General features: G+C 44.0%; 1 protein-coding gene and 6 non-coding genes across 7 annotated transcripts; 2 read left to right on the forward strand and 5 right to left on the reverse strand.

The window, feature by feature from the left end:
- Positions 1-10,072: 10,072 nt before the first annotated feature.
- On the forward strand, positions 10,073-10,146 carry TRNAT-AGU (transfer RNA threonine (anticodon AGU)). The gene has a single exon. It is a non-coding gene; the product is annotated as a tRNA-Thr (tRNA).
- Positions 10,147-12,352: 2,206 nt separating this feature from the next.
- Positions 12,353-12,434, reverse strand: TRNAL-AAG (transfer RNA leucine (anticodon AAG)). Its single transcript has one exon. It is a non-coding gene; the product is annotated as a tRNA-Leu (tRNA).
- Positions 12,435-15,203: 2,769 nt separating this feature from the next.
- Positions 15,204-15,285, reverse strand: TRNAL-UAG (transfer RNA leucine (anticodon UAG)). The gene has a single exon. It is a non-coding gene; the product is annotated as a tRNA-Leu (tRNA).
- A 371-nt stretch (positions 15,286-15,656) lies between these two features.
- On the reverse strand, positions 15,657-15,738 carry TRNAL-UAG (transfer RNA leucine (anticodon UAG)). The gene has a single exon. It is a non-coding gene; the product is annotated as a tRNA-Leu (tRNA).
- Positions 15,739-18,914: 3,176 nt separating this feature from the next.
- Positions 18,915-18,996, reverse strand: TRNAL-UAG (transfer RNA leucine (anticodon UAG)). Its single transcript has one exon. It is a non-coding gene; the product is annotated as a tRNA-Leu (tRNA).
- A 2,460-nt stretch (positions 18,997-21,456) lies between these two features.
- Positions 21,457-21,538, reverse strand: TRNAL-AAG (transfer RNA leucine (anticodon AAG)). The gene has a single exon. It is a non-coding gene; the product is annotated as a tRNA-Leu (tRNA).
- Positions 21,539-26,547: 5,009 nt separating this feature from the next.
- Positions 26,548-39,669, forward strand: TRAPPC1 (trafficking protein particle complex subunit 1). The gene is made up of 5 exons (XM_077470630.1): positions 26,548-26,657; positions 27,878-27,976; positions 29,091-29,161; positions 32,392-32,530; positions 37,856-39,669. The coding sequence occupies exons 2-5, from the start codon at positions 27,878-27,880 to the stop codon at positions 37,982-37,984; spliced, it is 438 nt and encodes a 145-aa protein (XP_077326756.1). The 5' UTR covers positions 26,548-26,657; the 3' UTR covers positions 37,985-39,669.
- Positions 39,670-72,089: the final 32,420 nt, after the last annotated feature.

Genomic DNA, 72,089 nt, shown 5'->3' on the forward strand with positions numbered 1-72,089 from the left:
TAGCCCTAGACCTCCTCTGTAACCCAAAACATGTAACCAGTAAAAAAAAATTTAAAGCGTCGCCTATGGGGATTTTTAAATACCAAAGTTTGGCGCCATTCCACGAGCGCGTGCAATTTTAAAGCGTGACATGTTGGGTATCTATTTACTCTGCGTATCCTCCTCTTTCACATTATGCAAAAAAATTGGGCTAACTTTACTGTTTTTTTTTTTTTAAAGCATGAAACTGTTTTTTCCTGAAAAAAACGCGTTCGAAAAATTGCTGCGCAAATACCGTGCGAGATAAAAAGTTGCAATGACCGCCATTGTATTCTCTAGGGTCTTTGCTAAAAAAACATATATAATGTTTGGGGGTTCTATGTAATTTTCTAGCAAAAAAAAAAATTAGGAATTTTACATGTAGGAGAGAAATGTCAGAATTGGCCTGGGTCTGAAGTGGTTAATCAAAGTGTTGTCTATTTATGACAGAACATCTATCTAGGGACCGTCAGGAAAGGAGTCCATCCAAATGTGGGCAAAGGTTCCAGCTATTGGCCTTGTTTGTACCATATGGATGGACAATGATCCCGCCATCCCAAGTATGTCTTATGTAACTTTAACTATAGTAATAAATGTAAATCTATAATTTACTATATGGTTGAATAATAGAAGATGGAATTAAAGAGTTTAATGTAAAGTTGGAGAGGGGGGAGGAGGGATCATCAGAAGAATCAATGATGTTATGGATCATATAGCAGTAATGGGGGTGAATATCAAGTGATCTCAAGGTAAGAGGAGTGAATTATTAAAGTGGTAGATCGTTTTTAATCCAGGGGGGACCAAATTTTTTCAAAATTTAGCAATATTATCAAGTAAGGTCGCTTCCATTTTGGCATGAATCATAGCTGGTGTTACACGCTGTTTAACGGACACAACGCAAAGTGTATTTGATTTCCAAGCCTTCGCTATGGATTGTTTAGCAGCCGCATGCAGTAGAAGCTTGAATTGACAATGTGTTAGATTAGATGGTTTGCTGTTTACCACTTGCTTACTGGGCACTTAAACACCCCCTCCTGCCCAGACCAATTTTCAGCTTTCGGTGCTCACACTTTGAATGACAATTACTCAGTCATGCAACACTGTACCCAAATGAATTTTTTGTCCTTTTTTCCCCACAAATAGAGCTTTCTTTTGGTGGTATTTGATCACCTCTGGGGTTTATTTTTTGCGCTATAAATGAAAAAAGACCGAAAATTTTGAAAAAAAAAACGCATATTTCTTTGTTTCGGTGACAGAATTATGCAAATTATAAATTTTTCTTCATAAATTTTGGCCACAATTTATACTGCTACATATCTTTGGTAAAAATAACCCAAATTAGTGGATATTATTTAGTCTTTGTGAAAGTTAGAGAGTCTACAAGCTGTGGTGCGAATCGCACAAAATTGATCACATCTGATGTACTGGTGGCCTATCTCGCTTCTTGTGACCCGAACAAGACAGGAAAGTACAAATACCACCCAAATGACCCCTTTTTGGAAAGTAGACATTCCAAGGTATTTAGTAAGAGGTATAGTGAGCTTTTTGATGTTGTCATTTTTTTCCCACAATTCTTTGCAAAATTAAGATTTTTCTTTTTTTTTTTTCTCCACAAAATTGTCATTGTAATAGGTTATTTCTCTCACATGGCATGTGTATACCACAAATGACACCCCCAAAAAATTCTGCTACTCCTCCTGAGTATTACAATACCACATGTGTGGGACTTTTTCACAGCCTGGCCACATAGAGAGGCCCAACATGCAGGTAGCGCCATCATGTGTTCTAGGAACATAAATTACACATCTAACTTGTTGACTATTTATTACACTTTTGAAGCACCAGGACAATGACACGTGACACTGATGACAGATGGCACTAATATGTGGCACTGATACGTGGCACTGAAGACACGTGACACTGATGACAGATGGCACCAATACGTGGCACTGATGACAGATGGCACTATGTGGCACTGACAACAGGTGGCACTGGGGTGGATGGCACTTTTTATTTTTATTTTTTACTTTTTTTTTTTTTTACTAGAGGCAGAACGGCTGCCGCTGCAGCCTTTCATCTCTGCCCTCTCACACTGTCTGTGCGAGGAGGGAGAGCGGCGCTGAGAGATGATCTCATATGTTTACATATGAGATCATCTCCCATTGGACACGCCGATTACACTGTAAACGGCCGCTGTGATTGGCCGTTTACAGCGATCTGTGTTTGCCTGTCCCTGGGGGACACGGCGAACACAGAACTTCAGCGATGCGCGCCCGCGGCGGCGCGCATTGCGGAAGTAAACATCAGGGCGTCCAGGGACGACCACCCGGACGAACGCGCCTGCTCTACGGCTGTCATTCGGCTATAGGGCGGGCGCGAGGTGGTTAAAAGGGCTACCAGTAGGGGGTGCAACGGATCATCGCTGATCCATGATGCGAACGGGTCACCACGCTCGGATCGGCACATGCCACGATCCGCGGAGCGCTCCGGGGTCTCGGCCTTAGGAAAGGCTGCAGCTTCGGCCTAGCTCCGAAGCGGCACCCATCTTTCTACACCCAGGCTGTTTACAATGTGATCGCTCCAGACGACAGAGCGATCGCTTGTAAAAAAACCGGCGTCGTCATGACGCCGGTTTCTCTCTCCCCTCTCTGTACAGTGAAGGGGAGAGATCGGATGGAAGCAGCGCTGTGGGCTGGATCTGTAGTGCCCACAGCGCTGCTCTGGGACAGCCATCCCTCCATACTTTGCCAATACTCTGCCAATACCCTGCCATACCCAGCCAATATTACAGTGGAGGAGATTGTGGATATTACAGTGGGGACTATATGGTGGAGGAATTTCACAGGTTTTTGCAAATTCAATTATTTGCTGATCCGAAAAATTATCCGATCCATGACTGATCTGAGGAACGATCCGATCCATGAGTTTTTTGATCCGTTGCACCCCTAGCCACCAGTGAATCAGGTAATATGTTTATTGCAAACATCGTAGAAAAAAGTATATTAAATATTTTTGACCAAAAGGTTTGAACAATGGGACAGGTCCACCAAATATGAATATGGGTACCAGGGTCAGAACAGCCTCGAAAGCATTGGGAGGGATACTGGTAAATAAATGTGGATATTCTTGCAGGAACTAGATACCACCTAGTGTCAGGTTGGAGATTTAACTCATTCTCTCATTTAGATGTGTAGGATGGGGCAGTGGCGGCCCGTCCATAGGGGGCGCCCGGGCGCCGCCCCCCCTCCAGGCAGTCACAAAAAAAAAAAAAAAAAAAAAATTGAAAAAAATAATATTTTTTTTTTTGGGAAATGGCCCTTTAAAAAAAAAAAAAAAATGAAAAAAAGTCCTTAAGTGCACTGTGTACGAGCTGTTCAGCTTTACCTCCTGTAGCTGTGGTTTCAATAGAAGCCTTTTTAGTAGTTGCCAAATATTCTCCGCATCGTGCTTGCATTCTGTGTATCATCTGATGACTTCTGTCCCTTTAGTATGTAGTAGTAAATCTTTATCGATATGTAATATTGAAGATTTGCTCACTGCCTTTGATTTTTTTGTGAGCTTTAAGCCAATTTCTCCTGCCTTTAAACCTAAAGAACAATTTGTATGCCAGTTCAAAATGTTAAGCCTTTTAATGTAGTCTATACCAGTGGAGGCTCTTGTGAAACACACAGCCCATATGAAGCCTCCCCCCACCCACCCATCCCTCTGTCCCTGATTCATCCCAACCACCAGCTCTCTGTCCCTGATCCCTGATCCATCCCACCCACCATCCCTCTGTCCCTGATTCATCCCACCCACCAGCTCTCTGTCCCTGATCCCTGATCCATCCCACCCACCCACCATCCCTCTGTCCCTGATTCATCCCACCCACCAGCTCTCTGTCCCTGATCCATCCCACCGTCCTTCTGTCCCTGATCCATCCCACCGTCCTTCTTCTCTCCCTGATCCATCCCACCCACCATCTCTCTGTCCCTGATCCATCCCACCGTCCTTCTGTCCCTGATCCATCCCACCTACCATCTCTCTGTCCCTGGTCCATCCCACCCACCATCTCTCTGTCCCTGATCCATCCCACCGTCCTTCTGTCCCTGATCCATCACACCTACCATCTCTCTGTCCCTGGTCCATCCCACCCACCATCTCTCTGTCCCTGATCCACCCCTCTGTCCCTGATCCATCCCTCTGTCCCTGATCCCATCCCACCCACCACTGATCCAACTCCCCACCCCACCTCCATCCTTCTGTCTCTGATCATCACCATCCCTCTGATCCCACCACTAAAGGAAAACATGTAAGATATTGCATTATTGCAGTCACTAAATGTGATGACTGTATTTGTTTTATTTTATTAGGCTTTCTTGTACTTCATTGTCTGCGGTGACCTCTGCCTATTGCTGTTTCCCGAGCACCTTTTTTGTGTTTCCTGTTTTTTTTTCTCTGGTGAACGAGGAGTGTGGCTGGGCTGTCAGACATATTGATGTGTCATTAGAACCTGGTGTATAATGTAGAGCCTGGTATATGATGTACAGAGCCCTGTCTATAATGTAGAGCCTGGTATATAATGTACAGAGCCCTGTCTATAATGTAGAGCCTGGTATATGATGTACAGAGCCCTGTCTATAATGTAGAGCCTGGTATATGAAGTATAGGGCCCTGTGTATAATGTAGAGCCTTGTATATGATGTACTACAGGGGACGGAGTTGGTGGATTCTATAATGGGTGGGGCTTATGAGAAGTGGGATGGGTCAAAAGGGTGGGCGTGGTCTAGCGCCCCCCCATCTTAAAACTTCACCAGCCGCCACTGGGATGGGGGATCTGAGATGAGTCTTCGTCTATGGGGGTCTGTTGTACAAGATCTTTCAAAGATTTTAAAATTAGGAGATGTCAAATTTGAGGGAGAATATTGTGACAGGAAATTCTTAATTTGTAAATATCTAAAAGTTTTTCTCCCATGGGTTTTTCTTTGATAGATGCCTGGTGGTTGGATTCGACTGGCATGAGGCTGGATAAGACTGGCAACACAATATTCACTATATATCTTTTACATACCTTTAAGCCTTCCAGCCATTAGTGATTGATTCTATTCATTTCATTTCACCATCATTCAGGTATTTTTTTTTTTTTGGGAGTTCCCATGATAATATTATTCTAATTGATTTTTTTTTTATATTACTCCAATTCTTATCATTTATTGATTTTGTTACAACTATATATTGTCCCTCTTTGCAGGCCCCCTGGGGTATGCATTACTTAGCGGCCATCATCATTTCAACTGCTCTACTTAAGCCCCTACTGGCTCGACCTGTAGATTCATGATCTTATAAACAAAGTTCTTGGAATCCATATATATGTGGTGAGATATACTTTTTCTGTGTGCTCAGTCTCTGCACCCTCAGTTTATATGCCATTGATGTCCTTGGAATTAAATTAAATCTTTGACTATTTGTATGTAGAAATTCATATGTATTTAGATTTATAATCTCCCTTTGTATTTTGTTGATTTAGCATTTATTGTAAGCTGCATCACCTATCTCCTGAGGAAGCTCGATGGAGTGAAACATGTAGAGAGAATAGCAGCGTTGTTTTATTTGTAGGATTGGTAACATTCCATGTATCTATGCTTTGTATCAAGCTTATGTTCACTGTGATGTATTGAAATTTTTTATTGATGCCTTTTTCTTGTTTTTATTTTTTGTGAATAAAAAAAAAACAACAACCTTTTATATATGAATGTTTTGATTGACTCGATCTGGTACCGTCTAAAGTCCCAGGGTTGGTTACCCTCCAGCCCTTTTTGGTTCTTACCCCTTTTTCTCTTTAATATAAACATATTTGGGATGTGGTACCTTTATTTTTAATCTCTCCATCTTTGTTTTGTCGCAACATGGGCAGAGAGTGTACAGTATGAATGAAAAGCTTTAGTTCTTTTGGGAGGGGAATGAAGACCTTGGACATTATGGGTGATCACATTCAATGACATCATTGACTAGCATGTGAGAAAATATAAGATCTTAAAGTGGGGTACCCCCTAAAAAAAAAAAAAAAAAAAATTAAAAAGTCAGCAGCTACAAATACTGCAGCTGCTGGCTTTTAATAATCGGACACTTACCTGCCCCAGGGTCCAGCGATGCGGGGGAACGAAGCCCCCCCCCCCCCTCGCTCCGCTCGCGGCGCCGTCATGCATACTGTGGGCACCCGGCTGTGGCTTCACAGCCGGGCACCCACTGCGCATGCGCGAGCGGCGCAGGGCGCCGTGATACGCCGTACAGTCACCTGGGACACATGACAGGTCCCAGGTGAATGTGCGGCGCGAGGGGAAGTGATATCACCAGCCCGGGCAATGAAGAAGGCAGATTACGAGGGACCCCCTAGCAACCGGTATTTAGAGGTGAGTAAAAAAATTTTTTTTGCCAATTATTTTTTTTTGATTTTTTTTACGAATTTTAAGTAGTTTTAATTTTTTGGTGGCAACACCACTTTAAGTTATTTACCTAGGAATGAGTTAGAATTTCTAGGGGGAGGGGGAGAAGGTAAATAGGGAGTCTAAACTTGAGGGAAGAGATATATGTAGATTTGTAATATAAATATTATCAGGTGCTAAGGCAGAAAAAGAGAAGTTTTATTTGAATAGATAGGAATATTGCTCCTAAGTAGAGCTAGTATCCAGAAAGTGATGAAAAGTCACCAATCCAGGGATACAGTGTGTCCAAAGAGTATCCGATCAATAAGATCGGCTATTCAAGGACTAAGTGGGAGGTGCAGTGAACTGTCTCGGGACAAAGACAGACTCTTTTAAAAAGTACTTAGTAATTATAAAATTAACGATTCACTATTTAAAAAGGAAAAACAAAAAACAAAATAATAAATAAAACCTTATCAATTAGATATATTTGTAAACCGGTATTTGAACAAATGGGGTACAGAAAATGTGATAAAATATGTTATCAAGATAGATAAAATAAAGAAATAAATGGAGTATATCCACTTCAGCCCCGGACCATTTTGCTGGTCAAAGACCAGACCACTTTTTGCGATTTGGCACTGCGTCGCTTTAACTGACAATTGCGGTCATGCGACGTGGCTCCCAAACAAAATTGGCGTCCTTTTTTTCCCACAAATAGAGCTCTCTTTTGGTGGTATTTGATCACCCCTGTGGTTTTTATTTTTTGCGCTATAAACAAAAACAGAGCAACAATTTTGAAAAAAAAAATAAATAAATAAAAAAAAACGCATTTTTTATTTTTTGTTATAATAAATATCCCCCAAAAATATATATATATAAAAAAAAAAATTCCTTCAGTTTAGGCCGATACGTATTCTACATTTTTTTTTTACCAAAAATATTGCAATAAGCGATTATTGATTGGTTTGCGCAAAAGTTATAGCGTTTACAAAATAGGGGATAGTTTTATGGCATTTTTATTACTATTTTTTTTTTTTACTAGTAATGGCGGCGATCAGCGATTTTTATTGTGACTGCGACATTATGGCGGACACATCGGACATTTTTGACACATTTTTTGGTACCATTGTCATTTATACAGCAATTACTGCTATATAAATGCAGTGATTCCTGTGTAAATGACACTGGCAGTGAAGGGGTTAACCAGTGAGTGGCAGTGTAGGGAATTAAGTGTTCCTAGGGGTGTGTTACTAACTGTGAGGGGTTGGGCTTTCATTTAGTGAACACTGATCTCTGCTCCAATCCCATGGAGCAGAGATCAGCGTCACTAGTTGCTAGGCAGAACGGGGAAATGCTGTTTACAAACGGCATTTTTCAGTTCAGCCACCCCGTGAGACGATCGCGGGTATGCCCACGGCAATCGAGTCTGCAGGACCCGCAACCGGACTCACAGGGGTCCCGACCAGCACGCGAGCGCGCCACGCTTGTGATGGCAGGGCAGTATTAAAGATTGGACGTACCTGTACGCCAATATGCCTGCCTGTGCCATTCTGCAGACGTACTTCGGCGTGCGCCGGTCGGGAACCGGATATAGAATAAAATAAAAGTAAAATGACCTGCAAATACACTAAAGAAATATAGGAGATATGAGGGGATAGTATTTAAAGGAAGGTATTGATCCCCATTTTTATGAGGGAAGACATAAATCAGTGTATGTGCAGGTGGCTGTTAACATTGCTGAAAAAAAATAAAAAGAAATACCTCACAAAAGGATTTTAATTTCTTTAGATATGATGAGTTCGGAAAATAAAGTAAAGCTCATGACACCTCAAGAAACACCAAATCTGTTATGTGTGGAAAGGAATAGCAATTTTAAGAGCTTATTTATGTATCCTAAAATGAAAGAACAATTGGGGAATAGAGAATATATTCCCACTTAAGGCCCCTTTCACACATGCGGACAGTATGTCCGTATTTCATCCATCCGTTTGCGGATGAAATACGGACATACATGCATCCCTATGGGATAGCGGGTGAACATCCGCAGACACCCGCTATTGTCCACCTCCGCTACTGTCCAATTCTGCAGATGGAGGAAAATCCTATTTTTCTATCCGTCTGCAGAGCGGATCGGATGAACACTGACAGACGGTCCGTGCTAATCCGATCCCCATAGAGGAGAGCGGAGAGCTGACAGGGCGTCGTTGCACAGTGTGCGGAGACTGCCAGCTCAGCGGGGACAACGGAGCGATCCCCGCTGAGCAAGTGGATCATCACGGGGCCGGTCATTACTGATCCATCCCGTGTGAAAGGGGCCTAAGTATTACATATATTTTGTCATTCTAAATGTTATGTCAATAAGTATAAATTTAACTTATAGGGTCACCAAGAAGAAAAATGCAGTCCATTTGATCTTCAGGATCTGGTTGTGTTGATGCTATGCGACTCCTTTTGTGGATGCTTGGATGGGCTTGTTGGTCAGTTTCGTCTTTTCGATTTGTAGGAGAATTTGACAATGCTCAACGTTTGGAACCTTCAGTTGAGTTATCCGGAGTTGACAGGTGAAGATCTCGAATCACCGTTGAGAGGTCATCCGCGTTTTACAGGTATAAGAGGTACCTTTATGAGCGAACCGGATGGCAAATGGGAAACTCCAACGATATGGAATGTGATGATGTTGGAGAATTTGTAGATGGAGTTTCATCTCTCTTCTTTTAATGAGAGTTTGCTGCGAGAGGTCTTGAAATATTTGATAGCGATATCCTTGGAAAGATAAAATGTCTTTACTTCGAGCAGCTTCCATTATTTGTAGTTTGGTACGAAAATAATGTAATTTCAAGACAATATCTCTTGGGGGGGGGGGGGGAGAATAATCTTTTTTGGTGGCCAGGGTTCTATGAATTCTGTCCATCTCCAGCCTTTCAATAGGGATAGATGGGGCAAGTTCCCGGAAGAGAGCTGTAATTGTAGAATGGAGATCTATTATTGTTTCAGGTATTCCATGAATTCTCAGGTTAGATCTCCTAGCCCCGTTTTCAAGATCTTCAATGCGGGCAGTAAGGGATGACTTTTCCTCTCTGAGTGTTTCTAGCTCCTCATTATGGGTATTAGCAATGTCATTTATTTCATCCATTCTGTGTTCTAATATAGTTGTGCGGTGTCCCACTTCACGGATTTCCCGGGTCAGTTATAGTATCTGAGGTGATTTGAAGTGCTTTTTGGAGAACCCGTTCAAATGGACTAATAAGGGTCATCAGGAATCAGGTTTTAGATACTGTAAGGAAGGAGTATCATTCCTTGTCTGTTCCTGTGTGTGAGGTAAATTAGAGCGGGATGATGATGATGCCGTCATTTTAGCTGCAGCTTTCATTTGCGCTTCTTGACTCTTTGTGGGCTTAAGTTTAGTTTTTCTCACAGCATACATCATATCAATTTGTACCCAATAGTATAAGGAACCGAGATATTACCGTGAAATTGATATTCGTTCGTGAATCGCTGATACGAGGCCGTAATGTCCCGGAGCTCCACGTAGCCATGTCTGCTCAGAGAGCCTCGTGCAGGCCACTCCTTATGCAATATTTCATACTTACCTGATGAACAATAATCAAAATAAAGGAAAAAAGCCAGTATGTGAAATAGTATACATAGGTGGCGCTGTGGCTTAGTTGGTTAAAGCGCCTGTCTAGTAAACAGGAGATCCTGAGTTCGAATCTCAGCAGTGCCTTTATATTTCTCCAGTACAAAACCGGACACCCAGCACCAGAAAAGACCCCGATACAGAACACCACTGAATATGGCAATAAATCCAGGTAGAGAGCTTTTTATTCAAGCGATTCACTGGACAGATATTTCTTTCATTTCCTTGGTCTAAAAACTTTGCAATAAATAAAAAAAATAAATAAAAAAAGTATACATTTGCTGGCTAATTTCATAGATATAAATTTCAATCTTCTGCGTTAACCATTTCTGTACCACCCCACGCACATATACTGGGGCAGGGCAGCCCTCCTGCGCGAAATCATGTACACGTAAGCGATTTTGTGCACAGGGTCTGGGGCCGGTAGAGCTGCACAATTAATTGTTAAAAATCGTGATCTCGATTCAACCCCCGACGATCTCTATTGCAGAGTTTGCCGATTCTTTCATACCACAAGTGGAGAGACTTATCTGCTCACTCAGCTGTCAAAAAGAAAACAAATGGTGCAGTCTGCCAAGTTTTTTAAAATGAAACATTGTAACTAAACTTACTTCTTAGATCAAAGCGAAACTTCTGTGTGTAAAGAAAAAAAAAAAAATCCAGGCAGTCTGCCAAGTTATTAACCACTTAAGCCCCAGATCAATTTGCAGTCAAAGGACCAGGCCCCTTTTTGCGATTCGGCACTGTGACGCTTTAACTGACAATTACGCGGTCGTGCGACGTGACTCCCAAACAAAATTGCCGTCCTTTTTTTCCCCCCCACAAATAGAGCTCTCTTTTGGTGGTATTTGATCACCTCTGCGGTTTTATTTTTTGTGCTATAAACAAAAATAGAGCGACAATTTTGAAAAAAATTCAATATTTTTTACTTTTTGCTATAATAAATATTCCCAAAAAAAAAACCATATAATTTTTTTTTCCACAGTTTAGGCCGATATAATATGTATTCTTCTACATAAATTTTTGGTAAAAAAAATAACAATTAGCGATTGATTGGTTTGTGCAAAAGTTATAGCGTTTACAAAATAGGTACTGCACCAGGGGAGAGAAAGCACAATATTACGGATCGGTATAGTCATAGGACTTCGGTACCCAAGGAAAACAAATATAAAATAACTGGCAGCGGTGGGATTTGAACCCACGCCTCCGAAGAAGCCGAAGCCTTAATCCAGCGCCTTAGACCGCTCGGCCACGCTACCTCCTTGGCAACTTGTAGTAGGATGCCTGCATAGGTTAGCAAGCTCAAAGCAAAGCTCGCCTGTATCTGGGCACCACAAACTGAAAATGCTATTTAATTCATTTTTAAATATTTAAAGCAAACCCACTCATCTTTTATTTTGTTGAGAAATCACTTTGAAAACACTCCCGACCCTCCTAGTATTTTTGGTGTGGCCGTTTTGAGTAAGGGCAGAAAATTCATGCATTTACTTCTTGGAATCCATCTGCCCTTAACCACTTCCAACATCTCTGCACAAAGAGGCCCTGTCATGCCCTATTCCTAGGGATGTTTACATTCCTTGTAATAGGAATAAAAAAAAAAAAAAGTGATAAAAAAAATAACTTAAATGTCCCACCTGCTGGCTGCAGATGGGAAATATATATTTAAAAAAAGTTGTTTTTTGCAAAATTGCATTGTAACCGGATGAACAACGAACATTTTTAGTCTTGACCATGAGATGATAGAGATAGAGAGGGATATAGAGATAGAGAGGGATATAGAGGGATATAGAGATGGAGAGGGATATAGAGATGGAGAGGGATATAGAGATGGAGAGGGATATAGAGATGGAGAGGGATATAGAGATGGAGAGGGATATAGAGATGGAGAGGGATATAGAGATGGAGAGGGATATAGAGATGGAGATCTCCATTTTTTTTTATTTTTTTTTTAAATAAACACACTTTCCCTGCATCTTTGTCTTTTTTTTTTTATACTAGAAAGTAAAAAACTATTTTTTTCCCCCAAAATGTTTTGGTATTTTTACCGCTACATAGCAAAAAAATAAATAAAAACCCAATAGTTATTAAATATCAAGAATAAAAAGCTCAATCTACCTAAAATAAAAAATATTTTGGATACAGCGTTACATGACAAAGTAATTGTCAGTCAAACCTTTACGACACTGAAAAATTGGCAAGGAACAGGTATACAAGACGAGTCCTGAAGTTGTTAAACAGAATTATACCACACTGTGTGTGTCCGCTATAGTAGTCCATGAAAAAGAAAAGATCTTGGCAGCGGTGGGATTTGAACCCACGCCTCCGAAGAGACTGGAGCCTTAATCCAGCGCCTTAGACCGCTCGGCCACGCTACCTCCATGGCTGGTCCTCATGGCACCCCAACAGGTCATGTTTTCTGGATTTCCCGGATTTTCAGATGAAAATGGCTGTGGTAATTACTAAGACAGTGAAACTGATCAAATCACCTGTGCAAAATAATGGAAAAACCTGAAAACCCGTTGAGGGGCCTTGAGGACTGGAGTTGAGAAACTCCACTTTAACTACCTCGCTGACTGTCGCAGTTAAAGGGTGGCTGGATTGCGTATACTGTAATGATAGATGGATTTTTTTTTTTCCTGAAAAAAGGCTGCGTCGCCTTTATCTTTTCTACTTCCTCCTCTGTGAGATAGGGTTCTTGGTGAACTCAGTGACACAGAAGATCTAAGTACTGTAAGGCCTGTGTCGGGGATAGGTTAGACTTCTCCCTGTTTATCAACCACCCCAGCCTTTCCAGAAAGGAAATTGCCACCTGCAGATCTTGTAATTGGAGCGCGGAGGGTGCAAAAAATAAAAGGTTTAGTCAGGTTGAAAAAATAAATAAATAAATAATAAAAAAAAAAAAAAAACCCTCAAAATTTTTTTAAATTCTTCGTGGATCAGGACGTGTAAATAAGCATCCCTCAGATCGAGGGAGGCCATGAAGCAATCTGGGGGAAGAATTGACTTCACTGTAAAGATTGTTTCCATCCGAAATTTCTTGTAGGTAAACCTTATATATAGTGGCTTCAAGTTCAGTGTTCGGCGGAATTTTCACGAGCTTCCTTACTATGAAAACATGAGAGTAGAAACCGTGGTTTATTTCTCCCTGTGGCACTGGTACAAGAACCCGCTGGTCTATCAAGTCGCCAATTTGTGACAACAAGGCGGTCTTCTTCTGAGGATCCCTGGGAGGCGTGGTTACAAAACGTGCTTGCGGGTGGAGTGCCCTTGAATTGGATTCAATAGACTTCCCTGATTATCCTCAATATAAATGAATTTGGGGTAGTCTTTTCCCACTGTGGGAGGAACTGCCCCAATCTCCCTCCCAACGGAACCAAGTCACTGGGATTTGGTGGCTTAGGAGAGGAAAACAGGACACCTTTCTGCTTCCCCCTTCCCCACTATTGACCCTTTAGGGGTCTGCCCCTGTGATGGCCCTTGTCTATGGGGACACAAAAAACAAAAAACACGTTTCCCTGAGGCTGCCTTAATTTTAATAGGAAGAGCCTTTTTCTAGTCGGCAAAATGGTCTAGAACTTTTTCTATATCTTGCCCAAATAAGAGGTCTCCTTCAAAATGGGATGCCACACAGCCTAACTTTTGAGGCCGGGTCCCCTGACCAGGATTTTAACCATAAAGCCCTACTAAGGCAGCGGTCTTTGCCGATAGCTTGAACGACTCTGCAGACGCGTCTGCCATATAACCAGCCACCTTGTGCTGCATGGGCAAAGAATCAAGAATTTCCTTCCTGGAAACGGCCTTGTAACTGGTCCAGCCAGACCTCCAAATTATGAGCTACTATTGTTGTAGACATTGCTGATTTTAAATTGGTCAGGGCTACTTCCCATGACCTTTTCAGCATTACCTCCATCCTCTCGTCCATGGGTTCCCTAAGGACACCCAAGTCCTCAAAGGTGAGGCCCATTGATTTGAAGCACTGGGAAAAAGCTGCGTCCACTTTGGGCACTTTGTTCCAAATACAGGCGGAATCCTCACTGAAGGGGAATCTCCTCTTCAGGTTTTTAGGATAAAATGGTTTTCTCTGGTTCCACCCACTCCTTTTTGATAGAGTCCGCCAGTGCGCTGTGTACCAGAAATGCCCTGTTTTGGTCTTTTTTTCAGGGTCTGATACATCTGGTCATGTAAGGACAAAGAGGCATGCTCTGTGATATCTAGGGTCTCATAGATCCCCCCCAATAAGATATCCACCTCCTCTAACAATACCCTGTATCTGGGGGAACTTGTCCCTTGCCTTGGAATATCTTTGGATGATGCGGTCTCACTTCGCTCATACAAAAGGACTTTATAGCCCTCATTTCTTTCTTAATGCCAGAAATCAATTCCCCTTGCCTCCTTGTAATCCAATTAATCAATACAGGGTTTACAAAGGGGCTCGCTATACCCTTCTTTAAAATTTGTTTGTACACGACGGACACCTTCTCCTGAACCTCTACGGTTCTTAAAGACGGCCATGGATCCGGCGTCCATGCTCGCCACGAAACCTGGAACCAGAAGTGGTGTGCCAGAAGTCCCGGCCCTCCTCCTGCTTTCCACAGGCCGAAACTCGAGGCCTATGCTCGTCCCCCCGCTGGACTCACACTGGGATACCATAGTATACGGCCAGCAGACCGCCGTGAGCCCTGTGCAGGGGAATGGCAGCCCTCCCCGGACTATCCTGGAGGAGGACGCCGGTATCAGCTCTCCACAGCCCGACGGGGGGACTTAGATACCTGCCATTCCTGTTCACAGGTTCTTGCAGACCTCCTTCCCCCCTTCCTTAGGCAGCCCTACCTAGGCTCAGGGGAAGGAGAGCTCCCACCCAGCCTCCTCCTCTGGTGGAGGAAACACAATATACTGGGGGAAGAGGGACGGAAGCCACCCTGTATGGATTTCAATTTTGTGTTTCCCGGCTCCGGAGATGGAGCCCATCTTTCTAGTGCTTTCCTGGACAGACAACTAGAGAAAAAAAAATAAAAATTACCTGGTCGGGCGAGAAAAAGTGCTTAAATGGGACTTTCCAGAGATAAAGTAAAGTAGAGGAGTAGGACTGGCCTTCACAAAACTTTAAGCTTCAAAAGAAGCCACTGGCTCAAAGGAAAACAACCTGGCAGCGGTGGGATTCGAACCCACGCCTCCAGAGAGACTGGAGCCTAAATCCAGCGCCTTAGACCGCTCGGCCACGCTACCATATGACTCTCCAGCCAAGCTACCTCCTTCCAGCTTTGGGGGAAGGCGGCTCTGCACACCGCACCCCTAAAGCACCTTGCTCCCCATGTTGATGGGGACAAAAGGCCTCTTCTTGACAACCCTGGCCGGTGGTTGTCGGAAACAGGGGGCCCCACTCCTATGGGAATGGGTATAGGGTACATCGTAGCCCTACCCATTCATCAAAAAAAAGCAGTGAAAGGTCCTTTATTTAAAAAAAAAAAAAAAAAATAGCTCTACCTTCTCCCCGAGCTGTCTTCTTCCTCGCAGCCGGTTACCCCCTAAAAACAAAAAACAGTGCGCTCTTGTTCCAATGCTGTAGCTCTTTTGAAGCTCATAAAAGTAAAATAACCTGGCAGCGGTGGGATTCGAACCCACGCCTCCAGAGAGACTGGAGCCTAAATCCAGCGCCTTAGACCGCTCGGCCACGCTACCATATGACTGTATAGCAAAAGCTACCACTTGAGCGGTTCTGTACCTGGTGAATGCCATTTTATATGAAAATATATTTTTCTGCAATATTACACATGTACTTAATAAATTATGAATAAAACACTTCGATTTGAGCATTATAAAAAAAATAAAAGTCTGCATTCCTGATTCGATATACCTTCCCTGCATTGTTATTTATGTGCAATACCAGGAAAAAAAAAAAATTAAAGATTTTCAGTGTTTTTAGTAACAATTAAAAACCCAGTGGTTATAAATGCCACCAAGCCTTCAAAAATAAATTCATTGGGGTACAGTGTTGTATGATGGAGTTATTGTCAGTCAAACTTTTACAGCACTGAAAAATGACCTGGGAAAGAAGATGTATAATGGTCGGCTTCACACCTCCAGCTTGTAGAAGAGCAGTGTGAGCAGCAAGTGCTGACAAAGCATTTGCAGAGCTTTCAGCGAGCTTTGTTGAACCTGTAAAGTAGAACTATAGGCAACACTTTATTTTTTCCCCATATTAAATCATGTAAGGGAGTGATGATTGTAAGCTCTAACGAGCAAGGCCCTCTGATCTCTCCTGTATTAATTTGTATTGTAAGTGTACTGTCTGCCCTCATATTGTAAAGCGCTGTGCAAACTGTTGGCGCTATATAAATCCTGAATAATAATAATAATAATAATAATAATAATAATAATAATAATATAACTCCTGTCAGATTTTGTTCCGCCCCCATCTGTGTCACATTTCCGACATTTCCTTTCACTTCCTGTCCCAAAGCTAAACAGGAAGTGAGAGGAAATCCCTGTAAATTAAGGTAATCAGTTTCACTTTTCTAGGGACACCACCAAAAGTTGGGATTCTGTTTACTTTGACTTTTAATGGTAATGGTAAACAGGACAAATCAAAACCAAAAAAGAAAGAAAAAAAAAAAAAAAAAACCCAACCAACAAACACCTGACAGACAGGGTGGATAAAAATCAATTATATAAAAAAAAAAAAAAAAAAAAAAAAAAAAAAAAAAAATGTAAAAAAGCTGTCAGTGTCCATACAAATCAGAATTGACCTGGGTGGCAAGTGGTTAAAGTGGCAATCAGCACTCCCATTAGGATCTGTGTTCAGCATTTACAAACTGGAGCTGAATGATACGTAAAGCGGACCTCCACCCTGAAGTGGAAGTTCCGCTCATCTGATCCCTCCCCCCCCCTCCGGTGCCACAATCGGCACCTTTCAGGGGGGAGGGGGGTGCAGATACCTGGATAATCCAGGTATCTGCACCCACTTCCGGGACAAGCTAGCAGCAGCTAGCCACAGATGCCCCGCCCCCCCTGTTGTGTTCTGGGAAACACACAGTTCCCAGGACACAGCAGGGACCAGTAGAGACGCGCAGCCCGACTCGCGCATACGCAGTAGGGAACCGGGCAGTGAAGCCGCAACGCTTCACTTCCCGATTCCCTGACAGAGGATGGCGGCGGGGGCAGCAGAGAGACTAGCGATTGCTCGTCATCTGCCACCAACATCGCTGGACCCTGGGACAGGTAAGTGTCAATGTATTAAAAGTCAGCAGCTGCAATATTTCTAGCTGCTGGCTTTTAATATTTTTTTTTTTAAAGGTGCAGCTCCTCTTTAAAGTGATTGTAAAAGTCTTGTTTTTATTTCCTATGAAAATAACAAACATGTTATACTTCCCTCCTCTGTTGCAGTGCATTTGTAGCAAGCAGCCTGGATTCTCCTCTTCTTGGGTCCCCCTTTTTTGATCCTGGCCCCTCCCCTCCCTCACAGCAAGCAGCTTGCAAAGGGGGGCATCCGAGCCAAGGCAACGCTCCCTGTATCTATTCAGACATGGAGCCCTGACCTGGCCATGCCCCTCTCTTCTGATTGGCTAGCTGACCGATTGACAGAAGCGGCAGCCAACTGCGGTGCTACTGTGTCTCAGCAAATCAAGGGAGGAGAATCTCAGATGGCTGAGACACTCATGCACATCTGGTAAGTATTGGGGGGGGGGGGGTTTGCTGCACACAGAGGGCTTTTGATAGCTTAATGCATAAAATGCACTTCTGACTTAACAAGCAATTAAAAGTGTTTCTAAACCCAGGACCCTGCATTCACTATATCTGGTCTCCCACGGTACACACAAAACATGGAAACGCAATTACCGGTATTTTAGTAAATATAAACTGCTAAATACCTTTTCTCATCAGCAGTATATAGCAGTCTTGTGACTTCTATCAGTGTCTGGTTAAAGCTTGTAGGAGTTTTCTTTCTCCTCTGACTGTCCTATAAAGCTGCGAGACCTCCGACCCTCTGTATGGACAGTGCCGATTGGCCCTGTGCTGATCACATGTCAAGAAAAAAAAAAAATTCAAGCAATACAGGCCAAACTGAGCATGTGCAGCCTGACTCCATAGACTGTTATCAGGAAATCATCAGGGGACAGTGTAAGGAGAGGAGGATCAGAGAAGACAGGATCAAACAGCCTTTTTACACAATGCAGAGGTTTAACCCCTTAGGTTCCACAGCGAGTATAACAAGCATATACAGATTGATTTTACTGTTGTGGGTTTACTAAAACGTTAAGCTTCAACAAAGCTTGCTGAAAGCTCTGTAAATGCTTTGTCAAAGCCTGATCTTTTACAAGTTTTACAGGGCGTGTCTCTGGATGTCCTCCTGTGCTCGAGCGGACTGTGCACCCCCTGCAGGGTGCAAGCTGCACGCTCTGATCAGCGAGTCTATGAGACTCGGCTGATCACAGATCGGAGAAAGGGGTCGACCCCTTCTCCTTACCACGTGATCCGCTGTCAGCCAATGACAGCTGATCATGCGATGTAAACAAAGCCAGTAATTAGCCATTTTTCCTCCTCACTGGAGAAAAAAAATGAAATAAAAAAAAAAAAAAAAAAAATCACCGGCAGCTGTGAGAGGGACAATCATAAACGTACATGCCAGTGCCCACCAGCGCCACCTACCAGTGCCCACAGTACCACCCACAGTGTCACCTATAAATGAATCTGTGCGTCATTACCAGTGCTGCCTATCAATACCACCTACCAGTGCCCATTAGTGCCCCCTTCTTCCTCGCAGCTGGTTACCCGTTAAAAACAAAAAAAGCCCTCTCTTGTCCTGATGCTGTGACTTCAGTGGCTCTATTGAAGCTCATAACTAAAATAAAACATCCTGGCAGCGGTGGGATTCGAACCCACGCCTCCAGAGAGACTGGAGCCTAAATCCAGCGCCTTAGACCGCTCGGCCACGCTACCATTTAGCTGTGCATCTGGGATGCCGCCCAAGTGGCTCGGTACCTTGTGAATGCCATTTTATATGATAAATATATCTGCGGTTTTTATTTTTTGCGCTAAAGACAAAAAAAGAATTAAAAAAACAAAAAGAACAAATTATTTTGCTATAATAAATATCCCAAAAAAAAAAAAAAAAAAAAAAAACACACATACACAGTTTAGGTGAATATGTATTCTACTTTTTTTTTTTTTTTTTCAAAAAAAAAAAAATAAAATATATATATAATTTGCAATAAAGCATACATTGATTGGTTTGCGCAAAAGTTATAGCGTATACAAAATGGGGATAGATTTATGGCATTTTAGTAAACATTTTTTTTTTACTAGTAATGGCAGCGATCAGTGAGATTTTTTTCCCCCCCATACTTAACCGGAGCCCCAGCCCCATCACCGCTTACTGTTGGGACCCTTGTCTGGGGTGTAAATCCACTGCACAGGAGGTAAGTATAATACGTTATTTAAAACAAAAAATAAATAAAAAAAAAAAAAAAAAAACACACACACAAGACTTTAGTAGAGCTTCACGATTAACCGTTAAAGAATTGAGATTGCGATTCAACCCCCCCCCCCCCCCCCCCATGATCTTAAAGCAGCATTTCCTTGATTCGGTGCAGAGAGTGCTCTGCTCACTGCCAACAGCTGTCAAAAAAAAAATTATTAAATAAAAAAAACACACACACACACACACACAGGCAGGTAAAGAAACAGAAGCATTGTAACATTTAGTTCTTTTAGATCAAAAAGGGATGAACTTCGATTTCTAAATGAGGTCAGTTTAACCACTTAAAGCAAAGTTCCACCCATTTAAGTCAGCAGCTACAAAAAGTGTAGCTGCTGACTTTTAATAATCAGACACTCACTTGTCCCATGGTCCAGCGATGTGGGCGAATGAAGCCCCGCTCCTCCACCCTGCGCCCCGCGGCGCCAGTGGGTGCCCAGAAACTTCACAGGCACACGCGCATTGCGCATGTGCGAGCCATGAAGATTGCGGGGGGGGGGGGGGGGTGAAAGTGAACTTCCTTCCAGCGCAACAGTGCCAGGGGAGGAAATGGGAGCCTGTCAAAACTGGGCCCTCCTCCCCAAAAAAATTACATGTCAAATGGGGTTTTGGAACATTTTCACTCATCACACATAGCTGGGAGTGGGAGGGTGGATGAAGCAGGGTGTGTGCTAATGAGGTCAGCTGGTAAACTACTTCCTGTGTCATGACCTACAGTCTGTAAGGACGTAACACAGAAGCAATAGATATGTTTTGTATCATGGATGGAGGACAGCAAGGTAAGTGTCTGTAGATTTTATGGAAAGCTTTGATTTTTTTTTCTAAATTCCAGCTCCCCTATGCACCAATATAGCAATCATGTACTTTTTTTTTTTGCAAAAATAAGTACATGCTTGCTATATTGGTGCATAGGGGAGCTGGAATTTACAAAAAAATAAAAAAAGGTGAGCAGAAGATGAACTTATCATTTAAGGACCAGGTCTTTTTTTTTTTTTTTTTTTTTTTTACACTTGGTGTTTACAAGTTAAAATCTAATTTTCTAGGAAAAAAAAAAAAACAGAACCCCCCAAACACAATTTTTTTCAGACACCCTAGAGAATAAAATGGCGGTCATTGCAATACTTTATGTCACACCGTATTTGCGCAGCAGTCTTACAAAACACACTTTTTGAGGGAAAAATACACTTCTGAATAAAAATAAAAAAAATTTACACACCACACACACACCAGTAAAGTTAGCCTCATTTTTTTATACTGTGAAAGATAAAAGGTTACACCGAGTAAATTGATACCCAACATGTCACGCTTCAAAATTGCACCCGCTCATGGAATGGCGACAAACTTTGACACTTAAAAATCTCCATTGGCGAAGTTTAAAAAGGTCTAGGGCTAGAATTATTGCTCTCGCGCCAACGATCGTGTCGATACCTCACATGTGTGGTCTGAACACCGTTAACATATGCGTGCGCAACTTACGTATGCGGTCGCTTCTGCGCACGAGCACGGTGGGACGGGGTGCTTGACTTTTTTTGCCGCCCCCCCCATTCAACTTCATGCCTCTGAGGGGAGAAAATTGGATTGCCACTACAGACTGCTCCGGTAAACTGCGAAGATGACCGGGACACGGGGGCGGGCTTGCACCAGGAGGGGGGGGGTGGGCACCTGTCCCAACGCCGATAAGTGATCTTGCAGCAAATACGCTGCAGAGACCACTTTTATCTGAAAGCAGACCGCCCACCGGTTTTAAAAATACCGGGGATTATGGCAGCTATCTGCTGCCATAACAACAGTATTTAACGTCAAACATTGGCGTAGAGTGATGGCGGGCAGTCCAGAAGTGGTTACGTTTTGGAAAATAAAAGTCGTACACAAACCACAAAAGTCACTGTTCTGCCCCCAAAAAAAAAAAAAAAAAACATACTTGGCAGCGGTGGGATTTGAACCCACGCCTCCGAAGAGACTGGAGCCTTAATCCAGCGCCTTAGACCGCTCGGCCACGCTACCTCCTTGAGAGCAATATGCAAACCAAAAAAAAGAGAGGTTTTTGCACTGTAAAATGGAACTTCACCCATAAAAAAAAATAATGGTTCTTTAGTACGGAACACACATTCCACATTAATAATTATACTACCAGCATTAGTGTGTGCTTTAAATCGCCTCCAATATTGCTCCCGTTTCTTCCTGCTGGAGGCCGCCATTTTGCTGAAGCCCAGAGCCCCTGAAAAGCAGTAAATCCTAAAATCCGAGTAAAACCCAATCGATTTTACGGACTCAAAAACTGTTAAAGCTCCTCTAGCAGCATGAAGGAGCAGGTGATCAGGTAATTAAACCTCATCTATATCCCCCTAGACCCATATGAGCAATTAACTCTTGCAGTGCAGGCACGGCACAACAGGAAGGGATCATTTTTGGGGTTCCCGGAGCTGGGATTTAGGTTGTGCCGCAGCGATGCTTTTCTTTTTTTGTCTAGGCGAGAAAAACATTGCATTGCAAGGGCCTCACCATTAAGGATGAGCTCAGGCGTGTTCGCATGGTCCACGTGCAGAGCCCGCCAGGAAGTCGGCACAGCTCTGCGCTAATCACAGGCAGTGAGACTGTAATGGAAATTTGTAAGTTTTGTATATAATTGTATTCTATTTTATATTTATTGCACTCTGCCCTCACTGTGCACACAGCAATAATAATGTTTTCAGTACACGTTTTGCATTCTTTCCAGTCCTGATTAGAATTAGTCTGCCTATGTTACGCCCCTTGTTACCATAAACCTACAGTTGTAATATTAATGTGATACCTACGTAATCATGTGTATAAAAACCTTCAAATGCATCATAATAAAGCAGATCAGTTATTTGGAAAGACGCCGAGTGTATCTTTTGTGTCTGTTCCCTACTGCAGTAGTTATTATTAATTTGGAACCACTAATCAATATGAGGATAGGAGTTGCCTATCTATAACATATCTATGTCAGTATGTCAGATAGTGCATGCCTGCCACCAGATAACACGCGTGCGCAGATGTGCCAAAGATCTCCGCCCGGCCTTAAGAGAGGTTCCGGATCACAAGCGGTCTGTGCATACGCGGAGAAATGCAGCGCATGCGCAGGTGTGCTACAGGTCTCCGACAGATTATTCAGATCTTCCACTTAAAAAATAAAAAATAAAAATCAAATAACAGTACAATGGAGGACAGAAAGCAAAAAACTGCGGATATATTTTTTAGATCCTCAGCCAGCTCTCTCCTCTCTGTATATAGAATATAATACTCACCCAGCACTCTAATATAACAAATGTAATATAAATCTATATGTAAATAACATATAACAAATGTAATGTTATATAATGTAAATACCCCTCCAACACTCTCCTCTCTGTAAATATCATCTAATTATAATAAATGTAATATAATATAACTCTCCCTCCAGCATTCTCCTCTCTGTAAATACCATAAAATATAATATAATATAACTCTCCCACCAGCACTCACCCAGCTCTCTTTCCTTCTCACTGTTGACAATGTAACGTCTTTTTTTCCTCTTTAAAACCCGCCTGTAGGGCCGCCGCGTGACGTCATTTTTGTGCGCCGGACGCCGCTAACAGCTTCACCATAGCAACCCTTGCCGCTGTAGTGTCACAGTTTGATGCCTATCACAGGATGGTGCGGAAGTGACGTTGTTGCGTACTGCGCATGCGCGATGCGCTCCAAACGCTCGCGCCGTGCGTTCCAACATAGTTTCGGCAATACAGTTCAGCGAAACCATCACATAATGTTACGGAAGTGATGTTACACACAACACAAACACGGGCCACGTTGTTGCGTACTGCGCATGCGCGATGCGTTCCAAACACTTGCGCCGTGCGTTCCAACATAGTTTCGGCAATACAGTTCAGCGAAACCATCACATAATGTTACGGAAGTGAAGTTACACACAACACAAACACTGGGCCGTTCGTTACAACACTAATACTTCCCTTGTTACCTAGTAGGTTTTGCATTGCTGGGACTTGTAGTGCCTATCCTGAGCTACATGCTTCAATGTTCAGTGTCCTCATCCCTATCCCCCTGCTTCAATGTTCAGTGTCCTCATCCCTATCCGCGAGCTTCAATGTTCAGTGTCCTCATCCTTATCCCCGAGCTTCAATGTTCAGTGTCCTCATCCCTATCCCCCTGCTTCAATGTTCAGTGTCCTCATCCCTATCCGCGAGCTTCAATGTTCAGTGTCCTCATCCTTATCCCCCTGCTTCGATGAGGACACTGAACATCGAAGCATGGGGATAAGGATGAGGACACTGAACATTGAAGCTTGCGGATAGGGATGAGGACACTGAACATTTAAAGCTTGCGGATAGGGATGAGGACACTGAACATTGAAGCACAGGGATAAGGATGAGGACACTGAACATTGAAGCTTGCGGATCGGGATGAGGACACTGAACATTGAAGCATGGGGATAGGGATGAGGACACTGAACATTGAAGCACAGGGATAAGGATGAGGACACTGAACATTGAAGCTCGCGGATAGGGATGAGGACACTGAACATTGAAGCATGGGGATAGGGATGAGGACACTGAACATTGAAGCACAGGGATAAGGATGAGGACACTGAACATTGAAGCTCGCGGATAGGGATGAGGACACTGAACATTGAAGCACGGGGATAAGGATGGACACTGAACATTGAAGCTCGGGGATAAGGATGAGGACACTGAACATTGAAGCACGGGGATAAGGATGGACACTGAACATTGAAGCATGGGGATAGGGATGAGGACACTGAACATTGAAGCATGTAGCTCAGGATAGGCACTACAAGTCCCAGCAATGCAAAACCTACTAGGTAACAAGGGAAGTATTAGTGTTGTAACGAACGGCCCAGTGTTTGTGTTGTGTGTAACTTCACTTCCGTAACATTATGTGATGGTTTCGCTGAACTGTATTGCCGAAACTATGTTGGAACGCACGGCGCAAGTGTTTGGAACGCATCGCGCATGCGCAGTACGCAACAACGTGGCCCGTGTTTGTGTTGTGTGTAACATCACTTCCGTAACATTATGTGATGGTTTCGCTGAACTGTATTGCCGAAACTATGTTGGAACGCACGGCGCGAGCGTTTGGAGCGCATCGCGCATGCGCAGTACGCAACAACGTCACTTCCGCACCATCCTGTGATAGGTGTAGTGTCACAGTTTGATGCCTATCACAGGATGGTGCGGAAGTGACGTTGTTGCGTACTGCGCATGCGCGATGCGCTCCAAACGCTCGCGCCGTGCGTTCCAACATAGTTTCGGCAATACAGTTCAGCGAAACCATCACATAATGTTACGGAAGTGATGTTACACACAACACAAACACGGGCCACGTTGTTGCGTACTGCGCATGCGCGATGCGTTCCAAACACTTGCGCCGTGCGTTCCAACATAGTTTCGGCAATACAGTTCAGCGAAACCATCACATAATGTTACGGAAGTGAAGTTACACACAACACAAACACTGGGCCGTTCGTTACAACACTAATACTTCCCTTGTTACCTAGTAGGTTTTGCATTGCTGGGACTTGTAGTGCCTATCCTGAGCTACATGCTTCAATGTTCAGTGTCCTCATCCCTATCCCCATGCTTCAATGTTCAGTGTCCATCCTTATCCCCGTGCTTCAATGTTCAGTGTCCTCATCCTTATCCCCGAGCTTCAATGTTCAGTGTCCATCCTTATCCCCGTGCTTCAATGTTCAGTGTCCTCATCCCTATCCGCGAGCTTCAATGTTCAGTGTCCTCATCCTTATCCCTGTGCTTCAATGTTCAGTGTCCTCATCCCTATCCCCATGCTTCAATGTTCAGTGTCCTCATCCCTATCCGCGAGCTTCAATGTTCAGTGTCCTCATCCTTATCCCTGTGCTTCAATGTTCAGTGTCCTCATCCCTATCCCCATGCTTCAATGTTCAGTGTCCTCATCCCGATCCGCAAGCTTCAATGTTCAGTGTCCTCATCCTTATCCCTGTGCTTCAATGTTCAGTGTCCTCATCCCTATCCGCAAGCTTTAAATGTTCAGTGTCCTCATCCCTATCCGCAAGCTTCAATGTTCAGTGTCCTCATCCTTATCCCCATGCTTCGATGTTCAGTGTCCTCATCGAAGCAGGGGGATAAGGATGAGGACACTGAACATTGAAGCTCGCGGATAGGGATGAGGACACTGAACATTGAAGCAGGGGGATAGGGATGAGGACACTGAACATTGAAGCTCGGGGATAAGGATGAGGACACTGAACATTGAAGCTCGCGGATAGGGATGAGGACACTGAACATTGAAGCAGGGGGATAGGGATGAGGACACTGAACATTGAAGCATGTAGCTCAGGATAGGCACTACAAGTCCCAGCAATGCAAAACCTACTAGGTAACAAGGGAAGTATTAGTGTTGTAACGAACGGCCCAGTGTTTGTGTTGTGTGTAACTTCACTTCCGTAACATTATGTGATGGTTTCGCTGAACTGTATTGCCGAAACTATGTTGGAACGCACGGCGCAAGTGTTTGGAACGCATCGCGCATGCGCAGTACGCAACAACGTGGCCCGTGTTTGTGTTGTGTGTAACATCACTTCCGTAACATTATGTGATGGTTTCGCTGAACTGTATTGCCGAAACTATGTTGGAACGCACGGCGCGAGCGTTTGGAGCGCATCGCGCATGCGCAGTACGCAACAACGTCACTTCCGCACCATCCTGTGATAGGCATCAAACTGTGACACTACACCGCCGCCGCTTCCGCCATCTTTGTACGCCCTCGCCGCTCCCCCTTTCCCCACTGGCATAGTGGGTGTTTTTTTTTTTTTTTTTAAATGAGAAGGTGCGAATAATCGGAGAAAAAAATGGTGCTGGACTTCTGATTTATATATATATATATATATATATATATATATATATATATATATATATATATATATATATATATATATATATATATATATATATATATATATATATATATATATATAGATCAGAGTTTCCTTTAAGCAACACATTCGCCGCCATCTTTACTGCTGGCGGTTCCCAGGAAAGGAAGCGGAGGAAGTCACGTGGGAGCCGGGTGGGCGTGTCTAGTTCCCGGAAGAGCTGAGAGAGGTTGGAGGGTGAGCTGACTGTCAGTGGGATATAGATATTACTGAAGGTTGGGGTTGCTGGGGATGTGCATTTGTTGTCCAGACCATTTATTGTTATTTTACTGAAGTGGTTTTATGTTCTTCTCACCTCTCTGTGCCACATTTACCGTTTCACCCTAATGTGCTGTATGTTGTATTTATTCACCCTCTGTCAAAGCGCATTGAGCAGATAGTTATCCCTGTGTGGTCTGCTGGTGATATCCCTGTGTGGTCTGCAGGTTCCTTATCTAACCATGGTGACTAGCAGAACCAGATATAGGAAGCCATGGTGACTAGCGAGACCAGACTTTGTAAGCCATGGTGACTAGCGAGACCAGACTTTGTAGGCCATGGTGACTAGCGAGACCAGACATAGTTAACCATGGCAACTAGCGAGACCAGATGTGGGAAGCCATGGCAACTAGCGAGACCAGACCTTGGAGGCCGCGCCGACTAGCGAGACCAGCTCCCGGATGCCTCGCCGACTAGCGACTAACGAAAACAGACAAATGAAGCTATGGCGACTAATGAGAACAGATGTGGAAAACTATGGCCACTACCGAAACGAGACGTGGGAATCTATGGTGACCGTTGGGATGGGACATGGGAAGCCATAGCGACTAACGAAATGAGACGTGGGAAACATTGTGACCAACAAGACCTAGTGTAGGAAACCATGGGGAGAGACTGTAGAAGAGGCGCTATACATACCTTTCCATGAAATGCACTTGCATACCTTGTCCTGCAACGCCACCACAGATATTCACTTCTTCCAGTTGTGTGAATTCTTACTACCGATGCAATAGTGGCTTCCTCTGCCATTTTATATGTCACTACAGGAGGTAGACGTTGGCTATTGCAAGTTTTTGTGCGGTCAGATTTGTTGAATTCCTGTTCTCTCCAATCTGACCCAACAAAAATTTGCGGTAACTTGTTCGCCAACCTTTAAAAGTCTCACCAAAATGCAGATACCGCGTGCTGTGCTGAATTGTCCTTACTAGCCAGAGAATCCTCTCTGTGTGCCCCTCGGAAACGAATTTCACCTCACAGCATGGCTGCCTGCACAGTGCTGTGTGATCGGAGGAACCTACCACTTACCGTCACTCATCTAGGGGTGGAGCAGTGTGTATTACACAGCATGATGGTACATTGTTTAATTTTTTATTAATTGAGGTTTCTTCACCTTTTCCCCAATTCCTCTTCCCTGCCAGATGACTATTCACAACCTGTACATATTTGACCGGAATGGAATATGTCTGCACTACAGCGAGTGGAACCGCCGCAAACAGGCCGGAATATCCAAAGACGAGGTGGAGTCCTGGGCCCTGCTGTTTTTTTCCTCTCCCCTCTCACTCCTTGTCTCTCCTTCTTCTTCTCCTATCATTTTGTCACTCCTCCTGTTCTCTATCTCCTCTCCCTCTTCTTCTCCTTTACTCCTGCAGTTTGACTCCCTGTATCTCCTCTCCTCCCCCTGTAAAAACTCTTTTCCTTCTTCTCCAGTCTCTTCTTGATCTATGTCTCTGTTATTCATCCTCTCACTTTCTCTTCTCACTCTCTGTCGCTCCCTGCCTCTCTTTTATCTCCCCTCACTTTCTTTCTCTCCTATCATGTTTTGTCCCTCCTCCTGCTCTCTTTCTCTCCTTTCCCTCTGCTCGCTCTCCTCCTCGGTTCCCACTTTCTGTCTCTCCTCAAAGTTTCTGTTTCTTATCTCACTCTCTGTCTCTTCTTTCTTTTTATCTCGCTCTCTGTTGCTGCTCCCACTCCTCATCTCTAAACCTTCTCTACCTATACTTGTCTGTCGCTCTCCTCCCGCTCCCTGTCTGTCGCTCTCCTCCCGCTCCCTGTCTGTCGCCCTATTCCCGCTCCCTGTCTGTCGCCCTATTCCCGCTCCCTGTCTGTCGCCCTATTCCCGCTCCCTGTCTGTCGCCCTATTCCCGCTCCCTGTCTGTCGCCCTATTCCCGCTCCCTGTCTGTCGCCCTATTCCCGCTCCCTGTCTGTCGCCCTCTTCCCGCTCCATGTCTGTCGCCCTCTTCCCGCTCCATGTCTGTCGCCCTCTTCCCGCTCCATGTCTGTCGCCCTCTTCCCGCTCCCTGTCTGTCGCCCTCTTCCCGCTCCCTGTCTGTCGCCCTCTTCCCGCTCCCTGTCTGTCGCCCTCTTCCCGCTCCCTGTCTGTCGCCCTCTTCCCGCTCCCTGTCTGTCGCCCTCTTCCCGCTCCCTGTCTGTCGCCCTCTTCCCGCTCCCTGTCTGTCGCCCTCTTCCCGCTCCCTGTCTCATCTTCTTCTCCACTCTATACTTGTCTCCTTATCTCTCACTCTGTCTCTCTCCTCCCGCTCTCTGTGTCTGCTCTTGCTCTTTGTTTCGTCTCCTTCTCTACTCATCTCTGCACTGAATCCTTTGTAATATCTTTTCTTTTCTTCCTCTAGGAGTACAAGCTCATGTACGGCATGCTGTTTTCTATACGCTCGTTTGTCAGTAAAATGAGCCCAGTGGACATGTATCCTTTACTAAGATCTTTGTTGTAGAGGAATCTGCTGGATAGACAACATAGTCGGGTAGACAGCTCTAGACTGGCAGTCTATGAAGTCTGACATCCTCCAGATGGTGTTCTGTGCACTTCCTGCGATCATTGCACAGTGTTGTCTACTTGTATTTGCACGGTGTTAGTAAATAGACATCATTAAAGGATAATTCTTCTTTCATATAAAGTACAGTTATCGTTTTTGTTGATCCCCCCCCCCCCATTTAAAAGTAACTCGCCTCTCACTGTCTCAGGTGCCTACTTGCCTATCCTACAGCCACGTCATTCTGCAATCCTCACATCCTGCGGCTGCCGTCTTCTTGCCGGTGGTCATGTCTGTGCCATGTTTTTCCATAGACTTCTACAGGACCATCTCCCTAAACAGAAAACAATCTGTTTTTTCATATCTGTAAACATTAAGCTGAGGCTGGTCACAATCATTAGCTTGTAGATCTTTCTCCTCACTGATGGGTAGTAAGAGGAGATCAGAAAACCTTTCTCTACTTCATCCAAAACAACATAAAAAGTTTGGGCTGGAGTTGTGTTTAATTGAGTAACAACAATACACAGCAGTACTGCATAAGGGAGCAAAATCAGAGGAATAGATCAGGATGGTGTGTGTGTGTGTGTGTGTGTGTGTGTGTGTGTGTGTGTGTGTGTGTGTGTGCTCATTTCTAGGAGGTTTGTGCTGTGCAGTCTTTCCCTTAGTAAGGTGCACTCTTAATAGCTGGAGTTTAGTCTGCTTATGTTTTTCCTTCCCTGGTTCTTGCATTCTTCCCTCATCAACATGCTAATGAAATGTTTAAATAAAACCTTTCAGTTTTTATTACAGGCCTTATTTTGGACCCATTCATATCATCACTGGGGTCTCTGTGTACAACTGGCAGATCATAGCTATTGGGAGAGATCATAGGGTGCTGCACTTCTGAAAACATGCCAGCACCGTGCCCCAATACAGCTCTCAAGAGCCCTCAGTCCTGACGCACGAAGTGGGCTGCCTCCCTGGAGGAGTTTTGTAAATATCAAAATGCCTTGATGGGTGGATTGGGTGTTCCTAGGCAGATTGTGTTTGCATGCAGGCCAGCTTCAGTAAAGCCAGCCATAGATGGTTCAAATATCAGCTGGTTCAGTAGGGATCGGTCAAGGTTCAAACCATCTATAGGCAGGCTGAATGTACCCAAGTTTATCCATGCGATTATTGCCAGCGACTATAGCTAATAGCAATTATCACTGTTTATACTCATAAAGTGGAACTTCACACTCCAAATCTTCATTGATTATTTTTAAATATTCTATTATGCTGCTAGCATTAGTAAATAGATAGGAAAGTATATCATATTTACTTGTTTTAACTTTTTTTTTTTTTTTTTCTGTTAGTTACAGTGGAACCTCGGATTGCGAGTAACGCGGTTTTTAAATCCTGACTCGGTTTACAAGTGTTGCCTCACAAGATGAGCAGGATTCAAGCTTCTGCGGTGTGCAGTAGCGCATTTGGCCCGAGGTGCGGGGGCGCCGATGACACTCGGAGCCGAATGTGTAGAAACAGAACGAAACTCTGGATAGCCGCACTCCGGATTGTGTAAAAATTAGATGCCTTTATTTCTTCAAAATGCAAGTGCAAAACTCCATTGAACAAAACATCACAGCAAAAAGGGAACAAAAAAGGATTTTTGAATAAAATAGCTAACGCGTTTCATGCTACAAACAGCACTTACTCATAGCTGCGGCTATCCAGAGTTTCGTTCTGTTTCTACACATTTGGCTTATGCAATCAGCCTGCACCTGGAACCCCCATCCATTTGGAGAGCTAGCAGCCTGTCGGTGGTTTTGTCTTGGAGCGGTGAAATCTTTTTGTTTTGTTGACTTTCTGGATCTTTTTGCATGACACTCGGAGCCGCTCAGAAATACTCAAAAACACTAGGAAATACTCAGTTCCCGAGGGTTTCTGAGTGCATCCGAGCAGTCTCTTAGTATTTCAGCCCCCACCTCTGGCCACATGCGGTATTGCATGCAATAGAAGTCAATGTGGAACAAATTATCTTTGTTTCCATTGACTTCTATGGGGAAACTCGCTTTGATATGCTTTGGATTACAAGCATTCTTCTGGAACGGATTATGCTCATATTCCCAGGTTCCACTGTATTTCCTGGTTTCTTGCCTAGGCAAATGATGTCATACATCCCAGGAGTCTTCAGGAGGGTAGGAGGGGTTTTCTAAGCTAAGCACACCAAGCATACAGGAGGGTGCTCAAGCATACAGGAAGGGCAGATGGATTCCAGGAATTAAATGCTACATGACTTAGCTGCCCTTACTCAAGATGACCACTGCTAGAAATGCTAGGCGTGTGTTTTTCTCAACTATGGGTGGGGGAGTTTGCTTTGACTATTAAAAATGAAATGAAATAGTGTTTTTGCTCAGATGCAGTGAAGATCCACTCAGAAATATCCCTTCTATTGCTCTCAGCCTCCTCCAAATCTCTGCTGTGATCCAACTTCCTGTTAGAGGGCGGCTATGTTCATTCTCCATTGTACAACTGCATGTAGGAATGTAGCCACCCTCCTGCAGTCGCACCTGATATGGACTGTGGCAGGGGTTGGCAACCTCGGCCCTGCAGCTGTGGTGAAACTACAAGTCCCTTGAGACATTGCAAGACCCTGACAATCACAGGCATGATGGGATTTGTAGTTTCACCACAGCTGGCGTGCCGAGGTTGCCTACTCCTGGACTATGGGATGTGTAGTGTGCACAGAGCAGGTCACATGACCACAACTAACATGCACCGCTCGTTCCAAACAAACAGAAATAAGATGAATTCGAGAGGTTGGGAGCTCACGGAGGATGTTAAAAAGGGGCATTAGAACACAACTTCATGAAAAATAGATTACTGTGTGTGGATTATTTTTGGAGAGTAAAGATAATTTTTAGTGTCACTTTGAATTGTAGAGGTGACGAGCATTCGAGTCATTCCGGGAATACATGGAGGCGGATTTATTAAAACTGGAGAGTGCAAATTCTGGTGCAGCTGTGCATGGTAGCCAATCGGCTTCTAACTTCAGCTTTTTCATTGAAGCTTTGACAATAAAAATCTGGAAGCTGATTGGTTTCTATGCAGAGCTGCATCAGATTTTACACTCTCCATTCTTAGTAAATCCCCCCCCCTCCCCCATAGACCTGAAGCATGATCTTCCTTAACCACCTTTCTGCAGGAAAGACGGCTTCCTCTCCTTTCAGACCAGCAAGTACAAGCTGCACTACTACGAGACGCCGAGCGGTCTAAAGATGGTGATGAACACAGATCTGAGTGTGTCCAACGCACGGGATGTCCTGCACCAGATCTACAGCACGGTGAGAGCACTTCAACTACTCAGGGGGAGAAAGACTACACAGCGTGCAGTGAAGGGGTTAGTAGATGGTCTGGTTGGGTTATACTGCCGCCTACAGGAAGATTGGACACTAGCAAACAACTCGGTTTGTAGGCCAACCCAGGATAACCAAGAAGGGGGTTTGGCCTCATCTATTGTTAGATTCAGGTGGCTACGGAGCTGCAGGCAGTTTAGTTTTTTTTTTGTGTTTTTTATTGGGCCACATAGCATGTATTTTCTGTTATTTGCCTCTTAGTTGGATGTTGCAAGGCTTCCTGTGCTCTTTCACTGCCAGAGGCGTTTTTGCATGCGCCGTAGACATTGGGTGCAGGGCCCTGAGCGTGCCGTTTCTAACGGTGATCGTGCCGTTAGTGGCAGCACCAGTGGGCATGCGCGGGAGTGACGTCATCACGGCTCCGGACAGTCGCAGCGCCAGAGCAGCGATACCTGGAAGACACTCCGGGATAGATGGCAGCGTAGGAGGAGGCGAACGAGGGGCGATGCCGGGGCTTCGATCTCAGGTAAATAATTCATAATGAGCTAGTATGCTATGCATACTAGCTCATTATGCCTTTGCCTTGCAGGGTGTATTTTTTTCTTTTTTTTTTTTTTACTTCTTTAAATTTGCGTGTGCCCATTAAAAGGTGACAAACTTCAGTACCCTATATTTTCCATGTAAAAGAAAGGTTCCTCAAAAAACTGGACTTTAAAGGACCATTAACACTCAAAAAGAAATGTTTAGTAAAAAATACAGCTTTTATTAATTAACATCATATCAAAGAAGAAGCTAAAACACATGATGACATTGAAATACACATGAAATTGCAGCATTAAAGGATGGAAGAAGCCCAAACCAACTGCCAACCAGACAGATGAAATCCAACGTGTTTCGACATGTGAATTAAGTGTCTTCTTCAGGGAAAAAGGAGAGAGCCCTCTCTCTGCGTTTTCCCTGAAGAAGACCCTTACTTCACATGTCGAAACACGTTGGATTTCATCTGTTAAATTAATAAAAACATTATTTCTTACTAAACATTTCTTTTTGAATGTTCATGGTCCCTTTAAAGTACCATTTTTTTGAGGGAACCTTTCTTTTACATGTGGCACAAGGGACGTGGACCTGAACCTCGTCTTTCCCATCCAATTAGTCTTATCCATTTTCTGTCAAATTTTTCTATACGTGACACTTTAAAGCCCCCTACAGGTCATCAGTTTGGTGTTACTGAGGAGGTCTGGTGCTAGAAATATTGCTCTCACTCCAGCGTCCGCAGAGATATGTGATGTGTTTTGCAAACTGCTTTTTCATGCGTAGGCGCCCCAGATGCAAACGTTTGTGGGTGTGTATGATTTTCTTGATGTCAGGTTCTAAAAGACCCTGCCTGTCTCCCCTGTGCTCCACCGAATGTAATGTAATGAAGATCGCATTACATTCTTTGCCGGTGTCTTGTCGAATAGTGTCCCCCATCGGATAGTGTCCGCCCTGTACTGCGCTTGCGCAGTATGGAGGACAAGGAGAAGCCGAACATCTCCGAAGATGAACGGCGCCTGTGAGTCCAGGTTCAAGCCCTACCATCCAAGTGGACATAGTTAGAATACAAACTGTTACTAAGTGCTACCGTATGTCCACTTGGATGGTGGGGCTTGCACCTGGACTCAGTGCGCCGGCGCCATTCTTCTTCGGAGTCTCCTTGTCCTTGTCCTCCGTACTGCGCAAGTGCTGCGCCTGTACAGTACGGGGCGGACACTATCCGATGGCCGGACACTTTTTGACAGAACACCGGCCATGCTGGCTGAGGACACTGAGAGTGGAACCCGGAAGGGACGTCAACACGTTGCTTTCTGGGTCAGCAAAAAGGACTCACATTTGCTCTGCTCCCTCCTGTCTACCCTGTTGCATCCACTATGTTGGTCCCGAGCCCGCCGATGAGCAAGTGGAGCCTGGCATACAGGGTGGGGGAGGGGGGGGCACGTGCCAGAGGGTTCGCCATTACTGGGGGTGTGTAGAAGCACTTAGCGGGCAGCGTAGCTACCCAAATGCTTCCATCAGGTAGGCGGCAGTTTGCTTGTCAGATTTACACACATTCCTGGTGGTTGTAGCACTCGGAATCTATGTAATACTGCCCGCTATTAGGTCTGTATGATGTAAGGACCAGGTAGCAGAAGTGGATGAATGAGGAGGAAATAGGTCAGTTTGACACCCTGCAACTACGATCTCTGTAAAGAGTCTCCGAAGGAGACTCTTTACCACGTGATCAGCCGTGTCCAATCACGGCTGATCACAGTGTAAATAGGAAGAGCCGGTGATCGGCTTTTCCTCACTCGCGTCTGTCAGACGTGAGTAGAGGCGAGCCGATCGGCTACTCCTCTGACAGGGGGGTCTGTACTGATCGATTTACAAAATAGGAGATAGTTTTATGGCATTTTTATTAATAATTTTTTTTATTAGTAATGGCGGCAATCAGTTATTTTTTATTGTGACTGCAACATGGCGGACACATCGGACACTTTTGGTGGGATTTTGGGACCATTCACATTTATACAGTGATCAGTGCAATGAAAAATGCATTGATTACTGTGTAAATGTGACTGGCAGTGAAGGGGTTAACCACTAGGTGACGCTGTAGGGGTTAAGTGTGTCCTAGGGAGTGATTCTAACTTTTGGGGGAAGGGGCTGTGCTGATCACCGCTTCTGACCACAGGCACCAGAGTTCAGTGACAGTGTCCCCAGGCAGAACGGGGAAACGCTTGTTTACATTAGAATTTCCCCGTTCTTCCTCTCCGTGAAACGATCGCGGGTATCCCCGCAGACATCAAGTCCATGGGACGTGCGATCACGCTCACGAAGCCCCCGGCGGGTGCGCGGGTGCCAGCAAGCCACCTCTTAAAGGGCAACGTACAGGTACGTGATTCTGCCTGTACGTGCCCTTCTACCGACGTATATCGCTGTGAGGCAGTTAAAGAAACATGTCATACTTGCCTCCTTTTGTGCAGTTGTTTTTGCATAGATTGGCCCCCGATCCTCCTCCTTTTCTTGGGTCCCTCAGTGGCGCTCCTGGCTCATCCTCTTCTCAAGTGCCCCGTCGGAGAATAGCTCTCCCCCGGGCTCCCGTGTCCTGCTGCTGCTGAGTCCATTAGGACAGATAGCAGGACTCGGCTCCACCCCTGGCTCCCACGTCATTGGATTTGATTAACAGCAGCGGGAGCCAATGGCTGCGCTGCTATCAATCTATCCAATCAGGACCCGAGACACCAGCTGGAGCGGGTGTGCTCGCCCCCGACGCAGGAACGATCGGGCTCACGTAAGTAAAAGGGGGCCGCTGGTGCACTCCAAGAGGTTTTTCACTTAAGTGCATAAAAAAAGCGCAGGGGGTTTACAACCCCTTTAAAGACTAAACCTTTTTCTGACGTTAAAATCATTATTTTTTGCTAGAAAAAATTCCCAAAAATAATATATATATATTTTTTTTAGCAGAGCCCCTAGAGAATAAAATGGCGGTCATTGCAATGTTTTATGTTGCACTGTATTTGTGCAGTGGTCCTTCAAACACAATATTTTTGGAAAGAAATACACTTTAATGGATTTAAAAAAAAACAGTAAAGTTAGCCCAATTTCTTGTGTGCAATTTAATAGATGATGTTACGCCGCGAGAATCGTGATCTTTATTCTAAGCAAAAAAATTGTGATTCTCATTTTAGCCAGAATCGTCCAATTCTACTGCACTCCCTGAGCAGCGTTGGTAATTGGAGCTCTGTGCGGGGGGAGTGCCATAGGGCTGGAGATCTGTATTATGGTGCTCTGTGATGGACCAGTGGTCCAGATCTCTTGCATGCTGCGGACACAGGGCAGCTTATTATAATCGTAAACCACTAAGGCCCCTTTCACACTACCGCAACTTTTGCCGCGTTTTCAGGGAATGCCTGCGTAAACTTAAAGTCCATGGACCTCAACTCGCTTCAAAGCCAGACCAAAGTAGTACATGGACTACTTTAAAGTTGGTGCAACCTGAAGTCGCTCAGATATGAATGATACTCATTGGAAATTCAAGTTCAAAATGCTGGGAGGCGGTCATTCCGAACATGTGATCAGCGGTCACGTGATCGGAAAGCTCCCGAATCCCAAGTATGCATTGGAAACTTTCCAGTATCTGCCGGTCACTGTGCCGGGTGCACCCAGGGAATACTCCATATTCCCATTGCATACGTTCCTGGAGAGAGCTCTAGAGTTTTGGGTGCTGCCAGCTGTAGACTTGATCAGAAAGCCACAATGAAGATGTTTGCCAGCACACCGCGGATCATCCAGTTAAGTCCAAACGCTTTTTAATTGAAGCAGGATCACATCACATGGCTGACAAGGGACCTGCGTGGCTCCCAAACATTGCACTGCCTTTATTGTGATGTGGCCATGCTTGAATAAAAACCTCTTGGACTTAACTGGACGATCCGTGGTGTGCTGGCAAATATCTTCATTGGCTGCACCCAGGGAAACCGCACTCCTTTCCCTTTTTTTTTAATGTTTCAGTTCTACAAATACCCATTGTTCTGAGGGGGGGCAGCAAGACTGCAGGCATTGTTTGATTCAGAGGGTTGGCCACACCACTTATCCATAGATGAAGCTCCCAAGCGCAGGACATTGCCGATGTGTTTACATGCGCCTGCATATATGTGGCCTCCTGGCGTTAAAGCCCAACAGCCGAAAGGCCATATATATATATATATATATATAATGTGTGTGTGTGTGTACTGCCGGTGGGACGTGATTCGGAATACACAGGTGGGTGCTTCTAAGTGCAGCAAATGAAATCATTTATTTGTAAAAAAAAATTGAAATTAGCCACTCACATGAAGTAGGAATAAAAGCGCATATCAAGCTAAAAGCCAACACCCATGAGGACCTGGGTTGTCTGAAGCAGATGAGGATACGTCAGTTTAGGAGCCAGTCTGACAGCATGGGAACATGGCTAAAGACATCTGACGCCATAGGGCGTGGCAGACGCATGGCTACGCGTTTCAAGGTAGCAGTGCCTCTTTCTCAAGCCTGTCCAGCGCCCTCTTGTGTCTCCTTTACATTACCACAGATATTCTTTCTATCTGCTGAGAAGCTGCACTAAGTCATATGAATCCGGCTGCTGTACCTCCTTTTGGCTATATTCAGCCAGGACTCTTCTCTAGATTCTACTGGCTTGTTTATTTGTGTTATAACAGATTTTTATCTCTTCTTTAGTTGTTACAAAGACTGACCGCATTACAAGAATAGCAATTTGTGTACAGCTGTACCAGAAATTATGACATCACTTTCTCTTTGTCACAGATTTACGTGGAATACGTGGTGAAAAATTCCCTGTGTTCTCTCAACGAGCCCATCCAAAGTGAACTTTTCAAGAGCAAACTAGACATGTTCGTCCGCAGCCTGCCGTACTTCTCTGCCCGTGCTGGTTAGAAGCGATCGTCAATTTCCTTCTATCCAATCACTTCCTCCGACACCTGATCTGCAGGACGTTGGTCTGTCAGAAATCCTGATGCATGTCAGCTTGTGAAGAACTACAGCACTCAGCATGCCACATCGAGCTTTTCAGGAGCTGTCATTCCTTATCTGTCGATGGATTTAAAGGATCCCTGCCTGTTTCCTCCATTATACTGAATACTTTCTGTATGTCTGTTCCTAATTCACATTTTACAAGACTCCCACCAACTATTACATCCAAGGGAGGATCAAGATGTAATGGACTGAGCGCGTTTACACCTAGAGATGCACCTTCAGAGCTCTGCAAAACTACAAACTGGCCCCCTAAAATCCTGAGCACCCTAATTGCCCAGCTTCAAAACTTTCTTATAGTGTAGAACAGGGATATGCAATTAGCGGACCTCCAGCTGTTGCAGAACTGCAAGTCCCATGAGGCATAGCAAGACTTTGACAGCCACAAGCATGACACGCAGAGGCATGATGGGACTTGTAGTTTTGCAACATCTGGTGGTCCGCTAATTGCATATCCCTGGTGTAGAAGGTTGCTGCGCATCCTCCTGCCTACCCCACTTCCCCATTGGTTAATATGAACAGCAGTACTGACCACTAAGAAGTCACCGCAGGCTGGAAGGAATGAGCCAGCCTTTAAAACTATCATGAAGTATCAAAGATGGGGACCTGGTGGTTTTGCAGTGTGGTGAAGGTATTTCCATTATAGACAAGTGCTCAGTGAACTCTTTTTTTTTCTTGTTTATGGTGATACATCAACTTTAAAGGTGAAGTCCAGGGATATTAAAAAACTACTTTTGCAGGCACTGCAAGGCTTAAATAATTTTTTTTGCTTGGGTTACTAGTAAAAAACAGATTTATTTCCCTTATCCCTTGCTCATGCTATGCCAAGTCCCAGAAGCCTTGCTTCTTCAGTTCTTGGTCGGTTGGACTCTGACATCCTCACATACAATGCAGGGCCAGCAGATCTACATTGTAAGTGAGGTTGTCAAGAGCCTGTCCCTAACATGGGAAGAGGAGAGTGCCACTGGGGAGAAAAGAAATAAGGTAAGTAAAAGTGCTTTTTACTGGGACCCCTAGCCATAAACAACGATTTAACCCTCAGTGCAGGGACAACCCCACAACAAGGGTAATAAAAAAAAAAATATATATATATATATATATATTTTCTCTCTGAATATTATTATATATATAATGTATCTTCAGCTTTAATATTCTAAGGTAGGTCAGAGAATTCATCCACTTTAAATAAAGGATTATTTGCTTTTCTTCATCTATGTCTGCCTGGGGTCCTGAAACGTCTGTCAAACCAAATTGCAGATATTCAATGAATTCTTGTGGCTGAGGGGGGTGTACTTGGTGACTCTGTGTATTGTTCACAGCACGATGTTCCCCCAAAGACATTTAATACAGTCTGGTTGGTTGTATTGCTAGCAGATATTGCTGTTTACTTCTTGACTAAAACAAAGACAAACGGGGCCATGTCGGTGGAACTGCATACAAAAATACCGTTTCACATACTGTTATGCCTTCTGTTGTCATTTTATAGATTCAGCAAAATTATTAAATGGAAGAGAGGTGGCAGAGCTAGGTACAGTATATAGAAGTGTTCGTCTGGTTTTGCACATCTTAATAAATGTGTTTAAATGAAATGTTTATGTACTTGTCTAGACATATGTGATACGCATGACTCAGTCTCGCCCCCTACAGGGTGATACAGACAGAAGGGAGCTATGAGTCTGTCCTCCTCCTGCAGGGTGATACAGACAGAAGGGGCTATGAGTCTGTCCTCCTCCTGCAGGGTGATACAGCCAGAAGGGAGCTATGAGTCTGTCCTCCTCCTGCAGGGTGATACAGACAGAAGGGGGCTATGAGTCTGTCCTCCTCCTGCAGGGTGATACAGCCAGAAGGGAGCTATGAGTCTGTCCTCCTCCTGCAGGGTGATACAGACAGAAGGGGGCTATGAGTCTGTCCTTCTCCTGCAGGGTGATACAGACAGAAGGGAGCTATGAGTCTGTCCTCCTCCTGCAGGGTGATACAGACAGAAGGGGGCTATGAGTCTGTCGTCCTCCTGCAGGGTGATACAGACAGAAGGGGGCTATGAGTCTGTCCTCCTCCTGCAGGATGATTCAGACAGAAGGGGGCTATGAGTCTGTCCTCCTCCTGCAGGATAATACAGACAGAATGGAGCTATGAGTCTGTCCTCCTCCTGCAGGATGATTCAGACAGAAGGGGGCTATGAGTCTGTCCTCCTCCTGCAGGGTGATACATACAGAAGGGGGCTATGAGTCTGTCCTCCTCCTGCAGGGTGATATAGACAGAAGGGGGCTATGAGTCTGTCCTCCTCCTGCAGGGTGATATAGACAGAAGGGGGCTACGAGTCTGTCCTCCTCCTGCAGGGTGATACAGACAGAAGGGGGCTACGAGTCTGTCTTCCTCCTGCAGGGTGACACAAGCACATGAGATGTATTGTAAGGAATATTCTGCCCCTTTGGTTTACAAGTTACAGATTCTATTTGGATTAGAAAAGTATACAGGGAATTTAATGGCTAACCTATATTCTTAGCAACCACAAGATGGCGCTCTGTAACTTCCCATTCATTTTGCAGAAAGAAGCAAACAAAGCTATAGGGGGGCAATAATCTGCAGAGAAATATGTTTTCCAAGGCACGTTGAAAGAATTATCAGATCTCAGATTGACAGCAGAGGAGTTATTTGGTTTACTGAGAGAAGGCAAGGACCAGCAGGAGTGCACACAATCATATTAAGAAATGATAGAAAGCAATCCAGCAAACCAGCAGATACAAAGAAACAAGAATAAAACCACTCGAGTTTATGTACACAAACTCATACTTCTAAACAGCTTTTATCTGATCATATTTTATAAGGGAAGTTCGGTGAAACGTGCCCATGAAAGCACAAATGTGGGTTTCTTTTGCTGACCGGTTTTTGCACATGCTGACCGCCTGGCTGTCAAGCTAACCTTTGATTTCACTTTGATCTCCAGAGAAGGGCCTACAGAGTGCTGTGGGGAGAACCCAGAGCCTGCAGTTTGGATTTCCTTTAATTCTGCAGCTTGTCTGTTTTGAAGCTGAACTCCAGGAATGGATTTTACGGCATAGTTGCATGGAGTGTATGTGCCGTATCCGTGGGACCACAGGAAGCAGAGAATCACTGTAGTAGTCAACGCTACTACAGTGATCGCTGTCTCCTAGGTCCAAGTGGCGGCACTTCTTTATAGGACCCAGAAGTAGGTCACCAGCTCAGCATAGGCGCCATTCACAGAATAAAGAACCAAAAGAGCCCACGGCCGCCCTAGTGTAATACTGTTTATTGAAACAAATAATAAAAACTATCCGTAGATTGCACTCACATTTTGAAGCACAAGTGAAGAAGGCATATAGTGCTCGTGTTCTCCTCTCCCCGATGGCCACTATAAGGGGTGTCAAGTGGATGGGGAACCTCCACTGTCCCCAATGCCGAATGGCAGCTCACAAGCCGCCCGACGTAACCTCCGGAGTTCACTGCGCATGCCCCCTCTACCAGCCGGTGTTGTGTCGAATACTGTCCCCTGTCGGATAGTGTCTGCCTCTGTACTGTGCTTGCGCAGTACGGAAGACAAGGAGACGCTGAAAGTCTCTGAAGATGAACGGCTCCTGCGCACAGAGTCCAGGTTCAAGCCCCACCATCCAAGTGGACATAGAGTTAGAATAAAAAATTGCAGAGTGAAGCGAGACCGTGCCTGAAGCGTGGCGAGCGAAGTGAGCCCACGAGGGGCCCTGTTACTAAGTGCTACCTTATGTCCACTTGGATGGTGGGGCTTGCACCTGGACTCAGTGCGCAGGCATCGTTCATCTTCAGAGACTTTTGGAGTCTCCTTGTCCTCCCACCTACGCAGTACGGGGCGGACACTATCCGATGGGGGGAGAGTTTTTGGCAGAACACCAGCATCACGCTGAGGTGTTCAGCTGATGGAGACAGAGACAGCGCGCTAGGTTGCTACGACAACGCGTTTTGGAGGCGTGGCCTCCTTTGCCAAGTCACAAAATGCCTTGCGTCTTTCTAGATGAACGCAAAGCATTCTCAGATTGGATTCGGTGAAGATCGCGACATCACCACCCCATCTCTCCATCTATTAGAATCACAGAACACATTCATTGAGAAAAATGCAAGATGTTATCTAAATGAATATGTGAAAAGCAATCTGCACAGTCCTTTTCAACAAGTTTTAAGCCCCATACACACTATAAGATTTTTTGCTGTTTTTTTTCCTTCAGATTTACCAAAACCATATAATATGAGGCCAACCTTAGGAGTTTTAATGCAGAGTTCCACCTTAAAGTGGATCTTCCGCTCATCGGAGGGGGTTGCAGATACCTAAGACAGGTATTTGCACCCACTTCCGGTCATAGACTCCCACGGGAGTCTATGCTTCTTCCTGTCCCACCGCGCTGTCTGCTGGGACACACACGGGTCCCAGGCACAGCGCGAACCATTCCCGTTGTGCTGTGCGACTCGTGAATGCGCAGTAGGGGACCAAGAAGTGAAGCCGGAATGCTTCGCTGCCTGATTCCCTCACTGAGAATGGCGGCGGCTGCCCGACATCCCGATTGATGGGCCTCGGCTGCCGGCATCGCTGGACCCTGGGACAGGTGAGTGTCCATTTATTAAAAGTCAGCAGCTGTAGTATTTATAGCTGCTGGCTTTTAATAATTTTTTTTCGGGTGGACTCCCTCTTTAATTTGTAGGCAATCAGGCAGGCCTCTTGCACTACACGGTTTTGGTAAATCTGACGACAAAAATCAGCAGAAAATCTGATAGTGTGTATGGGGCTTTACTGTTACCAAAAATATATCAACCAACCAGTTGCCTGCCAAACACTGTATAAACGATTCCACAGGAAGACCTAATGAAGAACTCCAGCCTCCAGACGTAACGCGTATGGGGGGGGGGGTGGAGCCAGGTTGGTGACATCATCTGGTGGTCATATTGGGACTGCCGTGTGATGAGATGGGTAATTAGTGTGCAGCCATCTAATATGGTGAAGCGCTGATGAGCACTGTAGTCCTTTTTATTTTGTACATATTTTTATCTATTGCGGGTAGTAATACATTTATACAGAGAGCACTGTTGGTCCTCTTTCTTCTTCTACATGGCTTTTATATAACTGAGTTGCTTGTGCGAGTGAGGAGGTCAAGAGATGTTTTCCTGCTTTCCAGGCCAAACCAGAAGGTGGGTGACACAAAAGCGCTAACTGACCTCATTTTATCTCAGAAGTCAGAGAAGAAGGTGAGCATATTAATATCTCGCGGGTGGAGGGCATGCATTTCATTGTGGATACTCATAGGTAGAAGTTTTCAGAGACATTATGTCACAGACGGTGAGTGGAATCACTTTTGGATTTTGAAATTTGTCTGGACTTCGTTTTGGTTCATCATTAAAAAGTTGCACCAAAGTGGACCAATGCAATAAAATCCATCCCTGAAGTTCATCTTTAAACCTTTGGCACCAACCACCTTCCCGCCCTTTAAAAGTTTTAAAATCTGGGAGGCGGGCATTGGAGTCATTGGCTGTCACAGTGGTCACATGATCAGAAATCTTCCAAACCCAACGATGCATCGGAAGCTTACCGATCCCCGCCGGCTAGCAGCGGGGCTGCTTTACTAAAATGCCGTTTTAGTTGTATTTTAGTCATCTGGATTGTTTTAGTTTTAGTCATATTTTAGTCGACTAAAATAGTGTTAATTTAGTTGACAACAATATTTTAGTCCAAATTAACACTGACAGTAGCTAGTTTACCCAGGGCCGAATATACATGTACTGTCGGCGCCAAGGAGTTCATGTAGAAGTGGCCTTGTTGGCCAGGGGCGGACTGACCATTGGGCCACTCGGGCACTGCCCGAGGGCCCCATGCCACTAGGGGGCCCCATCAGGGTTGTCAGCCTCAGTAAAACCAGGGACAGTATGTAAAAATTTGTGTTTTTTTTTTTTTACATCTGTCTCTGAAATGTCCCTTACCGACATCCTTTTGGTCTAAAAATCCCAAGATTATAGCTGCCCCACCTCTCCAGTACCTTCTCAGCCAATAGAAACATGTCTGTGTATACTGTGTGATTGTATAATGTGTGTGTGTGTTTGTGTATACTGTGTGGCTCCATAATCTCTGATTGCCTGGGGACCCCATAATCAGGGCCAGATTAAGAACATCATGGGCCTGGTGCTGAGGATTTTGTTGGGGCCTTTTATTTTTTTTTAAATTTAATTAATCTTTATTAAATATATATGTATTTAAAATATACATACAAATAACATACTTTTACAGTTTGTAGAAAAAAGTTTTTTTTTTTTTTTTTTTGCATACCAGCAGGGAGTAACAACTTATCCTTTAAAACAGAACAAAGAAAGATACATTACATAATATCAGAAACATTACCATAGCTAACATCTAATTATCCCTAATGGGCTACGGAGCTAATCCCTACCCCCCCCCCCCCCCTCCCAACCCTGTACTTCGAACGCCTGCTGTGAGGTCCATCCAAATCTACTCAACAAGCCAAACCAATAGCGATACGGCAAGGAAGCTCGGATACAGTAGTAAGAGTCTTCCAATAATCTCCCACGTCCCACCAGGCCCGGCCTAGGTACAGTACAGCCTAGGTCTCATCCTACGGTATCTCATCTAGAGGGTAGCCGATATCACGCAACCATGGATTCCAAAGCAACTTAAATTTTTTAAGATTATTTTGTCTAATGTACATTGCCCGTTCACACCAGATCGTGGAGTTTATAGCATTTGTCCATGCGCTCAGTACTGGAGGAGTTTTTGCTTGCCAGTTCAGCGCAATCAAACGTCTAGCCTGATACAGGCACCTAGATATAGATATTTTTGTCACAGCAGGCATTCTACTCATATCCATAATCCCTAGCAAGCAAGGTTTAGCTTCGGGTTCCAAACTAGTATTGAAAATCCTATTGATACTCCGTACAATATCTATCCAGTAGCGGTATAATTTTGGGCACTTCCAAACCATATGGATTAAATCTCCCGGTGCTCCACATCTAGGGCACTCACCATTAAGCTTTCTATTTATCCTCCTCATTTTTTTAGGGGTGTAATATGCTCTATATAGAAAAAGCTTATGGGACATGCGCTGCGATGGGGAGATGGACACCAGATTCCCCTGTGCTAAGATCTCGTCCCATTGTACCTGCTCAATTGGACCCAGGTCTTCCTCCCATCTTTTCCTACATTTATCCAATGCCTCTCCATTCAGAACTTTGTCCTTAAGTCTTGTATATAGGTAGGAGATCTGGCCCTTTAATTGTCCCTGCTCAAGAAGTCTCTGTATTAGGGGATTCTTCTTCCTCTCAATTACAAGTGTACCATACTGGGAGTATATCCCATGTCTCACTTGTAAGTATATAAAAAATGTTTTATTAGAGATACCAAATTCCTGGCGAAGGTCTTCAAAAGATTTTATAGTGTTCCCCTGATAGAGATGCACCAATCTTCCAATCCCTCTCTTCTCCCATTCAAGAGAGCGATCTATACTATTTAGTTCCGCTAGTTCTCTATTGTTCCATAGGGGGGTATACTCTGTTACCCCCCCCTGGTCCAGCAGTCGTTTAGCTAGCTGCCACACCTTCCTTGCTAGAGCGTTGGTGGGACACTTATGGGCAAATGAATTAGCCTCCAGGACTTCAGCTAAAATTCTATGGTATGCATTATCAATCATCAGTTTATGATTCGGATAGCTACCCTCCTCCAGTCCAGCCCCAGCTAGATGCTGGAGCTGGGCTGCTAGGAAGTATGTTTTTAAGTGTGGGATCGCCACTCCTCCCTTCTCCACGGGGAGTTGCAGCGTCCGCAACCGAATCCGGGGCTGTCTCTTTTTCCATATTAGTTCTCTAATTAATCGCTCGAGTCTGTCAAACCATTTCTGGTTAATCCAGACTGGTGAATTATGGAGGATATACAAAATCTGGGGCAACCAGATCATTTTTACAAGGTTACAGCGTCCCGCCACAGACAAGGGGAGGCGACACCAGCTATTGACCTTCTGCTTCAGCTTTGCCAGCAGTGGTACCAGATTCTCCTCTACATATCGATCTACATCTCTGGAAATCCAAACCCCCAAGTATTTCAGCTTAGGTACCACTTCTAAACCCTCAACTCTAGGCAATGTTAACTCTTCAGACTCTATTAATGGCATAAGGGCTGATTTGCTCCAATTAATGACCAGTCCTGACTGCTGCCCAAATTCCTCCATTAGCCGTACCACATTGCTCAAAGTTGACCGTACCTCATCCACAAAAAATAGAACATCGTCCGCAAACAAGGCCAATTTCTCCTCCCCCATTCCGCGCCGGAATCCCCGGATGTCAGGGCGTGATCTCGCCATCACAGCCAGGGGTTCCATCGCCAACACAAACAGGAGGGGAGACAGCGGGCATCCCTGCCTCGTTCCCCTTTCTAGGCAAAACATGTCGGAGAATAGGGTCCCCATTTTAATCTTAGCCCTGGGTCCCCTATATAATAATTTTACCCAGTTGGTAAATTGGGTGCCAAAGCCAAAACGTTCCAATACACCCCAGAGATAATCCCAGTCCAGGCTGTCGAAGGCCTTAGTGGCGTCCAAAGCTAGTATAGCACCTGGATTACCACCGTCTCTAGGTATTTGTAAGTTTAGAAATACTCTCCTAATATTGGAATTAGTTGTTCTGCCCGGGATAAACCCGGATTGATCTGGGTGGATTAATTTATGGATGCAACTATTTAGACGGGTTGCTAAGGCCTTGGCTAATATTTTTATGTCTGAACATAACAGAGAGATCGGCCGGTACGACGAGACCTCTTGTTGGTCCTTCCCCTCTTTAAGAATTAAAATAATATTGGCCTCCCGCATTGAAGCGGGGAGTTCCCCCGCCTCCAATGCGTGATTTAAGGTTTCCAGTAACGCTGGTATCAGCTGTTCGCTGTATCGCTTATAGATTTCCACTGGTAGCCCATCGGGTCCAGGAGCTTTATAGTTGGACATACTATTCATTGCCAATTTTAATTCTTCCAGAGTAAATGGTAGATCTAAGTTCAACTTATCCTGGTCTGAAAGCACGGGGATATCTATTTGGTGCAAAAAGTTAGTGGCCAGGTCTTCACAACTCTGTACCGGTGATTTGTATAGTGTCCTATAATACTCCCCCAGTTCCGACATAACCTCGGAGGGCCTAAATACAGTACCACCCTTCTGCGTTTTGATTGCCGATATTACTGTAGGGGGACTGTTGACACGAGTTAATAAGGAGAGGACTCGACCTACCTTCTCCCCTTCACCAAAATAATATTGGTGTTGGAAAATACGTTGATTCTCCGCTTTTTTTAAGAGTGCCATTTTGTATATCTGTTGATTATCCTCCCAGGTTTGTTGTTTCCCCGGCGATGGGTCTTCTACAAACTCTCTCTCAGCCTGAATAACGTTATTACGAATTTGCTCTTCCTGAATTCGAGACTCCCGTTTTAGTATTGCAATTTTCTGAATAAATAGTCCCCTAATAAAGGCTTTAAGGGAATCCCAAACCATGCCAGGGGCCGCTGTCCCTCTATTTGCCTGAAGGAATTCCCCTATTTCATCCCCCAAGAGGTTGGATCCATCAATTAGTTCCAACCAAGCGGGGTTTATTCTCCACTCTCTCCATGGGGCGCGCACTCCCGTATTCAAAGTTATAACTAAGGGAGAGTGATCTGAGATACTACGTACCCCATATTCTATATCTGTCACCCCTCCTACTGCCTCATTATTCCCCAGGCCCATATCTATCCTTGATAACGTCCGATGGGTACTGGAGAAGCAGGAATATTGCCTATCCTGAGGGTATCGCATACGCCAGATATCACATAATCCCACTTCCAGTAGAAATTCATGTAGACGACCTGTACTATTCCCAGCTGCGCAGGGAAACCTATCTAGGCACTTGTCTATAATTTCGTTGAAGTCACCGGCAATTATCCATGGGATGCCCATTTTGCCCAGGCTGAACATAAGAAATCTATCCATAACCTCTAATTTAAAGGGGGGGGGTATATAAATATTTGCTAGAATGTACTCTTGCCCCGCCACTAAGCAGTGCAAGAACACGAATCTCCCCTCCTGATCTATCTGGGACTCTTTGCATAGAAAATCCGTACCTTTCCATACTAGCACACTCACCCCACGAGAGTATGACGAGTGGAAAGAGTGATAGTATGCCTGGAATTTACGATCATGGAGCAGGGGGGCCGTAATTGGAGTTAAATGGGTTTCCTGAAGAAAAAGCAGGCCAGGTCCCCTTCCCTCCGTCTCTAACATCACAGACCTGCGTTTCTTAGGGTCTCCCAGGCCCCTCACATTCCACGAGGTTATATTCCACCTAGCCATAGGCCCCAGTAGTATTCCTCTCACCCATCTGTTCCAATAATTGATATACCCCTAAAGGGGGGAGGGTAGGGGGAGAGGGAACCGCATCCTCTCCCCGTCGCCTCCCTCCTACTCAACCTGTCCCCACCCATCGCCTTATCCCTCTCAGCATGCGTTCGAAAACTCCCTCCCCTCCTACCCCCCGCCCAACCCTGCCCATCAGAGCCACCCCTAGGGGTCTCAATTGTAACCGGTATACCCATACCCCATTCAACAATGTCCGAGCTCACTGGACCCCCACCCGATCATATCCCTCCCTGTCCACAATAATTGAAAGATGAAAACATAACCGCTCCATAATGTCAATCCTACCCATCCTTTCCCCCCCCCCCCCCCTAAACCAAAAAATAAGAAAAGAAAGAAAGGAAAAAAAAGAAAAAAAATAAAAAAAAAAAAAAGGAAAGAAAGGGGGGGGGGGGGAGAGGGGGGGGGGGGGAGACAACATATAAGTTCCCCCCCCCCACTCCACCCCCCCAACTCAACTCTAACCTCCTATTACCTCTACAAATAATAGATTATGTGGGCTATCTATCCACCATATATCTCAGTGTACCATGGGCCAAAGCATTGTACCCCAGCTTTAACCAATTTAGTTCGTCCATCTCACCCAAAACGGCAGCCATTTGGCTCCCTATTCCTTCACCAAGATGGATTCACCAATTGTTTCTAGTGATAAACATACATAAAAGCACAAAATTATATTTACCCATGTAGTTGGCCCCCCCCCCACACCCACCCTCCCAACTCACCCCATCTGTGACCATACCTATTCCCGCCCAACTTGTCAGCCTATAGTGTTCCCGTATTTATAGTACATTAACCAAACCCACACACTCAACTCCTCCATCGTAGCTCGTTCACAATTAACGATGCAGTATTATATTATCTATAAATTCATCTATATATCTATAAGTTCATCCTATCATATCACAGTGCTCTATAATCCATAGTGTTTTACCATTTTCCTAGTTAAATTATTACGCCCTATTGTTACCCATCAGTAGTCAACAAGCAGTAGCCTAATACACCTTAATTCCACACCAAAGTAAGTATATAAGATATAGAATATATGAAAAATTATTCCCACAAATGCTAATATCAAATTTTACTGTCTCCCCCCCTCCCCCCTCCCCACTCATCTCACCTTGCCCACACAGATAAAGGAAAAAAAAAAAAAAAAAAAAGGGGGGGGGGGGGGAGGAATCAGCATAGACCAACTCTGAGTGTCATTAGAGGGCTCCCTTATGCTCCTCTAGCCAATTCATGGCCTCCTGCGGAGAGCTAAAAAAGATTGTTGAGCCCAAAGCAGACACACGGAGACGGGCTGGGTACAATAAGGCATACATTATATTATGCGATTTTAAAATACGTTTAACAGGGATAAACTCTGCCCTCTGTTTTTGTAGGTCTGGCGAAAAATCTGGATAAAATGACACCCTAGACCCCTTGTAGAAGATGTCTCCCATTCCCCTAACTCTCCGCATCAAGATCACTCTATCATTATAATTAATGAATTTTAAGATCATTGGTCTACAGCGTCCCTCAGATAGATGAGATCTGGGAGGAACTCTGTAGGCTCTTTCGATGCTGGAGGTAGAGGAAAAGGAAACCTCCCCCAGTAATTCCCTGAACCAATTTTCCAAGAAATGTATGGGGTCAAGACCCTCACTACCCTCTAGCAGGCCAATTAGTCGCACATTATTCCTGCGGTTCTTATTGTCCATGTCATCAATTTTTGATGCCTGTGCGACAATTTGTTTCTGAAGTGTAATTATTTTTTCCTGCAAAGGGAATAGTCCATCTTCCACCGTGCTTAATCTTCCCTCCAGAGCGTCCATTCTAACAATAGTATTGCTTAGTAATTGGCTCATCGCGTGTACTTCGTTTTGGATGCTGCTCAGTTGGCTGTCTAGCCCAGAGATAGAGTTCTTGCAGTCATTGATTGCCATAAGTATTTCATGCAGAGTCGGTTCCCCACCCTCCCCAGGTTTTTGGGGCACCCTGCTGTCTTCTTGGGGCAGCTCAGCTACTCCCCCTCCTGGCAGCGGGGTACCAGAATCTGGTGGGGGACAACCTGCACTCCTCCTGTCCCCGGCAGACCCCTGCATTTTAGATTGTCCCAGCGGGTGATGTTGAACTTTCCCACCTGGGGAGGATACACGTGCAAAACGCTCAAGCTTCGAAGCTGCAGAAGCTTGATTCAGCTTTTCTTTAGCAGCCCGCGTTTTTTGATTCCCCTCTCCGTGGAGTGCGTCTTCCATCGCACGTTTGCTAAGCATGGTAAAAAGCACATAGAGGGTTCACTAAACCGGCAGGGGATAAAGGCTGATACTGTAATATTAATGTTGCCAAATCGCTGCTTCCCGGCAAAGGGCTCAAGCTTTTAAGAGAAAACCTGGGGAGGAGATCCGAACAGCTCACCAGGCGCGAGTTACACACTGCCAAAGCTCTTATTGATTATATTCATGCAATAAGCTCGTTTCAACGGACAGTCATCCAGAGCAAGACAGGTAGAAAAAAAGAGGCTGACCTTCCAAACAAGCAGGGATTGCCTATACAACTCTCCACCTTGAGGTATCAGGTAAGCCGCAGGCTTTGCCCAGGTGCTAGCATCCCCTTAGCTTCAATAACATTTTCTCACCACACTGCCGACAGGTTGTTCCCTCAATAGAGCAGACCGGTATCGCCGAGAGGAATGCTGTCATCCAAGGCCGTCATGGAGCTTGCTCGGCGTGTCCTTGGCTTAGCCTCGTATGGGGTCTAGGCTTCCTCCCATCCGTAGATCTCCGACCAACCAGCGTAGTAGCGAATCTTTCCGAACGCACGTCTCGGAAGCACTCGGGAGCACTCAGGGATCTCCGTCACTTTCCGTCGGTGCAGGGCGGTGGGCGTTCGGGAAGCAGTGCGCGCCACGCTACACGCTGCTCACGCTCACGCTACAGAGCTACAGCAGAGGGGGTCTTGATCATCACAGCTATGCTCATCAGAGAGCGGTGTTCCACATGACACCGGGCGGAGGCAGGAGCTCAGACACACACGCTCCCACTCACTCGCTCACGCCCAACTCCATCCGGTCACCGTTGGGGCCTTTTATAAACAATAAGTAAATAAAAATGCAAACATTTTTTTTGTTATAACAAATTAAATTAAAGAGAGAGAGGGAGGATGAGTGACAGAGAGAGAGAGAGGGAGGATGAGAGAGAGAGAAAGGGGATGAAAGAGGTGTGAGGGGTAAGGGAGGGAGGATGAGAGAGAAAGGGAGGGGGTGAGAGAAAGAGGATGCACATGAGCATGTGTGGGAATGACATCAATGCAGCCTGGCCAAGGCAAGTGACCGAAGGCACAGAACCCAGAAGGAAGACCGGGTGAAGATGTTAGTGCCCGGGCCCCGCCGGATTGATCACAGCACAGCACTGGAGGGCTCAGTCTGACAGGTAAGTGTACCCTAATGTGCTAATATGCTGGGCATACTTGTACATTATGGAATAACCTACCCCAGGGCCTCTAAAAAGTAGTAATGTTCGAAATGTTTACTACTGCTTTAATATCACAAGCCTCTCATGGGGCCCCCTACTGACCCTGTGGCCCTTGGGCAGTGCCTAAGTGCATAGTTGTCAACATTTCAAAAATATTTTCAGGAACGCTTTTTTACAAGTGCTATATTTAGAGTAGCTGACATCCCCTATGTTCCTCTATACATCACAATAGTAATTACAAAATAAATAAATACTAATAATGGGGCAGAACAAATATGAGGACTGTGAGATTTCCTTTAGTTGAACTGACAAATGTGTGCCCATTCTAGAGCTGGTAACATTGAGGATATTCAGTATAATTTTAAAGAACAGTTTTTGTGGGTAAGAGGCATAGGGGAGGAGTATGGATGGTATAAAAGTGGGAAGTATGTGCAGGTGAGGGAGAGGAATGTGGAGGGTCTAACAGTGGGCACTATGTACATGAGAGGAGTGCAGAGGGTATGGCAGAAGGCACTATGTACAGGAGAGGAGTGTGAAGGGTATGACAGTGGGCAGTATGCACAGCAGAGGAGTGTAGAGGGTATGACATTGGGCACTATGTATAAGAGAACAGTGTTGAGGGTATAACAGTGAGCAATATGTACAGGACTGTGGAGGGTATGACAGTGGGCACTATGTACAGGAGAGAAGTGTGGAGAGTAGGACAGTAAGCAGTAATTACAGGAGAGGGGTGTGGAGGGAGGGTATGACGCTGGGCACTATATATAGGAGAGGAGTATGGAGGGAATGACAGTGAGTAGTATGTACAGGAGAGGAGTGTGGAGGGTATGACAGTGGGCACTATGTATAGGAGAGAAGTGTGGAGGGTATGACAGTGGGCACTATGTATAGGAGAGGAGTATGGAGGGTATGACAGTGGGCACTATGTATGGGAGAGGAGGATGAAGTAATCTGGGAAGGAAAAATGTAAAGGTTTGTGGAAGGATGTTTAGGGACTGTGTAGTGCTTAATCGGGCCAGACATGGATTGAAATTACACCAATTAAGCAGAGACCAGCCATAGTCGATCTATGTATGGGCTAGCTGGTTTTACACAAGTCAACCTATTAACCGACTTCAGTACAACCAGCCTGTCAGGTTTTCCCCAAAACAATCAGTGCTGCCAGCTATAGTTAGCAACACTAATCGTATTCACTGGCAGAACACAATAACACTGCGGGAGTGATTGCCCCATTCACAGGTCAGCGGGTGAGAGGGTGTGTGGGGACAGGCTGGGGAGAGATATTAGTCAGTCCCTGGGTAGGCACTGGTTAGTATCAGAGCCAGATACACACAGGTTACATACGCCACGGTCGTTAGAGCGAGAGCAATAATTCTAGCACTAGACATCCTCTGTAACTCTAAACATGTAACCTGTAAAAAAATTTAAAGCATCGCTTAGTACACAACAAAAAATCATGCTAACTTTAGTGGGTTTTTTTAATGAATGAAACAGTTTCTTTCCAAAAAAAAAATGTGAAAAATTGCTGTGCAAATATCATGTAACATAAAAAGTTGCAAAGACCACAATTTTATTCCATAGGGTGTCTGCTAAAACAATATATAATGCTTGAGGGTATAATTTTCTAGCATAAAAAAAGATGACTTTTACATGTAGGAGAGAAGTCTCAGAATGGGCCTGGGTGGCAAGGGGTTAATTATCATAAGTAATATACAGATAATTATTATGAGCTCTGTGAGTTCATCCTCTCAGTCTGCTGCAGAGTGTTCCAGCTTGTATTTATACTGGCCTGCTCTGCATGTAGCTTCTGACAGGCTGCACAAGGAGCCCCGTATCTCCGGACCCATAGATGATAGCAGCCCCATATTTTAACCAGTGCTGGAGTGGGTCTTTAGCTACCTACCCCCCAAATGTGGGGTCTCTGTGACTCCTGATCGCCGAGCTACAATCCTCGAAGTCAATCTTTTTTTTTTGTTTTTTTTTGGGCAATTGGGCCTATCTTGAGAAAGGGGCCTGGAGCTGCAGCTCCAATAGCCCCTATGTTAATCTGGCCCTGCCCATAATCTCCTATTGCCCGGGGGCCCCATGAGTTGTCAGTCCGCCCCTGTTGTTGGCTGTACACGTACCTGATCACCTCTATATGCCAGTGGTGCGAGTTAGTACACTGTGCACTCCCAGCTCTGTTTCCAGTCTCATCTGGCTCTTCAGTGAGCCCAGGACCACCACAGAAGAATCAGGATGGCTGAGCGGTGGAGGAGATCGGAGAATTCCTGTTTTCTAGCCTAAGCTGAGAGTGCTCCAGGTAATGTGAGTGCTTCCAGGTTCAGATCTGTCAAAATCCTGGAAGATGCTTGCAGTCTGCAGGACAGTCTGTCCCTGATCAGTATAGGCTACAGGCACAGTACTCATCAGACCCCTAATGTTTCCCGAAAAGAGATCAACATCTTCTGGTGAAGGATTCAGAAATGTATTTAGAAGAGAGATACAAATTAAGTATAAAGATTAGAAAGCAGGGCAGGAAGGAAAGGGGGCTCCATGTGCATGGAGAGCATTTAGGCATGAGATCTGACCCATGGTCAAAACCTGAGACTTTTAAGCTCTAGTCCTGGAAAGTGGTCATGTGTGACCATTCCAGACGTAAACATTTTATATCTTAACCCCTTGTGGACCGCCCACTCCCAATGTACTGCAAGCGCGCCTCCCTGCAGGTACAAGGTACATGGGAGCATGTTAGCAAGTCCAGGCTGGGACCTGCTGATGGGCTGTGTGCGATCACAGCCCAGAGCCCTGTGTTGACAATCAACATAGAGCTCCATACAGAGGGGAAAAAAATCTCAGTGTTTCTTATCTCTGCAAAGTAGGGATAAGAAGCAAAGAGATCACTTTTAAAAAGCAGCAAACATTACACATAGGCATACATTTAACCCCTTCAAGTGGTTTAAGTGGTAGTAAAGTCTGTATTTTTATTTTACCTACAGGTAAGCTTATAATAAATCTTACCTGCAGGTTAAATGAATATATCCTAAACGTGTACCATTTAGGAAATATTTCAGGGAGCAACAGCCGGTGGTGTCACGGAGCGTTTGCGTTCTGAAGGAAGGCATACCTGTGCCATTCCTTCAGAGCTCTGTGCCGCGGCCATGCATACAGGGGAATGGCATAATAATGCCTCAGCCATTCAAGCGGCCTAAGCCCTCAAAACCAGAAGAAAGACGGTGTGTGGATGGAAGCCTTTGCAGCGATGACAGCACATCGTTGGATTGCTTTGTTTCAAGGTAAGTCTTTCATAATGTGCTAGTATGCGGTGCATATTAGCACATTATTGCCCCTACCTTGCAGGGGGTTTTTTTTTCATTTTGTTTTTTAACCTTTGGTACTGCTTTAAAGTGGTTGTAAACCCTTACAAACCACTTTGACCTACAGGTAAGCCTAGATTAAGGCTTACCTGTAGGTCCAAGAAATATCTCCTAAACCTATACGGTTTAGGAGATATTTACCTGAAGACAGCCACCGCTGTCAACAGCGCATGCACCGTAAACAGCGGGAGTGACGTCATCGCTGCTCCGGCGAATCACAGCACCGGAGCAGCGAGACCCACGGAGACCCACCAAGAAGATGGACGCTCGGAACTACAGGGGACAGCGGTGACTTCGCTGGCTCCTGTGTCAGGTAAGTGACACATAATGGACTACTATGCGATGCATAGTAGTCCATTATGCTTTACCTTTGCAGGGAATCAAAGAGGAGATAAACCCATCAGGGTTTACTTCCTCTTTAAGTCGTTTACTTGAGAATTTGCAGAAGCAGCACACCATTATTTGCAAGAAACATGTTATCTTGGAACACCCAGGGATTTTTTTCAGCGGGAACGTGGGGGAACGAAGTTCCGGCACCTCCACAACTGAATGTATTTTTTGTCAGGGATTGCTAGGGTGTGTTGGAGTGTCTATTGATGCTGGCTGTTGGGGATCTGTTGTCATTGTTGGAAGTCTATTTTTATGTGGGGGCTCTATTGTTATTGGGCAGGTCTATTGTTGTTGGTAGGGGGTCTACTGTTGCTGGGAAAGATCTACTATTGAGGGAAAGGTCTACTGTTGCTGGCTTCTGGAGGATCTGTTGTTGCTGGTGGGGTCTGTTGTTGTTGGGGTGGTATTTTGTTGAGGGGGGAGATTGTTGCTGGGGGGTATGTTTTTGTGTGGGGGACCTATTGTTGCTAGAGGGTCTACTATTGTTGGGGTGGGGTCTATCAAATTCCATACAAATTACTTAGTAGCACAAAATGATACTTGGTTTTGTATTCTCTAAAAGGGATGGGGGTAGGGGTTGGAGCCGAAGAGACAGCGCTCAGAGGTGGGTAGGGGGCAGAGACGAAGGGTGACTCAGAAGGAGGGAGTTCCTGCACCTATTTTCTGAGAAAAAAAGCTCTGGGAACACCTTATAAGCTTGATTGACTTCCAGACTCCCAATTACTTTATTGTAGAAGAAGACGACTCTCTCTAATGTTTTACAACAAGACCTTCCAAAGAACCAGAGATCAACAGTTTGTTCCAATAAAATCTTTCTGGGAAGTCATTCTGGCAAATCAACCTGTTTGAGATACAGTATATACTGTATATATATACAATACTGTGCAACGGTTTCAGATGTAAAAATACAATGCTGTAAATGAAGAATGCTTTCAGAAATTTTAATAGTTTATGTTTATCAATTAACAAAGTAAGGCCGCGTACACACGCGGGGACTGTTCGCTGAAACTGTCCGCTGAAACCAAGTGTCAGCGGACAGTCCGCTCGTGTGTGGGCTTTCAGCGGACAGTTTCAGCGAACAGTCCGCTGAACAAGGTTTTTCGGAAATTCCGAAAAACTGTCCGCTGAAACCTTGTTTCAGCGGACAGTCCCCGCGTGTGTAGGCTTATTCGTCAAACAAAGTTGCGCGCATGCTCAGAAAGGATTTTCACGCCGAAAGTTATAATGCAGTGTATAGGACGTCGTATTTTTCGTCCCGTCGTACGTGCCGTTCACGTCATCGCGCACGGTTTCAGCAAACTGTTCATCCGTCGTGTGTGGCCATGTCCGTCCATGCTAATTTTGAGCGGACTGTTTGCCGAAACTGTTTGACGGACAAAGTTGGGCGAACAGTCCCCGCGTGTGTACGCGGCCTCAGTGGAAAGTAAATGAACAGAAGAGAAATCCAAATCATATCAATATTTGGTGTGACCACCCTTTGCCTTCAAACCAGTATCAATTCTTCTAGGTAGACTCCTAGGCACACAGTTTTTGAAGGAACTCGGCAGGTAGGTTGTTCCAAACATCTTGGAGAACTAACCACACATTTTCTGTGGATGCTGACTGCCTCAAATCCTTCTGTCTCTTCATATAATCCCAGACAGACTCCATGATGATGAGATCAGGACTTTGTGGGGGCCAAACCATCACTTCCAGAACTTGCTTCCTTATACTGAAGATAATTCTTAATGACGTTTACTGTTTGGGGTTGTTTTCTGGCTGCAGAATAAATTTGGGGTCAATCACACACCTCCCTGATGGTTTGGCATGATGGATAAGTGTAAAATGGTGAATCTCTAGCGCTTACCTAGTAAGATGAATAAGCATCTCCCTGTATTTCTCAGCATTGAGGTCACCATTGATCGGCCAACATTGAGGACCGTAGACGCAGTGGTCGGCCCAGGAAACTTAAAGCAGCAGATGAAAGACACATTGCGCTTACTTCCCTTGCCACATGTATTGATAAATATATTAGATATCCACACTTCAATAGATCCAGTAGGCTCCCAAGCACCGCTACACGTGTAAATCCAAAAAAACAAATGGGATGGAGCACAGAACTTCCTACTTTGTCTTCAAAATTATGTGTCATAAGGAATAAAGACAAATCACGGCTCTTGTGAACTTGAGAAATTTGTAAACTTTTCTTAAAACAAAAAAAAATGTGAACAGTGAATGTGGTTTTCATTCAGGAAATTTCATTCACTCCAAAATTGAATGTTAAAACAGTATTATTGAACAGCATTCGTCAAGTCATTGAATATACCGATGAAAATTTGAAGAATACTAGTATATGGACAGCCTAACATTCATCTATGTGGAGCTTAGATATGTTGGCTCTCAAGGACCTTGTGGCACAACGGTATCGTGTCTTACTCCAGATCAGAAGGTTGCGTGTTCGGATCGAAAATTGTGTTGACGTGCCTTATCCAGGGTTCTCCAAACTTTCTAAACAAAGGTGCCAGTTCACAGTCCCTCTAATTTTAGGGGTCAAGACTGTGACCAGAGAAAAAAAGATAATGCCCTGGCATCAGTGTGGGTAAACCATGCACTGCAACATAAATGTGCTGACAAAGAGGGTTGCTGTTAAGAATGGATGCATGAATTGGCACCGCAACACCCCAGTGCGACTACACACTAATTCATTTTATTTATTTTTTATTAATACCTTAATTTTTATCTTTATGTGGACATTTTTCTATTTTTAAGCTTTTTTCAGCCACAGTGCCCAAGCACCCTGGGGGGCCTTGGCAAAATGGCAAAAAATTTGCCAAAAATTTTATAAAAGCTGACGGGTGGATGAAGTCTGCCTTCTAGTTACACAAAGCCACAGGTTTTCATTGTACACCATTACAGCCTTCTAATGACCAATGACATCATCAGTTGATAAGAAGGATGTCAGTTGCCTGCAGATCATCCTTGTTTGACCTTCCCTTGCCTCTCTATCAGCTTTGGAGTCTCATTTGCTAAGTGATGGAGAAAAACTGAGGGAGAAGAGAAACATTGGAATACTAATCAGTACCAGTTTGCAAAAGTGTATTTGCTTTGGAAGAACAAATCACCTCTAACGTTGGGTGTCCTACGTGTATTGATGTTGCTGCATTAAGTAAAACTATTACAATAGTTTTTCCATTTTAGAATGAGGCACCTCAAGACTGTCCATCATTTTGGAGGGTGCCTCGAGATTGTCCATAACTTTAAAGCAGGGGTCTCAAACTGGCGGCCCTCCAGCTGTTGTGAAACTACAAGTCCCATCATGCCTCTGCCTGTGGGAGTCATGCTTGTAACTGCCAGCCTTGCAATGCCTCATGGGACTTGAAGTTTCGCAACAGCTGGAGTGCCCCCAGTTTGAGACCCCTGCTTTAAAGGGTGCCTTGACTGAAAAAAAGGTTGAGAAACACTGATCTATTCTACATGTGTCAAACACAAGGCCTATGGGCCAAATCAAGCCTGCCAGGCCATTTCATGTGGCCCTTGCACCTCTAATGCAGCTGCAGCACCCCCTCACCTCTGCCCCCACCTTGTCTTAGCAGTTGGCAGCAGAGAGGACAGATCATCTCCACCAGATCCTGTGCTTCTCAATGCAGCTGCAGAAAGGCTTGTTTCTGCCCCCCCATGTCTCAGCAGTCGGCAGCAGAGAGAAGGACAGAACTTCTCCTACAGATATTGCACCTCTTTTCCACAAATCTTCACCAATTATTCAGCGGGAGCGTGACCTACATCACACTTTTACTGATGGTCAATGGATATGTGCCATCAGAATCTCCCAAAGCATTACCCACTGTGTCAATCATTGGGAACAATCGCAATTTTTTTTTATCGCGGTGGTATCTAACTCCGAGCAGCTTGGCAAAATTTCCCCCCACGACAACCCCCCTCTCTGCTGGAGAGGATGTGGTCACTTCGGTACCCTCCTTCATGTCCTCTGGGAATGTAAGGGCTTAACCAGCTTTTGGAATAAAGCTTTTCAGTTAATAATCATCAAATCTGACCTGGTACTAGCTCTATTATTTATAGAAAAAACAGGGAGGGCGCACTGACCTTGCGCATTACCAAAGATGAAATGTATTTAAATAATAAAAGCAAGAGACATGCTCACAAACGTTAAGCCCTATACACACTATCAGATTTTCTGCTGATTTTTTCCTTCAGATTTACCAAAACCATATAATATGAGGTCAAACATTAGGATTTTCAATTTGTATGCAATCAGGCAGGCCCTTCTACTACATGATTTTGGTAAATCTGAAGACAAAAATCAGCAGAAAATCTGATAGTGTGTATGGGGCTTTAAAAAGAAGGCTTAACATTGCTCCAAGAATTCGGAACTGAATCTTCTAGACACCTGCAACCTGGACTGGGTATTAGGAGGAAGCAGATGGTATCGCAAGTGGCTTACGTGTTACGGGGGGGTGGGGGTACCCTCTTCATCAGAGCGTCAGAGATAGTGGTGAGGGTGAATGTGTGGCGCTAAAAAAAAGCTAAAAAAAAGTGAATTATGTAAAAATCACTAAGTAATATACACCTTAAAAGAAAAAGTGATAAAAAAGTGAATTATGTAAAAATCACAAAAAATAAATCACTAATATACACCTTAAAAGAAAAAGTGATAAAAAAGTGAATTATGTAAAAATCCCTAAATAATATACACCTTAAAAGGGAAAAATGATAAAAACCATTGAAATAAATTGTGCTAAAAGTCCCCAAATGAAACACATATAATGAAAATGTTCATCATAAAAATGAAGGGGTATCCCGAAACGATGTCCTAAAGTTGTGTAGACCATCACATGGAAATATCTTTCAGACAACTGGTATGACTTATACGCGCTTACCGGAGCTGGTGGACCCGACTATCAGCGAGAACACATTAATCAAGCATAGATAATTCCAATCGACAAGTAGACTGGACTGTCACCGAAACCCTGGAGACTTGTAGGTGCGCCGCGCTGCTCTCCCAATGATGTTAACCACAAAGAAGACCGATGATTGGGTTGCAAATGATCATATGTTGATATCAAATCGTATAGATGGATCAAACAGCCCGAAGATGTCAGCGAGAAATCCGATGGACATGGATAAATGCTGGTATGGAGTCCCCCTTGCAGGGGTAAGCCCTTGTACACACGGTCGGAGATTCCGACGGAATGTTTCCTATCGGACCGTTTTGTCGGATATTCCGACTGTGTGTGGTCTGCATCGGACTGTTTCCGTCGGAATATCCGACGGACCAACTTTTCCAACTTGCCGGTAAAATTTTCAGACAAAATGCTCCAATCGGACATACTCCGATCATGTGTAGCCTACTCCGACGGACAAAGTGCCACGCATGCTCAGATCAAATTCCTAGACCAAAGCTATTGCCTACTAGCCTGAACGTAGACCCGTCCTAACGAAATAACGTCATCACGTTATGTACAATCGGATTTTCCGGCAACTTTGTCCGACCGTGTGTATGCAACATCACTTCCGGACCTCTTCCAGAATTAATCCATCGGAATTACTCCGACGGATTTGGTTGTCGGAATCTCCGACCGTGTGTACAAGGGCTAACACCGACCCGATAGAAGAACCCAAAAAACTTTCATCCACAGAACATGGAAGGAAGAGAAAAAATACGGGCTCCAATGGTGCAGGTCAAAACAGGTGGGTTTTAATTGATAAAAACCGACATACAGAAATAAAAGTGATCACAGTTCAATAAAAGCAATATGGCAAATGGTGTACCTGCACACCTCCTCAGAGATAGTGGACTCAAGCCGCTATCGCTGAGGCTCTGATGAAGAGGGTACTCCCTCATAACGTGTAAGCCACTTGAGATACCATCTGGTTCCTCCTAATACCTAGGTTGCAGGTGTCTAGAAGACACAGTTCCGAATTCTTGGAGCAATGTTAAGCCTTCTTTTTAACCTTCATATGTCACTTGCTTTTGTTATTTAAATAAATGTTATCTTTGGTAATGGGTTTTTTCTATGTTTCAGCTCTAAGGAAGGACACCCATTGTTCTGAGGAGGGCAGACCTTTGACTTTCCATATTCTATCCAAAGGGTTGGTTACACCACTCCCATATGGACTAAGCTCCTGAGCGCAAGAGATTGTTTTTTGTGTTGTTTGGGACTAGCTCTATTATACCTGGGTAGAGTGTTTCCCCAAGCAATTTCAATTTTATCATTGTGCTTATTCTTTTGACTGCAAAATCTCTCCTAACTAGACTGTGGTGGACAGATAAAGTCCCTACTGTTTCTGAGCTCATTATGTATCTTAACCACTTACCACCCAAAGTACGTAGATGAACAACCTCGGGTTTCAGTGGTTATACCGGGATGATGCCGGCACCTACAGACATCATTTTGGTATCATTCTTTTCAGCCGGCGATTCTGGTTCATGCAGAAGTGATCTGATCTAATTAGCCACTCAGATCACTTTTGTGGGTAGCGGAAGGAGGTCCCACCCCCCCTCCAGCCACCGCCTCTTCCGGGCTCTCCAGTCCCATTACGGAGGACGGGAGCAGTGATGGCTGCTCTGTACAGAGAGAGAGGAGCTGACATTGTTCCCCTCTTTCTGTAACCCCAAAAAACCAGGAGCGACGAGTAGGTTGTCACTTCCGGTCCCGCCCCTTTGTTTACGTGGCCACCAGTGGCCAGGAAAGCAGCCGATTAGACCGATCTGTGTCTGATCGACTGCATGGGAGGCTAGAGGAGAGATTTGGGGTCTAATAAACCCCTCCATAAAGACCTGTCTACGCCCATGCTATTACAAAGGATGTTGTTCGTCCCTTGTGATAGCAATAAAGTTAGTACAAAAAAAAGTGTTAAAAAAAGAAAAAAATTTGTATAAAAAATAAAATTAATTAAAGCGCCTCCCGTCCCACCGTGCTTACACGCATACATTACTCACACACGCATATGTAATAGGTGATTGCACCACACAGGTATTGTCGCGAACATCAGAGTGAGAGCAATAATTCTAGCACCAGACTTCCTTTGCAACTCTAAACTGGTCACCTGTAAAGACATTTAAAGCGTCGCCTATGGAGAATTTTAGGCATCGTAGGTGGTCGCCCTATCCACAGGCAGACGCAATTTTAAAGCATGACATGTTAGGAATCTATTTACTTGGCGTAACATCATCTTTCACATTATAAAAAAATATTGGGCTATCTTTAGTGTTTTTTTTTAATTCATAGAGGTGTTTATTTTTGCAAAAGAATTGCGTTTGATAAAACGCTGCGCAAATACCGTGTGACAAAAAATTGCAACACCCACCATTTTATTCTATAGGGTCTCTTCTAAAAAAATATTTATATATAATGTTTGGGGGGTTCTAAGTAATTTTCTAGCAAAAAAAAAAGTAGAATTTTACATACGTAGGTGTGAAGTGTGAGAAATGTCCCGGATGCGAAGCGGTTAACCTAACCTTTAACTATGAAAAAGCTCTGTCCCTTAGTACAACCACTTTGTCCAAATTTAAGAAGGCGTGGGAATGTCGGTCCCCTATGCTTTCAACCTGATTGCCTTGGTTACGTAGGATGGTTGTATTTGCCTTATTGACAATGTTATACTGTTAATAACGTGAAGTTTGTGCGACTTTTGTGTACAGTGGAACCTCGGATTGCAAGTGAAATGGTTTACGAGCGTTTCGCAATACGAGTTATTAAAAAAAAAAAATCCTGACTTGCTTTGCAAGTGTCGTCTCGCAAGATGAGCAGGATTCAAGCCACTAGGGTGTGCAGTACCGCATTTGGCCAGAGGTGCGGGGGCACCGGTGAGGCTCAGAGACACTCAGATACACTTGGAAACACTCCGTTCCTGAGTGTCTCTGAACGTCTCTGAGTCCCCGAGTGTTTCTGAGTGTCTTCGGGGCCCCGCACCTCTGGCCACATGCAGAACTGCATAGACAAGTAGTGGATGTGGAACGGATTATCTGAGTTTCCATTACTTCTTATGGGGAAACTCGCTTTGATATACGAGTGCTTTGAATTACAAGCATTCTTCTGGAACGAATTATGCTCGCAATCCAAGGTACTACTGTACTTGAATGTACTGATTGGTATTTTCTGTGAATTTAGACATGTGTCCTTGTCTTACTTACTGCCCCTTTTATCTTTTTTTCTGCCTCCTTTTTTATTTTTTTTTCCTTGTTCTGTATTCTTTAACTACTTGCCGACCAGCCGCCGCAGTTCTACTGCAGCAGAATGACACCGCTGGGCGAAACGATGTTATGTTACTTCGCTTCGCCCTGTGGCCACTAGGGGTGCGCGTGCACCTCTCACCCCCGGACCCGATGCGTGTGCCCGGTGGGCGCAATGACCGCCACGCTCCCACGACCGCTCTCAGCATTGTGGACACCATTGATCGGGAGAGAGGTCCAGGATCTGTGTGACTGAAGGGAGAAGAGACTGATCATGTGTTCATAAAATGTATGAACAGCAATCTGTCATCTCCCCTACACAGTCCCCTCCCCCTTCAGTTAGAACACAGAGAGGGAACACAGTTAACCCCTTGATCACCCCCTAATGTTAACCCCTTCCCTGCCAGTGACATTTTTACAGTAATCAGTGCATTTTTATAGCACTGATCGCTGTATAAATGCCAATGGTCCCAAAGATGTGTCAAAAGTGTCCGATGTGTCCGCTATAATGTTGCAGTCCCGATAAAAATCGCAGATCGCCGCCATTACTAGTAAAAAAAAAATAATAATAATAAAAATGCTATAAATCTATCCCCTATTTTGTAGACGTGGTAACCTTTGCTCAAATCAATCAATATACGCTTATTGCGATTTTTATTACCAAAGATATGTAGAAGAATACGTATTGGCCTAAACTGAGAAAAAAATTTGCTTTTAAAAAAAAAAAAAAATGGGGATATTTATTATAGCAAAAACTACAAAATATATAACTTTTGCGCAAACCAATCAATAATCGCGCTAATTGCGATTTTCTTTTACCAAAAATATGTAGAAGAATACGTACCGGCATAAATTGAGGGAAAAAAATGTTTTTTTTATATATTTTTTGGGGGATATTTATTATAGCAAAAAGTAAAAAATATTGAATTTTTTTCAAAATTGTTGCTCTTTTTTTGTTTATAGCACAAAAAATAAAAACCACAGAGATGATCAAATACCACCAAAAGAAAGCTCTATTTGTGGGGAAAAAAGGACGTCAATTTTGTTTGGGTGCAACGTCGCACGACCGCGCAATTGTCAATTAAAGCGATGCAGTTCCGAATCGCAAAAAAATGGCCCGGTCATTCAGCAGCCAAATCTTCCGGGGCTGAAGCGGTTAAACTCAATAAAAATGTATTGATGAAAAAGTACAATAAACAAACCAAGAACTGCATTTTTTTTCAAACTTTTTGTCCATTTCTCTGCTTGTCATATGTAACCTCCCTGCCCTAAGCAGTAGAGGTCTTGCTGGTTAGTAGACAGCCCAAGCTAGCGGATACGTATCCTACTCATTTGGCCATTTCCTAAGCTCAGTGTTGCTCTTGTTTCTGCCTGCTGCCAGTAGGTGTCACTGTTGTGAACCAGCCCTAATTCTGGCCGAGCATTGGTAGATTATTCGTATGAAAATTTAGTACGAAAACTTTTTGTACGTTCGATGATTGGACGAATGTCGTTCCAAAATGTCAGTTTCTTTTAACATTTGATTTCAGAATGAAATCGTAACACAAAGGCATCAAAAACACGTCAATAACGCATCTTGGTGAAATAGACGCAAAAAGTAGGCATCCATGGTATCAAAAGCATGTTTAAAAAAGCCCTAAGGGCTCTTCAGTGAGGAGGTGTTGTATCGCCTCCTCCCCCACCTGCTTTAACTCCTTGAACCCAAAACTACCCCAAGGTGCAACTGCAGGGTTTTACTGCCCCCTCAACCGCTGGCGTGAACAAGCCCTAAGGGTCCTCAACTGGTGATTTTCTTGTGGAAGTGACAGCCGCCCGATCACTTCAAGGGGTGCTTGAAATGTTAGGTATCTATTTTCTCAACATAACCCCATATTAAAGTGTTACTAAACCCAGGAGCCTCCATTCACTATATCGTGTCTCCCACAGTACACAGAACATGGAAATGCAATTATTTTAGTAAATACAAACTGCTAAATACCTTTTTCTCATCAGCAGTATATAGCAGTCTTGTGACTTCTATCAGTAGCCAACATAGCACCGGTTAAAGCTTGTAGGAGGAGTTTTCATTCTCCTCTGACTGTCCTATGAGGCTGCAGGACCCCTGACCCTCTGTCTGGACAGTGCTGATTGGCCCTGTGCTGATCGCATGCACTCTCTTAAGAAAAAAAAAACTCTCTAGCAATACACACCAAACTGATCATGTGCAGCTTGCCCCCCCCCCCCCCCCCCAGCCTCTGTTCTATCGGCAGATGAATTGGGGACAGGGGAAGAAGGGGAGGATCATAAAAGACAGGATCAAACAGCCTTTTTACACGATGCAGAGGATTAACCCCTTAGGTTCCACAGTAAGTATAACAAGCATGCTTTACTGCATATACAGACTGATTTTACTGCCGTGGGTTTAGTAACGCTTTAAGGCTCCTTTCACAAGGGTGCGGGTGGGGGGGGGGGTAAAAACTATTGGCTGATCTGCATTTTTTTTATAACTAAGTCCTATTATTATTATTTTTTTAACTGCCAATCTGACTACCCACCTACAAAGGGACATGATGCCACTTGGGTGAGTACACAAATACATGGGAATTTTAACACAACATGGCGAGTCAAACTCTCCCATGTAAGTGAATAGGACTTTGTCACAACTGCAAGCCAAACAAACACTTGGCTTGCAGTTGTGGGAGGTCCCACAGTGTAAAATCATTGTTTGGCAGAGGAAAAAAAAAGCCCCCCCCAAAAAAAATAAATAAAACAGATATCACCTCCTAAATGCCTGCAAACCATGGATCCCTTTTCATAGGGGCAGTAAACACTGCTTTAAGTGGGAAAAAAATCTTTATATATTATCAAAAAAATGCATAATACATTGTGTTAGTGTGCATCAAAATTATATTTTGTGTATTTTTTTTTTTGTTTACCGAAAATATGCATCTGATAAACAGTTGTGCTAATATCAAGTGACATAATAAATTGAAACCACCACCATTTTATTCTCCAGAGTTTCTGCTTTCAGAAAATATATCACATTTGGGGCTTTTAACTAATCTTCAAGCCTATGGGTATTATAACATGTACAAAATAAAAAGCAAAAACTACTCTGGAAGCGAAATGGTTAAACATTAACACAGAAAAACCTTAATAGCTTAGAGCTGAATATACAGTATATAAAATATATAAATGTATATACTGTATAATATATATATATATCTATATACCACATATATATATATATATATATATATATATATATATATATATATATATATATATATATATATATACACACATATATATATATATATATATATATATATATATATATACTGTATGTTCATATATAATTTATATACATTTATTAATATTATAAAATAATATGAATATATTATATTATAAATAAATATAAAATAATATGAAAATATATAAAACTAAAAATACTGAAAACAAAAAATCTAAAAAGCTAGCAGCTTCCCTTTAATTTTACATTCCTCTGCTATTTAAAGCGACAGATGCATCTGTGCTATCTAGATAGTCGGACCCAGGTTGCTCTTTTGCCAAGAGATGTGTCACGGGGAGACACACGTTCTGTTCTGCCAGGGAGGGAAACTCAAGAGTCTATGCCAAGGGATAGGTCACAATGACACGATGCCCTATATGTCTCTGGCAGAGGATGAGCAAGGAGATGCTCTGCAGGGCTCTGGCAGGGTAGAGGAGAAGCGATGACCTGCATACCATCTGTCTGGCTGGATATGAACTGCTAATCGTTTTGCTAATCTGGAAGCCAGGGCAAGGGAGCGGAGGGAGGAAGGGGGGTAAAGCAGTGACGGTGACTGAGATGGACAAGTGACTCAGGAGACCAAGGATCCTCTACAGGTGTCTATCAGGCTCTACCTCTAGGACACGTAGGGGGGATGAGGGCATTTCAAAAGGGGAGAGGTGCAAAGGATCAGAGGTTCTTTCTGCTCAGGGAGACAAGAAGGAAAGGTGCTGCAGGAAGCCACAAAGGAGATCAGACAAAGAAAGGCAAACTAAAAGAGCTGGGACCTTCCTTCTCAATTTTTCATGTCCACCCTCAGTTCTTTCATCTACTGCAATTTTTTTTTACCATCAATATATAATTGATTGGCAGCTATTTCTGTCATATCCTAATCCTTTGATCCTTTTTCCCTTCCCAACCTGCCCTCAAAGTTGTCCCTGACAACATCTCCATCACTTGACCCTCACCTCTGTTGTATCTTCCAAGACCAGTATCATTAAACTTTGTACTTCCTAATTGGACCACACTTGTTACTTTTTGTCTTTCTTGTTTACCCATTCCTAATTTTCCAAAAACATTTTATGTAACCTCCAAAAATCTGAATTATGATTAGTTCACAAATGTTGAGTTCTCCTTATTTACCTTCTGTCGGTATTCCATGTATTTTAGAGTCTATCCATCACCTCTTCTGTATCTTCTAAACCTTTCCTTTCATGGTAGTGTACCCTACACCTGATCCTAGTCCTCCAGAAACAGTACCTTCTAAATCTTTTCTTGTCTTACAGCATTGTTCTTTCGTCTTCTCAGTCCACATCCATTTTTTTCCTGTTCGGTATCTTTTACAAATGTTACCCATACCTTAAATATTTTATACTTTATTATCCCCTCTCCCTGTTTCTTTACCTACCTTCCTCTATTCATCATCCCTTCTATACCTTCAAAATTTTATGCCATCAAACCAGAAACAATACCTTCAAAATGTTTTCTTGTCTTGGGTCTCTAGTATTGTTCTTCGATCTTCCTGTTACCCCTCCATCTTTTTCCTCTTCTGCATCCTTCACAAATGTTATCTATACCTTAAATGTTTTCTTCTTTAACTTTATTTTCCCCTCTCGATTTTTTATTTGTTGCCTACCTTCCTCTATATCTTCTAAAATCTACATCATTAACATTTTCCTTCAATGGTAGTTTACCCAAAACCTTTTTTCTGCTCCTCCAGGAATAGTACTTTCTAAATCTTTTTCCTGTCTTACAGGATTTTTCTTCGATCTTCCCTGCCCACCTCAATCTTTTTCCTCTTCTTTACCCTTCACAAATGTTACCCATACCTTAAATATTTTCTCTTATAATTATATTAACCCTTCTTTTTCTTTCTTCCACCTCCTACCTCCTTAACCTATTTTTGAAATTCTCTTCAACTCCTATGTCTTCCATATGGAAACCTATATTTAACATTATCACCTTCTTAAAAAGTCATCTTTCAAAATCTCCGATATTAATGCTTCTCCTGAGAACAGTACTAGTGTTTTTCTTCTAACATATTGACCTTTAGACAACACATCTTTTAATGGTTCTAAAACTTTTATCCTCCACATTTTCGTTTTTGCTTGTCTTAACATTTGGCCTTCCAGGTCCCCACCTGTCTTCTCACTTTTTTCATGACCTCCTTGCACTGTCCTGTCAGACTTTCAGCCTATTAACTGTCCAACTTGTGTCCCACCACTGACCCAACCCAATCGTATGTTCTTCTCAGGTCAACCACAGACCTCTCCTTAACTCCTAAGCAATTCCAGTTATTCCAAAACACATATCTTCCACATTTTCCATTGTAACCATCTTAACACCTTTTCCCTTCCCTCACCTGGCCTCCCTTGTCCTCTCACTTTTTTCATGACCTCCTTGCACTGGCCTGTCAGACTTTCAACCTATTAACTGTCCAACTTGTGTCCCACCACTGACCCACCCCAAGCGCATGTTATTCTCACGTCAACCACAGACCTCTCCTTAACTCCTAAGCAATTCCGGTTATTCCAAAACATATATCTTCCACATTTTCCTTTGTAACCATCTTAACACCTTTTCCCTTCCCTCACCTGGCCTCCCATGTCCTCTCACTTTTTTCATGACGTCGTAACTTTGTCTCATCAGACATGTTCCTATCTAACATTGATCCCCCTGCTTATGTGTGTTTAATTACCTGTCTTGCTCATCCATCTTCCCAAATGCAATTTAATCTCCTGGGATTTCTCGTTTCCATCACTTGCTTTGACTCTTCAAATTATTTGTATATCTTCATCTCTTCGCTTTTATCCAAAAACATTTTTTTTTTTAACTTTAACCTTTTTTAACTTATTAACTACCCAGGCTGTGTTTCACCACTAACCAACCCAAGTGCATGTTCTTCTCACCTCAACCACAACCTTTCCTTAACAATTCCAGTTGTTCCAAAACAAATATACTCTACACGTGTTCCCCTCCCTCACCTTGCCTCCCATGTCGTTTCACTTTTTTTATTGACCTCCTAATTCTGTCTCATCTGGCATTAACCTAACATTTGTCATCTGCTCATGTGTGTTCAGTTGTCTTGTTACCGCTCGTTAAACTTTCAAATTTGACCCCCTTTCTCTTCTTCCTTACTTCTTGTGATCTGCTTTGACTCTTCTTAAACCTTGTATGTCTTCATCTCTTTTATTAAAAAATTGTGTTTTTAACTTTTTAACTTTTTTTTAACATATTAACTTTCCAACCTTTGTCCCATCATTGACCTGCCCAAGTATGTTCTTCTCACCTCCACCACCAACCTCTCCTTAACTCTTCCCCATAGCAACCACCAATCTCTCCTTAACTCTTTTCCAGGTTTTTAGCCTTAGTTTTCTTCTGTTGGTTTTTTACCTTGGAGGTCCTTACTGGTACGTCAGTCCTCCTTCACCAACTTTTTACCCCCTTACTTCTTCACTTCCAAAGCCTTCATGTTGAAGCTTTCTTCTCTGTGACAAAATCTTGCCTTTGCCCTCTAGTTTCAGCCATGTTTTCTCACCCTCCTCGGGGCAGCATCGCAAGGGCCAGCAGGTTCAGTGTGGATGAACTGTATGGCTTCAACGTTTCCAAAAAGTTGAAGCCCCGCGTGGAGCTGAAGAGGCGAGGAGAAAATGGAACGGCTGGTGGTCCACCCCTGCATACTGCACGTGACTGCCAAACACAAGGCCAGGAACGTTCTACGATACCAAGTGGTATGAGATACAGGTGAGTGAAAGCAATTGCTATGTGTATTTTTAGCATGTTATGGAAAATTTATGTACTAAGGATTTGGACGAATGTGACTAGTTGCCCATGCAACCCTTCTGTAAATATTAGTGGTTGTCAAGAGAAACATATTTTAGATTTATTTTCACCTATGATCAGATGTTTAGGGTTGTCTACAGAGATAGCAGTGCATCCAGAGACATTTGATGTTTTTTTGATCTGAATGTTTTTGGCTGAAATCAGCTACCGTCCTTCTTATCTTCCAGCTGGAATCCTCATTTGAAAAAGCACTATGGTGTCCGTTTAGTATATTTTGATATTTTGTATCTCTTGAGTTCTCTGCTGTTCTCGGAGATATTTGTTCTCCCCCATGTGGCAGCTTAATATATCATGTAGATCACTTCTCCCATTGAGAATAGATGTGATCTACAAACGCTCTGAGAATCCTGAACGGCTTCTTTTTCTGTAATCTCACGATAGCTCATGAGATTTCAGTATCAGAACCCCAAAGTTAAATACGAAGCATTCCACATACACTGCACATATTAATAAAATATTAAAGATATAATCTCCCTAACCAATAAAGAGACACCCCATAACTGTAAAACATTACAATGATTAATACATAAGCATAACACATGTGCACATTTATGTGAATGGTGTAATCTGAAATGATTGTACTTTATTTATCATGCAGACATGTACCATTCATATAAAAACAATAAATATATATATATTAAATAGTTCTAAATAATTTTAAAAAGCATAACAATAAAAATATTGTTAAATTATAAATTAAATTAAATATTAAATATTAAAAATTAAATATTAAATAAATTAAATAAATTAAATAAATTAAAAATATAAATTAAAAATAAAAATACAGTCACTGCCCTATGCGAACTGCTGGGAGTGTCAGTGAAACGTTAATGACACTCCCAGATCAGTTCGCATATTGCAGTGCGATCTGCAAACTCGGACAGGAATCAGATCGCATGGTGTGAACACCCATGCGATCCGATTCTGCTGCGGACCAAAAAAAGGGTCCTGTGCGAGTTTGGGGCGGGTGCGATGCAAATTCAGCCATACTATTTAGGCCGGGTTCACACTGCTGCGGGGGGAGATCCGGATGTGATTCGCACCGCACTGCAGTGCAAATCACATCCGATCTCCGTAGCGATGCGAGTTCAGCCATACAGATAGTATGGCTGAATTCGCATCGCTCCCGCAGCAAA

The sequence above is a fragment of the Lithobates pipiens genome, unplaced genomic scaffold, assembly GCF_037356315.1.
Source record: "Lithobates pipiens isolate NorthernLeopardFrog02 unplaced genomic scaffold, aLitPip1_a1.2 Scaffold_8, whole genome shotgun sequence".
NCBI lineage: Eukaryota > Metazoa > Chordata > Amphibia > Anura > Ranidae > Lithobates > Lithobates pipiens.

Coding starts and splice junctions, on each gene's coding strand:
- TRAPPC1 (XM_077470630.1), top strand. CDS start 27,878: ATGACTATTCACAACCTGTACATATTTGACCGGAATGGAATATGTCTG. Junction 27,977..29,090: donor CCGGAATATCCAAAGACGAG/GTGGAGTCCTGG, acceptor TTCTTCCTCTAG/GAGTACAAGCTCATGTACGG. Junction 32,531..37,855: donor TGCACCAGATCTACAGCACG/GTGAGAGCACTT, acceptor TCTTTGTCACAG/ATTTACGTGGAATACGTGGT.